General features: G+C 38.9%; 2 protein-coding genes across 4 annotated transcripts; both read left to right on the top strand.

The window, feature by feature from the left end:
• Positions 1 to 19,879: 19,879 nt before the first annotated feature.
• On the top strand, positions 19,880 to 42,714 carry wt1a (WT1 transcription factor a). 3 transcript variants are annotated; one of them, XM_034141776.1, is made up of 9 exons: positions 19,880 to 20,438; positions 24,344 to 24,466; positions 26,521 to 26,623; positions 26,975 to 26,977; positions 35,752 to 35,857; positions 39,180 to 39,324; positions 40,506 to 40,618; positions 41,335 to 41,425; positions 41,751 to 42,714. In XM_034141776.1, the coding sequence occupies exons 1-9, from the start codon at positions 19,967 to 19,969 to the stop codon at positions 41,870 to 41,872; spliced, it is 1,278 nt and encodes a 425-aa protein (XP_033997667.1). In that variant the 5' UTR covers positions 19,880 to 19,966; the 3' UTR covers positions 41,873 to 42,714. The 3 variants fall into 3 exon arrangements, 2 of the variants coding, with proteins under 2 accessions (XP_033997667.1, XP_033997666.1); XR_004556788.1 differs by lacking the exon at positions 26,975 to 26,977 and having other exon boundaries at positions 40,506 to 40,595; positions 41,332 to 41,425; positions 41,751 to 41,824; XM_034141775.1 differs by lacking the exon at positions 26,975 to 26,977.
• Positions 42,715 to 50,838: 8,124 nt separating this feature from the next.
• Positions 50,839 to 64,336, top strand: LOC117491625 (probable E3 ubiquitin-protein ligase HERC3; the record flags this gene model as incomplete). The annotated part of the gene is given in 23 exon segments (XM_034141697.1): positions 50,839 to 51,148; positions 54,176 to 54,287; positions 54,391 to 54,461; positions 55,055 to 55,276; positions 55,363 to 55,454; positions 57,054 to 57,184; positions 57,311 to 57,435; positions 57,524 to 57,594; positions 57,680 to 57,795; positions 57,924 to 57,983; positions 59,473 to 59,578; positions 59,766 to 59,964; positions 60,106 to 60,254; positions 60,356 to 60,472; positions 60,567 to 60,662; positions 60,886 to 61,050; positions 61,162 to 61,311; positions 61,428 to 61,594; positions 61,708 to 61,774; positions 61,874 to 61,944; positions 62,592 to 62,775; positions 62,895 to 63,003; positions 64,129 to 64,336. Coding segments are annotated over 23 exon segments (3,011 nt in total), but the record flags the coding sequence as incomplete, so codon positions are not given.
• Between the last annotated feature and the right edge of the window lie 7,753 nt (positions 64,337 to 72,089).

The raw sequence follows: 72,089 nt of genomic DNA, 5'->3' as shown, positions 1-72,089 counted from the left end.
CAATTAAAAGAAAAGAAAAAACAACAGACATCTAAACAAAATCCTATCAGTGCTTTACTGTTTTCTACACACAGCATTTTTCAGGTTTGTACCATTTGTCTTCTGCGGTCTCTATCTCTGCACATTTTTACTGCGGTGAAACCTCATGACACTGATAAATAACAGGCTTCACCTTTTCGTAGACTGCACTAGTCTCTCTGAGAGTGTGTCCTCAGCTGTGAATCACTTGTACCTAGGCTCACAGGCACACACACACACACACACACACACACACACACACACACACACACACACACACACACACACACACACACAGTCCGCTCGTCTTTCACCCGCAGAGCAGAGAAGATAATCTCCAAAACTTGACTTGCTGTCAAAGGTCAGCAGTGTTCAGAGGTTGCCCTCCACATCATTTATAGGCTCTTAAATAAGCCCAGGCCTCATTGTTCAGCCAAATCTCCCTTTTGAAGCATTTATCAAACTCTGCAAGTTATGAATTATCTTCATGTCTGCGTATTGAGAGATCAGAGAAGCAGTGAAAGAGAAAGAGAGCATTGTGGGAAGATAAAGAGATATAAGAGAGACAAAAAGAAAACAAATACAGCAAAAGAAGGGGGGAAGAAGCCAGTGGTCCTGTAAGTGGGCCGTGGGGTCCTCCAACGCTTCTCAATTGCTCTTGTCTCTCTATAGTAATATATGACATGCATACTACACAGTTTTACCTTCATGTAAATATAATAAACAATGCCATTTCTTTGATAACTACAAATACAAGGAAGTAGATGGGTAATGGAGGAGAATGGGTGTTCCCCCATTTTTACCTATACCGCTATAAACTGTTTCATGCTATAAAATAAGAGAAATGAAGAAATCAAAGCGAAAGGGATATGATAGACTATCGAAGACTTTTCCAATATAAAGAAATTCTACTAAATTACATTTTAAGTCAGCGAAAAATACTGCTCTACTACTCGAATTACTTTGTACTTAAAGGTAGGGTGGGTAAGAATGGAGAAACCAGCTCGAGTGCGCTAGAATTTGAAAGTACGCAGCCGTAAGACTTCCTTACAGAGCCCCTCCTCCAACACACACGAACGTGCACATGACCAATGAGGGCACGAGATAAGTTTGTGCACAGATGGAAGGCTGACAGGCAGGTAGGCCATCCAGTTATTTTAGCCGGGCCGGCTAAAATAACTGGTCGTGCTTTTTAAAGCGCCACGGCTTCCACGGATGAAATTTTTGTATGTATTTATTGTCAAAGCATTTAATATATTCATTGCTATCGGGATGTTAAGAGCATTCCATGGAATATAACAAAAAGTGTTTCTGAAGTGAATGACCTACCCCACCTTTAATAGGCGTTTGTGTAAAGCTATATAACCAATGTTTTTCTCAAAAGTAAAAATAAAAAGGATAACCACAACATTTTTAGGCATGACTGAAGCAGCATTTATAATTGGCTGTTGGACATCTCTTAAATGGGCTTTTTGCCTTGTGTTATTCACAAATGCAAATTGCTTGAATTGGACCACTTGGGCCGTATACTTACCCCAAAGAAACGCATGAATTGATTATTAACACAAAAGCTTTAAGCATTACTGAAAATAGAAAACCTGATAAGGTCTTCACAATAAAGAAGCTGATGTGTCCAGAGGGTTTTATGATGGCAAGAGATAGAACAAGTTTGAGCCAGATGCTAATTTGTGGCTTTGGCTAAGGGGCCCAAGTCATTAAATGTCTAGCAATAGGTGGGTCAGCAGTTAGATTGCCACCCCGTGCAGTCAACATATTGAACTTTCCTTTGGCGATGACCACTCACCCCCAAATTGCTCCCGAAGGCATGTCTACCAAAGTGTATGTAAGTCAGTTTAAATGAAAGCGTGAGCTAAATTACATGTAATGTAAATAGTTCTTAACATGCCTACCATTAAAGGCACCAAAGTAAGCAACGTTCACATTGAAGTTTAAAAAAAAAAGGCTTTTATTTTAGTACTAACAACCATTTACAACATTTTATCTCCTACCAATTATCTCACCATGATATCAACAACATTAATCCTAACCCTAACCCTTAATTGGTCTGTCTCTGATTCTGAATTCCTAGAAACCTAAGTGAAAAGATGCAATCTGGCTCTATTAGTCCTTGGAGAAAATATGACCTAAAAGGGCTCTGTGACCTAATGTGAGTAGAGTAGGGTCTGTGCCATAAATACAATCTTTGTGAGCCCTTGTGTCAGACACAGGCAGAGAAAGGATGGGCCACAGAGAGGTAAAGATACATTTAGACTGAAATGAGAGATAGAGGATAGAGTGTTGTGACTGAGTTATCCTCCACGGAGGACCACCGTGGCGGCAGACATACGTTTCTGATTTCCTGGGAAGGCTTTAACTTCTTATGGGTACATGGTCCTCCCACAGATCAACACTGTCACTGATGCCTATATATCTACAGGAGTGTGTGTGTGTGTGTGTGTGTGTGTGTGTGTGTGTGTGTGTGTGTGTGTGTGTGTGTGTGTGTGTGTGTGTGTGTGTGTGTGTGTGTGTGTGTGTGTGTGTGTGTGTGTGTGTGTGTGTGTGTGTGTGTGTGTGTGTGTGTGTGTGTGTGTGTGTGTGTGTGAGGTTGTCTCTGCACATGCACTCCGCTCCAGAAGATGAAGCCATTTCGTTATTGATGGAGTAGGGCCCTAGGTTGGGTCACACAGACCCTGACACACACATACAGACTCCAGGAGGTGTTGGTGTGTGAGCCCCTCCCTCAGCGGGTTGCTTGCGGTCAGTATGATGGAGAACTCTTTTTCACTCCAGGGGATCCTATAAAGCTGTCACAAGCATGATCTCTGCCTCTTTTTCTCTCTTGCTCTCCCTTTCTCTCTGTTTCTCAGTTTCTTTCCTAGTTTAAATAACCGTCAGTTTAGCATTTTTTTGTTAGTTTTTCAAATGCTCTAGCAATAGGAGCCTGACTGTCTCAGCCTCACACACACATTCAGACGCGCATCCTAAATCATAGACCAAGAACGACCTGCCGAGCTCCATTATGCTACAAATGTATTGAGTTACCGGCCTTGAAATGTTAGAGATTGAAGGTATTTTGGTCCGTGACAACACTGTTTTGTTCTTCTTGTTTTGATGTGGAACCATAGCCTGAACTCGTAGATAACAGCTTCTGTGTTTGACCTTGTTTTCTTGGATTTTGTTTCAAAAAGAAGGGAACTGTGAGGCTGAAACAATAAACCCAGTGTAGAATGTAACTAGCGATTTTTGTATAATCATGACTAAAATCCAGATGCCTATTCATTTAAAAACTGACATCCTAAGCAGGAGTCTCAGATAGATTTCATGTAGCTGGATTTAATTAAAACATAGCATCAAGTGACTTCTTCTGAGTTGTTGCCCTTTTTCTTAAAGAGTTTTATAATGTTTTCACGCACTGCTACCTTCACAGTTCACAACAAACTGACACCAAAAAACACGTCCCGACGGACCCGACTGTTGTGTCGCCTCACGTCCCCTGCGTCTTGGCCAACAGTCGCACTGGAACACACCGCAAAGACTTCAGCCGACGGCCAAGTAGCACATATGAACTGCGCATGCGTGAGTGGCAATAGCTCTCCTTACCAGCAGGCGGCGGTAGTGTGTATTCGTCATTCAAAAGAGGCAACAACCGGAAGACAGACTGCGTGATAACCGAGAGAAGAAGAACAGACTGAGTGATATATACAAACAACAAATAGCGTGTGCGTTCCATTTTCACTCTACAGCGAGAAGCTCATGGGGCTTTCCTGAACCTGTGTCGAGAGCTGGAGTTAAATGAAATCTCAGATTTGCCTTCTTAATAGTTTGTTTGTGTCCCTCACTTCCATTTCGCTTCTCATGCACTGATTCGCTAAGCTGAACAGCCAATCAGAGTGATTTCTTTTGCCGACCGCCTTTTGCAGACAGCCTACCGATTCAACATGTTGAATCGGCGGCGGAGGGTGTCGGCACGGCCGAAAAGACACGACGGTGCGGGACACACCAATATGAGTAGGGCGACAGGACGCTCATCGACGGCCAGACATCTATCGACATCTGTCGACGGCCAAAATCGGCCGGTGTGTCCGGGCCTTAATGCGTAACATTGGCCCATGGATAACTGCTATATTTAGCTTACCTAGATAGTTCGAACGGTTGAACAGTAAAATTAGGCCTAAAACAGCATTGTAAACAGAAAGACGTCTTACTGGTACTCCCCCACTCATAGTAGGAGAGCCTCTTGTAGCTAGTTTGAATACAACACAGGTACGGTACCCACATAGCAACTCTTTCAAAGGGGCATTAATGTGCTTATAGACAAAGCTCTTTTGGACTCCCTGCCTTCAATGGAGAAACAAAGAGTCTGACTGTAGCTGTTTAGCTCTGTACCACAACTGTAACCATGCACGTCATGCTACACAAAGCGGTGGTCAGTCCCCTCCACAGAAATCCAGATAATTGATCATGGAGAAAATGTCCCCCCCCTTTATGTTCTTATTTTTGGTCTTGATCTAGTCACTTGACCATTTCTGGTGGTGGTTTTGGTGCCATTAAACCTGACTTTTATGTGCTTTACTCTGATTACCATCTGACCAGTCATGTGGTGCTAATGCAAAGTACACATGGGGTTACTGATGCTGTACATTCGCAGAAAATCTAACCCGGGTTCCATTTCAGTGCTGCATGTACAATAAAGGAGGCAGGAGAGCAGAAAGTGAAAGCAGTCATGATTAAAAATGGAGAAGTAATCCCAGTGACTGGCCCATTAAACGCTCAGATACATCTCAGGTTCTGTTTGTTTTGATAGTAAAGCAGTGGGGACATATATTAATGTCCTTCTCTATTATGATTCCATTAGAAGAGCCAGTGCAATTTACCCACTCTCTTCAGACAATGGTCTCTGTGCTCTTCCATGGACCTAGTCTGTCTAGAGACACTTCGCCTTTTTACCCAGAAAAGGCCTTCCCAACTGGGGGACTTGTTCTGGATGACCCCTGGTATGCTTGAGGTGCAAAACCCAGGAGATAAAGAGCAAATAAAAGAACAAAACAAGAAACGCCAAGATGGACATTTTAAGATCTCACTGGAGGATAATCTTTTTTGTCCTTCCTTGCCAAAGTTTCAGTTTGAACAAGGTCAAAGATATAAATATAGAAATAACAGGAAAGTAGGTCCTGAGACGATGTTTATATAAAATCTGTCTCAGTCACAGTCTAATTGGAACCAAGTACTGGTCTGTTGATTGTGTGTTTTGAGTAGAATCCAATAAAGTTGGATTTAGTGAGGACACTGTTAGCTTATCCTCACATTGACACCATCTGTAAAATCATATTAGTAAGGGAAACTCAATTGTATCTGAATGGATATATTTGAAAAACTTGTTCATGTATTTCTAGTGCGACATAACATGGAAGGGCTGTCCAACATTAGTCAGGACGGATTAATCTAGACACATCTAGAAGGGGACACATTATATTACACTTAATTATTCATCTTCAAAAACACATTTTTTTTTATAATTGAACAAAAGCCAACTAGTATCATGTGGCTACACTTGGTGTTTCCGAACCCAACAGCTGGGACAAAGCTATGGTTTTTCTAATTGTGTCTATGATTCTAAAGTCAAGACCGTCAAGCCCCAAATCAAGACCAACATATCACATGTCAAGGCCCCAGGTCAAAGCTATTGTCAATACTAAGAAGCCCCAAGTCCCAATGTAAAGTCAGAGAAACCTTTAAAGGAATTAACAAGGTCCCGCCTTCAGCACTGTATCCTGTCTTGTCAATAACCACATGTCCGAATTCATGCTCCTATTAAAAAACAGCACGTTTCAAGGCCTTTCCGAGGGTTTTAAACGTTTTGGGGCACAATGCACCCTTAGTGAAATGCAAAGCCATTTTATTTGCTTTTGAGACAAAGGTTTTGCATATTGCCGTTTATGATAAACCAAGTCTTTATCCGCTTGTCGGTGTGCACTGCTGTGCATATTGTATTGCTTGACATATTAAAAACACCAGTGTCATATTTGACCTTCACTTAGATGTAAAGGTGCCTGTCTAAAAACTACTACTTTTCAAACAGTAAGAACAATTTCTTAATAGGTTATTAGAATGATGTGGATGCTAACTGAAGTTATTTTCCATTCAATTGTTGCCTTAAACCTGGTTGGTTGTTATGGTTACATATTACCCACCACAACAATGCATATTTAGCAAAAGGGTGCCACGACAGCAGTTAAACCAAATAATGCGAACTCTTCGACCCTCACCAACATTAACAGAGAATGGGAACACAATTCTAACATATTAAAGTTGGTGTCATTTATCAGAAATGTACATGTCCTCCTCCAGACATTTTCTAAATGGAATATGCAGCTGTGTGCATGGCCTGTACTGCTTTTGTTGTTGAAACTTTCTACAGGTTGTCTTTTAGTGTTTTAAAGCCAAGGTTAACGTTTCTATTTTGAGGCTTCACATTCACATACTCCTAACCAGTAATTTTTAGAAACGGCTCCAATGGCTGATTTACTGATACACAGAGGTCAGCACTTTGATTTACTCACTTCCTGTCTTGTCTTTCTTTTTGTTTGAGAGTTTTTCCTATCTTAATGTTTTTTTCAAAAACATTTTCCATTGTAGATAACTCTTTTCCTCTTTTAGCACACTGACAGCTATTAATCTATGTAACTTGAACTCTTTGTAAATAATTTGCGAATTTTAAGCAGACTTTCCTTCAGTAAAACAAACGTTTCAGAGGGGTAGATAAAGGTCGCAAGGTTGACTGCTGTCATGTAACTGCTGCTTTCTTCCTGATAATAGTCTTTTGATAAGTAATTGATAAAATGATGGATAAAGTGTTTTTGCTTTCAGATAACTATTTAGAGGGAGTTAATAATGAGAGTTGATGGTAATCTGTTAGTTGTTGATTGATGGCGTTCAGTCTAGCCCTTAATGACCTGTCAGATGGTGGGAAAAAATGAGGTTAAAGGTCATCGGATTCAGATCAGCGGAGCTCCTGCCCACTGCCACTGTGGTCATCTCTCCCTCTGTCTCTCTGATAAAGACCAACCATGTTTGTTTTTTCGTGTGGTTCTTCATGTCGGAAGTGAAGCTGGGCCGTCCTCCAAGAGCAACATGTGGAACTAGAAATAGGGGGTTGAGATTTGCATGGGAGTCCTGATGGAAAGAAAACAGACAGAAGATAGAGATATACTGTCAAGAAAGTAGAACAATCTCCTGCTGGGCTGCACAGTTTTGGTATTGTTCCTGTGCTTAACTAACAAAATTATTGTATCTGATTTTAAGTCAAAATGTATTGTGGCGTCACATCTTTAAAGCTTTGTCACAGCATGAAATACATGAGACTATATCATCAAACCACAATTGCTATTATTACCCCTTAATACTGAGCCCCTACTCCACCACCATCATTCCCTGTCAGCCCATTTGTTATTAAAGTGCTGGAATGTGTCTGGTACTTTATCATAGGGTTAAGCGCTGAGCGTTCCCTCTGACTGAGCTACGTCCTTACCCCACCTTTAACAGACACACATGCTATGATAGAAACTCATATATAGCGTGTCTCAAATCAGGTACTTACCTTTGCTGTTTTGGGAGCATAAGTGCGTTTCAATTTGATATATTGCAGAATGCAGAGGATACCCCGATGGTGCAAGTTAAGCGTAGAACACCGCCTTCCTGGCTTCTTAACACAAGTTAGGCAACCAGCTGTGATTGCAATTGCTTGGATAATCACAGCCCTATATTAAAGCTTTCATGTGGGCTCAACGTACCACTCGGCTGGTCTTGAAGTGTAGCCATGGTTCATTTAATAGGATTAATTGAGCAATCTGTAATTATTTGATACTGCAAACAATCTTTGCTAGCTAGTTAGCTAACTGTGATCACCACTTTCGGTTAGGGCACAGCAGCTGTTGCAGTGTTTGATTTTAGACAACACTACCCGGTCAAAATTCCATAATGTGTCCACAGTGCATCACATGTAGTTAACTAAGGGAAGTAGCTGAATTGAGACATAGCAAGTCTACATACATGTACTGTAAAGCAACAAACACACACACATAGGGTTGATGATGGTAGACCATGTAGCTAATGGATGGTCTGAGTGCAGGGGGGTGTTTGTCTGGCACTGCACCATGGGGGTCAAATCCAGTTCATTCCATTTGATTTCAGACACAAGTCTACCTGAAATGTGTTCGAGAAATGGTATACAGGCAATATTGGGGTACATATAGTGCTTTCTATATGATATCATTTTTGATGCTCAGCTTCTTATCTTGCACCTTCTTTAAGAGAACCTTGAAGAAACAAAACTATGGGCTGTATGTCCGTGTTGGCCAGGGGCACAGGATGCAGCGTTGCACCAGCCAGCTGGTGCAACGCTGGTGCTCTAGAGGGAGGAGAGGCAGTAGAGGGTGCAGCGATACCAATCCTTTGGGGCGCTCCAATCTATTTTTTGATCTATCTCTTTTCGACTAGCTTTCTTTATATGTACATAATACATATAAAGAAGCGTTTATAGCAGCAAACGTAACCTAGGTTGAAAACTACACCGGACCGTAAGTTAAAGGCTTAAAAAACGGCAGTTGTTTAAATTAATCAGAATAACTGAAACAGCATTTTTTTTTAAAGAAATACTAAGGCAGCAGAGGAAAGGACAAGGGTTCACTGCTTTAGGAGAATACTTAGAGATTCCCCTCTTTTATGTGAGGACAAGCCAAGAATGTAGCTTTTTTTTCTGAAACACTTTCAATTGACCAGCCGGTGAACCCAACACACGCACATATGCAGTCCTTCCTCTGTCTGATATCTGTTTCAGTGTTTTTCTCAGTTTTCCTGCCAGCAGGGTCCTCTGAGCGCTCTGACTCCCTGTTAGCTTCTTTATTGTGCCGGTTGGCTGACTGACTCTGGCTCATTATGAGCAGGTGACAAGGACAAGATGAAGATGGAGGCGATGTTAGATCAGTGGAGCCTGAGAGCCAAGTAGTTAGTCCGCTGTGGAAGGTCGGGAGGAAACAGACTTCTTTTGCTTCCTACATGAAGTGCCCTTTGAATTGCCTTGAATCATTATTATTTGTACTGCATACAGTATAAGTGTGTTAGTTTCTATATTGGCAGGACATATACATGATTTGTGCATTTGTAGGGCATATGAATCATGCTGTTTGTTGCATTATTGTAAACGGCAAACGGCAATCGTGGCTAGTCCGGAAACCTCCGTTATGTAGCCAAAATGACCATCCATCCTTGAGTGCGAGAAGTGTACAGCGTTCCAGACTAATTTTTTTAACGTTATGAGTGCAACACCCGGGTATTCATAGTGCTCTCATTTTGCCATGCTTTGCATTGAGATACGCACTCAACATTGCGCATGTAAGTACAGAAGTGCCAGACTGGTGATGTTTGACATCATGGTAACCAGTAAATGGAAGTTGTAGCTAATTAATCTCCAGTTTAATTGTCAGAGGTTATTATGGCAACCTCTACAGACTGCAACAGCCTCAACTTTCTCCACCACCACCCTGCCTTCAGCCCTGCTTTGGCTGTGTCTTACTTTACTTTTACTGTGCACACTTTGTTAGATTTTGTCTTTGTCTAGATTCTTTTATCTTTAAAATGTCTGATCCAGAGAACTTGAAATCACTTTGATCTGGTTAGATTGGATTTATTCCTTTTTTGTTTATGTTTAGGACACAGACATGAGTTATGAGTGCCTGGAAGGAAGGGTCAAGTGTTGGCTGAAGGCAGAATCTCGCTGTTTATTCCTCCTTTTTATAACCATTGTTTTATTAGTAGACTGTCCTTATCAGACAGGAGTCAATCCTGGTTTTGTGTGTTTATAGGAAAACAGTTTTGAAATGTTTTCCTCTAAATGTCTGCACTTCCTCTGAACATGACCTGTGCAAACAAACAACCGAGTTTTCCCACAGTTTGAATAAATGTACATTGATGGTACAAACACTAGTTAAATGAGGATAAGGTTTCTAAAGGCTAAATTCTTCTTTTAATTGATGGAAGGTATGAGGAAGACCAACATAAGACTGATTAATTGACTGATTAATTGCCAGATCTTCTCATGCTGTTAATACTGTGAGTTAAATCAAAGTCATCAGAGTCAAATGTTTGGATCTATTTTCAGATTGTGTCAGAGGATTTGGCTGGATATTAAGGAGAGCGCTGTGATTTGTTGCTCAAGCATTGGAGTAAAAATGAAATATACATTCTGATTTAGAAGTTCCTCCTTCAGCCGTCCACTCAGAGACTGAGATAGTATCTTTGAAGAATTGTGTGCAACAGCCAGAACATAACTTACTTTACACAGCCAGTTTAAGCTGATAGCAAGCCAACATCTGTGTGTCTCTGTATATTTCTACCTCTCCCTCTGTCCTCTCTTTCACATCTGCCTTGGCAAAAAAAAAAGATAATTTAAAATGTTGATTTCTAGTGGAATAAAGAAGTTAAAGACTTTTTTTTTTACTAATTACTCATTCTATGAAAGCTTGCAATCGGAAATAGTTGTTTTCTTTTTGGACAGTGAGACAAGAAAATGCATTTCTCTTTAGTTTTATGCAGCTTTTTTGTGTCTTTCAGCTTTTTGCTTTGGAGCTTTCCACATTGTTTTCAGCAGCAGCATTCTTGGCTAACTACTTGATTTGTCTCAGCAGGAAAAACTGGCTTACCGAAAGAATTGAATAGAAAGGTTACAATTTTAACGTTATCACCAATACCTGTGCTTTTCTTCGTATGACAGGTCAAAGTATCTGATCTGAAAAAAATATTATTTAGCAAAAAAGAGACAATTGTTTTAATCTTAATCAAGGAAATTGGGTTAAGACCAAACCAGAGCTAAATGGAAAGTTGATATTGGACTTGTAGTCTTCAAGTTCCAAGAAAAAGGACTCTAATATTTTAATGTTGCAAGTATAGATAGTGCACCGGTTGGATATACATTTATATCTATTTCCTCTGTGTGTGTGTGTGTGTGTGTGTGTGTGTGTGTGTGTGTGTGTGTGTGTGTGTGTGTGTGTGTGTGTGTGTGTGTGTGTGTGTGTGTGTGTGTGTGTGTGTGTGTGTGTGTGTGTGTGTGTGTGTGTGTGTGTGTGTGTGTGTGTGTGTGTGTTGAAGTAGATTCAAGGTTGTCTGAACACCAGTGTGTACAGTATGAATAACTGAGGCTGCAGCTGGTAGTACCACTCTCTGAATCTCTCTCTCTCCTGGATGTAGTCCAATATCCGCTGACTAAGAATGAGCCTTTAGTGCTCCCTTTATATTATTTGCAATGTGGCTGGTGTTTACTCAAACATATCTGCAGAGATAGAGAGTCCGGTGGAATCCAGATCACCACCTGTGTATGCAGGGAGTGTCTCTCTCCTCTGAGGGTTGTGAATTTGAGACCAACATTGACCAAAGAAAACATTGTTCAGAGGTTGAAGGTCAGAGCAGCTGCACTTAGTTCACTCACAACCATAATCTATCATTGTCGGTGAGAAGAAATGTCTGAAAGCGTCAAAAAAGGTTGATACCAACTTTGGATTCGGACTCAACAGTTTTCAGAAATGCTTTCTTGTCGTTGACCTGTGTTTTCTTTGTTTGACCAGTCCATAACCTCCCCTTATCCTCACTCTCTGCGCCTCTTATCCCTGAGTCATCAAACCCAGGGAGTGTTTCACATTTTGAGCCAACTTTAATATGCAAAATGTTCAACCGACTCCAAAAATCGTTGCTGATTGAGTTTCGTAACACCGGTAGCTCATCTTTCTTTCATACCCCCCCCCCCCCCCTGTTGACACCCCGCTTTTGGACAATTTCCAATTTCCCTCTCTCCTCTGAGAATGAAGACATAAAACAACGTGAGCGTTTTCTCGTCTGTGGGGCTGCTGTTTCTTCTGATATCCAAATGCTAACGGTACACTCGGGGTTTGTGGAAGTTACTTTTGGTTTCTTTGTGAGACTTGCAGTCTGTTAAAACATGTCTTTATGTTTCACTCTTACTTGTGCTTAAGATGAACGCTGGACCAAAAATAACTATTATCTATTCTTTTTTTGTGTAATCAGTTATTTTATTTAAATGTAATGTTTTTTTGTCACACAGGCTTCACACAGGCTTCACACAGGCTTCACACAACGATATTGCATATAAAGACACAAAAAGAAATTCTAATGATATGATACATATAATACCTGCATTGTAACTAGTAAATCTAATAGTTTTTGTGCAGTGAAAAGTAAAATATTTCCTCCATAACGTAAAAAAGTTGAAGTATAAATAGCTAAAATGTTTTACTCAAGAGTATTTAAGTATTTTGGTAAATATTTACTTTTCACTATTAAAAAAATAAGCATATTTTGCATATGGCATTTATAAAACCTAATGCTACTTGTACAATAGAACAATTATAAAACTGTTTTTAATATAGGATTATTTCTGTCTGCATGTGTGGAAGTAGACGGAGAGGTGGAAAGAGCAGACCAGTAGAGGCCTAGTGTCAGTCCATAGTTTAAAAACGTTCCACCCCTACATGACTCCGCTGCGTTTGGAAAAACAAAGTATTTCCCGGATCACTGGGATCTCTGTTTCTAGACAAAGCACTGGGGGGTAAGGTAGTGGAGTTTTCATTTGAAGATAATTTGTTGTTCATTCAGCAGGAATGTGTTCCATTGGCCGAGGGGGCCATCAATCTTCAAACCAGATTGGTCGACTAGTCAGATGCCTTAGTGCTCCTCTGGGACAAAGGCAGCCATGTTAATATGGAGAGTAGAAGTGTGTGAGATTGTGTTTCTTTACGTATGTGTGTCTCCGCACTGCTGGCTTATTTCTCAGCCTGAGTCCTATCAGAGATCACACGGCTTATCATGATGGATCAGAGTACATTTATCAGTAACACACAGGACAAAAGACACAAACTCGTCTTTGTGTTCAACTGTCAACCCCACTGGAGCGGCAGGGAGATTGTTAGCACGCTATCTGCTCCACCAACAGTGCATGCTGTGTTGAATATGGGAGAGCCTTTGCCCTTGGATTGTAAAGAGCAGTTATAAATACAGTAGCATCTCAGGTTTTGTATTTGGGTGAACTAACACACATTTTAGTTTTAAGTTACTGAAGAATTCTCATTGTATTCAGGCTAGTATATAACAGTAACATTAACCATGGCTTTTTTTTATTTAAGAGCCCAATCGGCATGCCATATTTTAGTTTTCCTGCTATTTCATCAGATCCTGTCATGAAAAAAGTCCACTATTGCTGAACCTAAAAAGAGTGGTGCTGTGATTAAGTAATTATTTAGGCCGACCCTGAAGTTATCATGGCAAGGGCTCCCTCGACAACGAACAATGGGATTTTTTCCATTGGATTTTGGAATATTGCAGAAAATAATTTGGCGAACAACCAACTTTTACACTTTTGTTAATGAGAACAATCTCCAAATAATAACACCAATTTTATAATCTTTTAAGCAGAAAATCTAGTAAAAAGCTAACATTTGGCTATAAACAAACTACATCACAGTCACATGTCTTCAAGTCACCACCACTAAGCGAAAGGCGGCTAATATTAGTTTGGTTAGTGTTGACGTGAAGTAAACTCATTTAGTCACGTTTTAGCAACCGCTGCTTTTATGAATCTTGGGTATTTACTGCTATATTTTATTTAGTAGAACAAAATGTGAACATCTATTCAGCCCATCTTAACCCTAGACTGTATTTCAGGCATCTTACCAAAGACATCTTCTAAAGAACGTTGATTTTTGGACAAGGGAACCAGAAGCGCTAAATTGCTAACTCGTTTCCAGTTTTCAGCACCATTCCTGCACCACTCTAAATCTATGGAAGTTCAAACATTTCACTTCCTGTGTAACTGCGGATTTAAAAGCTTTGGGTGGAGCAGATATTGGAAGTTATGATGTCAGTCAATTCGAAGTAAATATGGATAGAGAATAAAAAAGTAAATGATATATAAGTTTTAATGTAAAGAACATTTTGTATGGTGGCTTTTCTGAGTGTTTTGTGTTTGTAATGCAGAGTGATACTGTCAGTAGAAGTCAGCGGTCTAACAAAGTAAGATAAGTCATCGCCATTGTCATTCAGACTGGAGGAATTAATCAACTAAGGCATTTCTCCGAGTCACGGATCATCAGTTGTGGAAAACATACCTACATTTTTTAATTAAGTAAACAGGGTTACTAATTTGTACAAATACTTTGTTACAAGTAGACAGTAAGTCCTGCATTCAAAATCGTACTAAAAGTACAAACGTATTAGCATTCAAAACTACTTAAGTTCTACCATTTTGCAAATATTGTATAAAAAAGGTGGAGCTAATTTGAATACATTTCTATACTGTCAGGTATCTTAATCCATAATAATACATCATCATGTATTGGCTGATTTATATTGTTTGATTATTATATGATCCTGCATAGTAACTAGTAACTAAGGCTGTCAAAAAGATGTAGTGGAATAGAAGTATTAAGTGGCACAAATGAGAAATAATCAAGTAAAGTACAAGAACCTCAAAACTGTCTGGAACTTAAGTAAATGTACTTAGTTCATTTCAGATTGCACCATTGCAGATATATACTGTATTTACCAATACATGTGCACATTTTACATCAATTTGAATGTTTTATACTATATAGTGTACAGAGAGAAAAGTATGTCATTCATACAAGCTCACACTTCATTAAAACAACATCTATTTTATTCCATACATTCACCCACTCTGGCTCTGAGGGAAACATCATCAGTCACGTACGGGAGTAAATCTGTGTGTGTGTACGTGCACATCTGTGTAAGTGTTCATACATATGTGCACATTAACTCTTATTTCCAGAACACTTGTGAATGACTGAGCAAAGTAGACGCACTGATTGTTCTCTTCATGACAAGCACTTTTCACAGCGCTCCTCCTCATCCCTTCGCTCTGTGTTCCCTTGCGGAGTTGAAGAGTTGAATCATAGGTCAGCAGCTCTTTGCTCAGAGAGAGACAGACTAGATTTCCAGATGGTGAAGTCACCATCTATCTCTGCTTCACTCACACTCGCACACACAGTTTGCACACATAGTAAATACCCTCTGAATGGTTGCGCAAACTGTACACAACAACACACACACACACACACACTGTCTGCTGCCATCTAACTGTACCTGCCCTGCTTCCTCTGACGGTGCGTAAAACAAATTGAGACATGTCAGCCCTGTAATTGGTTCCAGGGGAAGAGCATGATGGGAAGAAAAGCGCTGAGTGGACACTTCCGTTAAGAGGGGGAAAACCCACTTTACAGTAACTGGGATACTTTGAAACTGCAGGGTGTGTGTGTGTGTGTGTGTGTGTGTGTGTGTGTGTGTGTGTGTGTGTGTGTGTGTGTGTGTGTGTGTGTGTGTGTGTGTGTGTGTGTGTGTGTGTGTGTGTGTGTGTGTGTGTGTGTGTGTGTGTGTGTGTGTGTGTGTGTGTGTGTGTGTGTGTGTGTGTGTGTGTGTGTGTGTGTGTGTGTGTGTGTGTGTGTGTGTGTGTGTGTGTGTACTGTGGCAGTTTGCCAGCATCTTTGGCCTGCTGAACGTCCATTTGTCTTAAATGGGAAGCACACAAGCTCAGAAAAATATGATCGTGCCCCAAACTCAAACAGAGTAGAAGACATTGAAACATTTGTCCCACTGGCGTTTCCATCTTATCAAGATTTATTTTGCATTGTTTTCCAATTTCATCTGTTTAAAAACATGACTAGAACATTATTCAGTTGTTGTACAGTAGTTGATGTTTACAGTACTTTCCCAGCCAATTCTCAAAAGTTATTGAGAATTGTCCAGGTACTATGGGTGTGTGATTCTGTCAAAACCAGGAGCATCCGTCACAGAGAGATAGGCTTAAATAGGCCTCTTAGATCAGAAGCTCAAGGACAAAACACACGCACACACACACACACTCACACACAAAGTATGAGAAAATGATATTGGCACAAGACCTGAGTGTGGGCAAAGGCCAGAAAACAGTGATGGAATTATTTTCAGTTTGGTAACAAACTTTCTCTAAAGCAACAATATGCTCAGTTCTCATGAGTCAAACACCTAAACTTAAAGGACCTAAAACACCAGGTTTGGTTTTGTTGGTGCAACTATGTTGCACATAAATATATTTTTTACAAGCAGTTGTTTTTGTCATGAATACTTTTACACAGAAAGCAAATATGCAATGGAAAGGCGATGTCCTTCCAGAACAAGGCCGAGCTTTGCCAGCGTTCGCACCGCAAATCAGAGTTCATGTACCAACAAAATCAGTCGCTTTAGCAGAACTTTTCTCTTGCCAGTTGCCATGCCAATGTAAAAAAGCAATTATTTAAAAAAACATTTACAATAAAAACAATCTTACATGCCCTGTTTTCTAGCATCAAAGAAAAGAAAAAAAAAGGTTGTCTAAGTAAAATGTGCAGTAAGCTGTAGTTCATCTACGGCCACTAGCCGAGGTAACTCAAACTCAGTCTCAGTCAAGTTTCCATTGAAATGTGGCATCACAACTGTATATCTAGCAAATTGGCAGAGGGGAATGCTAAATAAACTGTGTTTTAATCCACTTTTGTTATGCAAAAATTAGAAGGTGGATGCTAAAAGAAAAGATGGCAGTGATATTCCTGCCATTAAACCATTGCAGGAGAAGAGGACACAATTAGATAATCCAATAAGCACAGTTAAATCTTAATCAGATGTTAATAATGTGGAAACATGATGGAAGTATGACATTTTGTTTGTTTAGCTTATTTATTTGAGAAAGCTTATAGTCTCCCTAAATAGAAGGAAGGTTCAGTGGAAGTTTAGCTCACATACTTTATCATGATTTCAGTCTTTTTTTTAATATGCAATACATTTCCGCCCCAGCTATGGGTAAACTCTTTTGTGCAAGAATATTTATTCGTAAAATGTAAAGCAAATTTTTCCATATTTAATGGGTTTTTTATGCTTGACTTAAAATTGTGCATACATGCAGGTGTTTGGAAATGCACTTTTAAACTGTATTTCATTCAATGGGTTGGACATCCATTTCACTGCTGGTGTTTTTCTTGGTGATTTAAAAAAAGATTATTTAGGGAATTAAAAAGCTTTGTATTGAAGTATGTTTGGGAAGTTAATGGCCTTGATTGACAGGGTGCTAAGCCACTCGCTTAAACTCCAGCCACTCCTCCTTTGCCCACACTTGGATGTCCTGAATGTATGAAGTGACAAAGAAGAGTTCTGACATCACAAACATTACCTCATTGTTTTTCTGTCCAGCAGCTGACTCTTCTCAAGTTAAGTAGACACTGCTGTGTCACAGTAACCTTAACTTAAAAACAAATCTAAATCATGCCTGTCAATTACTCTCAAAACATTTTTAAATGTACACACACTGCAGCAGTCCATCAGACGGGACCTTATTAAGTTATAACTTTAAATGATAACAACATGATGTTGATTATTCAGGGTGATTTTCATCTGATGACTTCTTTCATAATTGTTGTTTGATTAGGAATGTGGTGTCTCTTTAAACTTACTTTTAGATTAATGGAAAACAAATGAAGGCATTCTGATTCATTTTGCTAAGAAAATCCGTTTGAAGAGTGAAGTGCAATATTGTGTCAGTGAGCTTCTCTGTTGCAGTGTGTGTGAGATGCTTCATCATAGGTGTCCTCCTCTCATATCCCCCCCCCCTCTTTGTCTTTAGGCCAACTTAAATTATGGCTGCAGGGTCACGCGCAGGGTTCAGAGCCTCAGACAAGACGGTAGAAAGAAAGAGTTACTGACTGAGAGAGAAAGGTTACAAATAAAACGATCATAAAATAAATGTTATAAATCAACAAATAATTAATTTAAAAAATGAATAACTAATTCAACATATTCAGCAATTTATACTGCTGCACAGTTTAATTTATGTATTAATCAATTTAGTATTAGTGTTGTTATTATCGGTTATTTTTAGGGTGAACTGCGGGGTAAAGTCTGTCTGTTTTGACCACTTCAACACTGGGGGTAAAATATGATATTTGCATCAAATGAGCCGTTATCCTCCTTTTAACCCGGCATCGCCCCGAACACACACACACACACACACACACACACACACACACACACACACACACACACACACACACACACACACACACACACACACACTCTCCCACTCCCACACGAAGAAGAAACGGACTTTTCAACGGGATTTTATGGACATTCATCATCGCAATTGATAATGAAAAATGAACAGAGAACAGAGAGAGAATTAAGGAGAAAACCGACCGACCGTGTCAGGAAGACTCGGAGCTTTATTATTAATACTTTGTTATCGTTTACTTTATATATACACGTTTGAATAAATCTAGATTATTTGTACTGCGGGGTAGTGAACAAATATTTATAGAATGTTCACCAAATAATGTCTGCTTTACCTTTTACGTCAAAATAGGTCCGAGCCGAGGACTGTAAAGTAGCCTACTTTTCAGGCCACAATAAATCATGTTTTAAACGAATGATGCACCAGTGTCACTGGGCTTTTGTAAAGGCACTTTTATCTGCTTTTGTCTAGATTTTAGTACAAAATATTAAACATGTAAATATAAACAACGAGTAGACCCGTAGGCCTTGAAGCCTAATCCCAGAAGATGTATCCTCGCGGGCTGTTCATCAGCGACCGACAATGAATCTACTCACAACTTAAATTGGACCGCTTCGGTTCTAACAATAAAAAATAATACAACCAATAATAATTATGCAAAGTAATTTTACTGGCAGGTTTCAGTATACCGTACAAACCGCAACCATTTTTTTTACATTACGTATTTCATGTCATTTTACCTTACTATTAACAATATTCCTGCGCGGGGCCAGGACTAATTTCTGTATTTCTTTCCAAATTCTGTCTGAAATGTAGGGTTTGAATAATACTATCGAATCGAAACCTTCGAATTTTTTCGATTAAAAATGTGTTAAAATTGCGTATGTGATCGTATTTTATTAAACATATGTAGCCTATCTATGACCCCTAAAATGGCTGGGGAAAATATCAGCCTCTCAGCAATAACCTAGATGTATAACTCTAATCATATCAAACAACATAGTTCATGGGATGTTTTTTTCTCAATTAGCTGAGATAAAACAAAATCATAATGACGAGTTTTTCGACATAACCCAAAACACCCTAAAACAATGACAAATATATTTTTTTTGTCAGAATTTGAATATATTTCCTGCAAAATGTTTGAGTGTGTGTGTGGGGTGTGTGTGTGTACTGTTCAACATACAGTAAGTGAATGAAGTCAGAGGGCTCCTGTCCTTCATCACCTCCTGACTCCACCTCCTACCCTCCTCACACACACACACACACACACACACACACACACACACACACACACACACACACACACACACACACACACACACACACACACACACACACACACACACTCACACACACACACACACACACACAAACCCCCACATGAGATTGTGGAGGGAAAAGAGGGCTACTCCTCCTCACTCGTCCACTCCTCTCTCTCCATTCACTGAGAAAGCGCTGAGCAGAAGCCTCTCTCCTCCTTCAATGGACTCCATCTCTCTTAGCCCAACATTCTTTTTCTGCCGAGGGAAACAGTGAAGACCACCACTGATCATCGAGTTTTATTCCTCCTCATCTCTCCTCCTCCTCCTCCTTGAAAAAAGTTCCTTTGAGTTTGCTGCATCGCCATGAACTTCTGTCGGACTTAAGGAGCTTCCAGAGTGGCGTCGTAAACAACTGATGGGCGAAAACCGAACCAGACTTCAAATAGAATCCTGCGGTGTGAAGAAGGTTTCCGAGACTCTCGTGGATTTAGAGGGTGAGGCAGATTTGGGGGAGACAGACAGGTAGAAATAGGGAGGCAGATCAAATTTAAAAATAGCCTACCTTAGTCCTAGTTTTGCCCCCTGGACCACGATGGGTTCAGACGTGCGTGACCTCACCTCCATGCTGCCCCCCCTCTCGGGGGGCCCCAGCCCCGGCTGCCCGGCCCTGCCTGTCAGCACGGCCCCTCAGTGGGCTCCCGTCCTGGACTTCCACCCAGCAGCCTCCCCGTACTCCTCCCTGGCCGCCCCCCACTCCTCCCTGGGGCCGCACTCCTTCATCAAGCAGGAGCCAAGCTGGGGGGCCACCACCGACCCCCACCTGCACGAGACGGACCCTCACTGCGGCCTCAGCGCCTTCACCGTGCACTTCTCCGGGCAGTTCTCGGGCACCGGGGCCTGCAGGTACGGGGCGTTCGGGGCCCCTCCAACTGCACCAGTCCCCCCCAGCCAACCTCCATCTGTGACGGCCCCCCACCACCACCAGCCCCCCAGCAGGATGTTCAGCAACTCCCCCTACCTGACCAACTGCATGGACACACAGCAGGCGGCCCGCAGCCAGACAGGTAGGCAGCAGGTGTGTGTGTGTGTGTGTGTGTGTGTGTGTGTGTGTGTGTGTGTGTGTGTGTGTGTGTGTGTGTGTGTGTGTGTGTGTGTGTGTGTGTGTGTGTGTGTGTGTGTGTGTGTGTGTGTGTGTGTGTGTGCGTGCGTGCGTGCGTGCGTGCGTGTGTGTGTGTGTGTGTGTGTGTGTGTGTGTGTGTTTTCTGTCTGGGTGTCAGAATCATCATCCATTTTTTCCGAGACGCTTTGAAGGACGCTAATGAAATATGTCAAAAGTTTCCAAGTATCACCTGGACTACATGTTTTTGCATCCTTTAGTTTGCCTCCTTTTATTGAAGCTTTACTTTTTTTGATAACAAAGTTAATTCTTCCTAGAAATCAAATGTAAATTCATGTCACTGTTTACCTTACTCTCATCAACCATTAGCTGATATTAATCTAAAGCATGACATTTCAAAACACCTCAGTCACATATAACCTAAATGTGTCCGTATTACACCTGCACAAGATATATGAAACATTATTTCACATGGTTTAAACTGGCAGATGTGATGCCTTCACTTCCTGGAGGCTCACGTTTACCCTAAGTTCCCAGTACTGTCACTATCAGAATCAGAATCAGGTTTATTGCCAAGTAGGTACATACAAGTAATTTGCCCTTCTGTATTTGGTGCATACATTAACACAGTCAGACACAGTGTAAGAATCGGCCCATAAAATAAAACAAGGATAAAAAAACTATTTGAAGTAAACTATAATAACATATAAATGTTATTAAAGAAAAGATCCTTATTAAACCCTTGAAGAGATCATTGACAATCTCATTGAAGAACTGGAGAGTATTGCATGCTTGTGTACAGACAGCTTCATTTTTGTTTCTTAGAATGTGGTGTACATTTAAGCATCAATAAAAAACAATTATTGTTAGTTTAGTATTCAGAATTAATCCAAAGACATCTGTGCAGCTCAAAGCCGTTTGAGTAAATGGGTCATTTAAAACAACAGTTAAGAAAAAAAACAATGGCAATAAGTCATATTCAAAAATGTATTTTGACCTTAAACAAACTTAAATGTAGACTCACCATGATGTTTCATGAGATAATAACAATTATCTTGGTATTTTCTAATGAATGAATACTTAGTACTTGACATATTCATGATTTATTTTACATTTTTTTCATTTGGAGAGGTTATCTGCTTTTTAAATTCATATTTTGGAAATACATTTAAAAAAAAGTAGATAACAAATATTTGATGTTCACTATCCACCGCCACAAAAACTCTATCTATTATAGGCTCTGGACTTTATATCATTTAGTCTGCAGCAAGCACGTTGTGCCTCTGTTGAAGCTGCTGTACATACTAACTAACACTCAGGTAATAAAATACTTAATGGAATTACAAATGTTGGATAAATATCTCTTTTCATTTGAACTGTTCGTTTTTAATATAAACCTCAAACATCTTAATAAAAACGTGTGCCCAGGTGATGTTTGACAAACGACATTTCTTTTCTCAAATGTTTCTGTCCAGTGTTAAAGTAATACAACATGATTGTTGAGGCATCGCTGAGTTAATATCATTTGTCATTTCATCTATTTGAGTCATGTTTTCCTTACATTTAACAGTTTTGCACATTTGTATACACTAATAATTGAAGTTTAAATAAATTTTTTGAAAAATACCAATTCCTTTAAATGTTGGTTTTATATGTTATTCACTACTGAACAGATACAATTGTTTTAGACATTAAGACATACATTATTTTTGTAGAATAAATCATAAAAAAATGCTTTTATGTATTTAAATTGTTTTCAATAGAACGGGAAAGAGGCTATAAAGTGTAATTCATAAATGTTCCCATAATGTAAGTCATTATAAGCGCCTGGATCACTTTCGTCATAGGCTTTCCCTTTTCTGTTTGAAAAGTATTTGTATTTTTAGCTACAGAGTAAAAGCCACCTTAATGGGGGATTCATATGATCAACGATACATACTTTATAATAAAATCTTAACTGCTGAGTATCCTGCCGATCTCAGCTAAGCCCGGCTCTTCTCCATGTCCGATAATGAATCTGTTAGTGGTTCCCCACCAGATTAATTAGTAATAACATGCTTATCAAGCAGATCATTTAGGAATAACATTATAATCAAAGAGCTGAGCCGACCTCTCACCTGTTTTATCTGTACCCCCACCCACCCCCAACCCCCGCTGTGGCTGGACGAGCACAGACAAACACTAACAGCAGGACGGGGGTCTGATAGCAGGGCAGGGTCACAGAGACTATCACTGTGACCCCCCCTCCCCCCTCCCCCCCACAGGAGGGATTTCATTTTTTTTATATGGGATCAGGGCATCTATCATGCAGATATTTAGAAAACGTTAACATTTCTTGTTAAGTGAGGCCTGCCGATACGAATAAAAAAAACATTTATGGATCAAAAGAAAATCACGAAACACATTTCTGATATACTTTTATTTTTTTAACATGTTTCATTTGTTTTACAACTAAACTAGCTTTTATAGGTCTGCACTTTTTATCAGTTAATAGTAATAGTAGCAAAGATAACCTGCTAACATGAGTGCTGCTAGTTTTTAAAGATAATATATAAATGATGTAGTCTTCGAATTATTAACGACAGGTAAAGTGTTCAAAACAAGCATTGTCAGTGAAAAAATAGGACGGAATGCATATTTTATAGTTGTGGTTTCCCAACATTTTTAATTTACAAATATTTGAACTAAATGTATATTCAGATTTTAAAAAATCCCCAAGGATTCTTGGGTTTTCCATTTTAATACAAATTGACCTCATCAATTAAGTCTATGTGTACAGTATATTCAGTGCTGGACTTCAAGGCAACACAAGTATCCTACTACATTACATGTCACTTGTTAGACGCTTTTATCCAAAGCGACTTACATACTCAATACTGTGGGCAATCCCCACAGGAGCAATTTGGGGTGAAGTGTCTCAGGGACACAACGACATGCTGACTGCAGTGGGGTTTGAACCTGTGCTCCCCTGATCCCAACACCAACGCTCTATCCACTGCGCCACACGCCTCCTGCACACACATAAAAACACATACACGGCCACACACAGATACACGGCCACACGGCCACACACACACACACACACACACACACACACACACACACACACACACACACACACACACACACACACACACACACACACACACACACACACACACACACACACACACACACACACACACACACACTGAGAAAGGAGTCAGACAGGGGTGAGTGGAAGATAAATGGACATGTTTAATGAGGTTTTTCCCTCTCCTCTCAACCAATGAAGCACTGAGGAAAGTGAGAGAAACTGTATCTTTTTCATTAACGAAGCATGTATGAGAGAGTGAGAGATAGTGTTTGAGTGTGTGTGTTTCTGTGTGAGTGTGTGTGTGTGTGTGTGTGTGTGTGTGTGTGTGTGTGTGTGTGTGTGTGTGCATGTGGGTGATTTATGGGAGTGTGTTGTGCCCTTTAGGTCAGTCTAAGTCATGAGTCAGGCTGGTCGGGGATGTCAGCCACAGCTCTAGTCTCCTTTTGTGTGTGTGTGTGTGTTGTGTGTGTGTTGTTTAATAAAAACATTAAATAACACACATTTTGTCAACTAAACTAATCTATTCAGATTATTAATGAGTTGGTGTTTACACTTTTAAAGCAAATTTTACAGCCGGCGGCAAAAACAATCATACAATAAAAAATGTCATTGCAAAATTAGATATACACCAACAGCATCTTGTCCTTGTGGCTGATAATCTAATAAGAAAAGTACAAATGTTTGTATCTGCTCCAAGCAATGTGTGATCTCTGATGGAATGTATTCAACAGTCACATTCATTTGCAGTGACTCTGCTTTTTGTTTCTGTGTCGCAGGTTACAGCGCGGTTGCATTCGATGGAGCCGGTAATTACGGCCACACTCCTACACACCACGGCTCGCAGTTCTCCAACCACTCCTTCAAACATGAAGATGCTCTAACACAGCAAAGCACTATGGGTAAGTGTCAATGGAAGTTGAAGTTGTTGTGGGATTCATTTAGGAGAATTTTTTTGAGACACAAAAAGAGTTTAAAATATGATGCTGTCCAACACACTTGGAAAGTTGAAACCGTATAGAAACCGAAACATTTTTTAGCTTTGGCTCTATGGTGGTTTTCAGTTAATAGGAATTCAATGTAACATTATGTTGCGAGGAGCCTGTTAATACTGTATAAAACATCAATATAATGAATTCATTGTAGTTGAATACATTTTAATGTGTGGTTTAGATGTAGTTTAACCACCGGGGGTTCGCGTGAATCCCACTTCAATTGTGTAATTGTATAATGGTTAATGCTACACTGCTAAGCTATTTGCCTTTTTACTGGCAACTGTCTCATTTAGTAATATAGAAAAACAAACTGCATTACCAAGATGTCAGTTAACTTTATTTTTACAATTACAAATCATTGCTAAGGAAAATTAAAAAAGAGTAATAGTTTGAGGTTAGGATTTTTCTCACCAGCTAGCCTTCACTTGATGTAGCTTTCTTTCTTCAGCAGCCTCTGCAGTTAAGTATAATAGCATGATAGCGTGTGTATTTTTTTGTTGCAATTTTAACAAAAATGGATGATTCTATAGCATCATCCTTTTTGAAAACAAATGTAAAAAATCATGTCCAGGTACATTTCAAACACAATGTAGCTACATTTTGTAGGGCCCTTATACATACTATGTCCAATTATAAATTGCATTACCTCCTCAACCCAACTGACATTAACGTAGGCTAAAACAAATTACATTACATTTAGCAACTGTCTTACAAATGTATGCTGACTGTACCCTGTTCTAACTTGTTCTAAATTGTGTAAGAAGTGCCTGTGAGGGATTAATAAAGTATGTCTTCTTCTTCTTCTATATCTTTTTCTTAAGTAAAGCTAAAAATACTACAGTACCATCTAAAATTACTTCATTACGAGTCAAACTCCAGCATTCAAAATGTTACCTTAATTGAAGTACACAAGTATTATCAGCTAAATGTATAAATGTACTTTCGCAGTATTATTTTAGTATTAACTATTATATTATCATTTGTAAAATGCTAGGTAGATTAGTAGTTCAATTATGCATCATATTATATCATGTGTTTTGTATATGTAAAAACGAACTAGTAAGTATGAGTGTCAACTAAATGTAATGGAGTAAAAAGTATGTTATTTACCTCCGAAATAGAGGGGAGTAGAAGTATAAAGTATCATAACATGGTAAATATGTATTTAAGTACAATACCTGAGTAAATGTACCTAGTTACATTTCACTACTGATTATCCCTCTCATTCTGGATCACATTTTAGAATAACCTAACCCAGTAGTCAATTTCCTAAATATAAATACAATGCATCAGAGTCTCTTTCAATAAGAGCAATAGTAGACTATGTGTGTAAGTCTATGTGTATATTAAAGCACAGCTGCGTTTGTATGGCAGCTCCATGGCCCTCACCTAGGGAGTGTCTTGTCCCTTATCCTGACGTCTCGGCAGTGACCTCGTCTGTCGGAGGTATAAATCAGCCACATCCTGACTCACAAACTCCCTCTTCTCCTCTTCTCATCCCCTCTTTCATCCACCCATATTTCCCTTTAATCCATTCTTCAAAACGTTATTTAGTAAATATTGAAATGTGTTGGTTTAACGAAGCCGTCGCGGTAAATTCTGATGTTTATTTTGGGCAAAGATAAGTGGGAGAATCTAAGCTGAAAGGGATTTTAGAATGTAGAGAATTGTCGAGGGAGCCATTTACTCTAATGCAGGGGAATCTCAGAGAGAGAAACGTAAAGTGCAGTGGCTTTAATTGTAAAAAAAAACAACTCCTGAAAAGTGGAGAAAAACAGGAGAGGGCAAGAAGGGGCAGAGTTTAAAAGGAAGTTTCTCCTCTGAGTGAATCACTGAGGAGTTTTTTTTTCATCTTTGTTTTGTATGGGTGCATACTGGAGTACAAATTCATTTCCACATAATACAGTGTGTGTGTGTGTGTGTGTGTGTGTGTGTGTGTGTGTGTGTGTGTGTGTCCACAGCTGAGCAGCAGTATCCTGTTCCTCCTCCTTTGTATGGATGCCACACACCTTCAGACAGCTGTACAGGCAGCCAGGCTCTACTGTTGAGGAACCCATACAACAGGTAAAACACACGTATGTTCTTGTTTTTAGGGTGTTGTGGGGGTACCTGACTAGAACATCAATTTTGGGGACCACCATTTCTAAAGGTTGTACAACACTGACACAAATTGGCTAGTATCCTTGAGTGAACTTATACAGAAACTCCACCTTTAATTATCATTCAGACACAGTGGAGCTCACCGATTGGATTAGGAACAAACTCCTTGTACCTGCACAGCCAATATCTATTTTTGTAATAGACAAAGAGTAACAAATAAGGGGGACATGTTTCAGAAACCATTGTTGTTTGTCCCAAGCAGTAAGTAAGTGAAAGGTAGCAGGATGCAGTGTTGAACAGGGAGTCCACCTTCAGCAGGTTTCTCTGCCATATATCCACTTCCTTTCTTTTTCTGCCAACTCCGCCATTAGAAGAGGAGATCGAAAAATCCTAACTTGAGTTGTTGTTTATGTACAGACAAGTCGTTTTATATTACGCAGATACCTACAAAAGTCACGGTGCCACTGAAGGAAGTAAACTATCAATATCAGGAAGCTCTGTAGAAAAGTGGGTTGATTTATTAGGACATTTTCAAAGAGATATTGTAAATCAAGATATTCTGCTCGCCATTGACTGAACTATACAGTCCAATCCTGTATAGCTCATAAGCTATGCAAGAATTTTCTAATCAGGTCTCTACTTTTCAAACCGAAAGAAAAAAGGCTTAGGGTTAATACAATTCTTCAGTTGAGTCCCCTTAAGCAGTTGTCCAAAAACAGTCTGTGATTCACTGCAGAAAATGAAAAAATGAAGCGCTACCTTTCAGAAATATATCCTCTCAACAAACTGCTTTCTTCTGACAGAAACATATATTTTTTTATTTAATGTATCAGAGAATCATCCTGTCAAAAATGCCCTGAGGTTTTTCGAATGGAATGTCTTTTTCTGAGTCACTCTGGATTTCTACTCATTTTGCGCAGTTTCACATCAACAGACTGTAGCAACTAATTTGCCTCACATACTAAATATTAATCCACAAATACAATATTTATTCACATATAACCCCAAAATATGTCCTCCTACTCCTGCCCCATCAAAACTCTTGCTTTCAGCCAACTCACCTCCACACCCTGCCTAAGCCTTCAATCCCTGCTTCTCCCACACACCAGAACCAAAAGCACATTTAAAAACAAAAATACATGAAATGGTCACCATGCAAACGGTTTTGACTACAACTTTACCGGGAGAATATGAAAATACATCTCCATAACTGCGACATCATGCCCTTCAGAATATTTATAAATCATAAACAGGTTTTAATATGTTTCCACCAAACTAAACATTTGAAGGAGGTATGTTTCCACACCGTTTGCTTTTTATTATGCTTTACAAATGAAACATTCTTCACAAGCTACTAACATTCTGTTCTCCAACGAAGGCAGAACAGAAGGAATCCCATGGAAAATGTGTGTGTATGTGAGAGAGAGATAGATAGAAAGAGAGAAAGAAAAAGTGATAGAGATGAGGTGGACATACTTCAGACGGTCCAGAAAGTCTGAGGGTATTCTTTGTCATAAACATAACTGATTTCTTGTCAGCACACACACACTCTCACACACACACACACACACACACACACACACACACACACACACACACACACACACACACACACACACACACACACACACACACACACACACACACACACACACACACACACACACACACACACACACACACACACACACACACACACGGCTGGGAAGACTCACATGAGTAGAGGCAGTTGTCTAATCTTGCCGCCTGGTACCACCAGGACTGTATTTACTCTGCAGGACGTCAGCTTGGCCACTGTAACAACATGAAATGAAAACATGCTGAGGCCTTATTAATACACACACACACACACACACACACACACACACACACACACACACACACACACACACACACACACACACACACACACACACACACACACACACACACACACACACACACACACACACACACACACATTTTCATAAATATTATTATTACCATATTATCCTAAACTGAAAAAGTTTCCAACTAGTTAGTACGATAGAAACAGTTTCATATAAGAAATAATGAGAGGATTATCCAGAATAGTGGGGACTTTGTTTGGGATAGAGATATGTAGCTTTTGAGGTTTTAAATGATATTTGTACCTATGCTTTAGGCATGGCTGTCAGGATGCCAAGATCTCCCTGTTGTATGGTCATTTTGTTCCAGAGTGAAATATTTGAACAGTTACTAGAACAGTTGCTGTGAGACCTTCTGTATATATTCATGGTTCCCTGAGAAGCAATCCTAATGACTTTGAGGGTTTTTATTTATTGCCATTAAGAAATTGACAAATGTTGGTTTTAGTCAAATGACTTGACAACTGTTAGATTAATCACAATGAAAAATGGTTGAGACATTCATGTAGCCCACAGAATTCTCAAAATGTCCATTTGTCCAATAAAACGTTATGAAAAGCTTTGCAAAGGCTCCCTTTACTAAAAGCAATGGGGATTTTGGAAAATTGCAGAAAATAAGATCTCTGGCAAACGCTTTTATGATACTTACACATTTTGTTCAGCAGGATAATCTCCACATATTAACACCCCTTTTATGATTTTTAAGTGTGAATGCAACTGCCAGAAGTAAAAGCTATCAATAAACTACGTCATAATCATCACGTACCTGCTGCTCGCGTTTCTAGATGAAGTTAAGGGGAAAATCGTAAACATCTTATCTGCTTAACATCCACATGTTAACATTATCTTTATGATAATTTGAGCAAATTCTATTACATTGACCACCATTGTATTGGTGTAAGGCATCGATTTAAAATGTTTAGATCTATTTTTTATTTTTTTATTGGTGGTGTCTCTTTACTGCATTTCTAACATGCTGATATGTTTTTCCTTGGATTTTCAGTGGTTATGTTTCCATAGTTGCTTCTCTTTTGGTTCATCCTTTGCACCTATCACTACTTATGGTAAATGGTCAGGCTTTTTTTAACCAAATGTATGATTCCTGCTGCAAGCTTCCTGTGAATCAGGGGGATTCCCAGGGGAACCTCCTGTAAAACACATTGGGTGTTGAGGACAGAGAGCATTCATTGAATATATGTATGCTCAATCAGTAATGGGTTCCATCACATCAGCAACAGACAAGAAAATCTGACACATATTTATTTGAAAATGTCATGAATCATTACTTTTAACTCTGGTGCTCAGCCTCCATTCCAACAATACTTCAGCAGGAATCTCCTCTGTGCTCTGCTGGCTGCTTGCCCCTGCTGTACTGTGGAATAATAGCAGTGTAATGAGCAGGGTACCAGGCACCACATCTACCCAGCCAGACTGCTGCGGGTCGGCAGGTGCTGTGATGAAGGGGCTGTGGCGTTAGGGGGGCTATACATCTGGTGTGTGTGTGTGTGTGTGTGTGTGTGTGTGTGTGTGTGTGTGTGTGTGTGTGTGTGTGTGTGTGTGTGTGTGTGTGTGTGTGTGTGTGTGTGTGTGTGTGTGTGTGGTGTGTGTGTGTGTGTGTGTGTGTGTGTGTGTGTGTGTGTGTGTGTGTGTGTGTGTGTGTGTTTGTGGCAGTGTATTTAATCATGGCAGGTCTGAAAAATGATTGTGGAGTCTGCTGTGTTTAATGAAAGGTGGCAGTTATGGGAGAATGTAGCTTTCTTTGTGTCTATCTTAGGCACAGTTTGTTTGTGTGTGTGTGGGGGGGGGGGCTGTGTGTGTGCTTGTTTGGCATTTTTCATTAGAATTCTTCCTTTGAAGAAAACAAAAAAGCAACAGCCACAAATGGATACACATTCTTTATGAGCTTTTAAATATTCAGCAAAGTTTATATTAAATAAGACGGTGGGAAACATAAAGACTGGGTTAGAATTAAAGTAAATCTATTGGCTGATTGTTTTTGACAGAGCATCAATGGCAGTATTTAGTCAGTACTTGAGGTAATTTTGCATATATGAAAACATAGTTTTCGGTGCATGTAGATAACCTGGTTGGTGGACAATATCATTCTAAACACTCCTGGCTTGTTCAGCAGAATTTTTTTTGTGTCAATTCAATCGACATCCATCAGACTATGGACTATTAAAAAGTAAATGTCCCATTCCCTTGGGACAGAAAGTACATAATTTCTTTAAAAAAAAAATGGAATCCCTACTCAGGTAAGACAAAAGTTTGCCATTATAGAGATACCTTAGCGTGGACCAAAGTATTGGATGTATTGACAGACAGACCTGCAGCCCGGCAACACCATTTGGCCTAAATTGAATTGTTATTGTTACACAACTACATTGTGTAAGTATAACATAATTTAGGACCAGTTATCACTGCAGTATCAGCCTCTCCTGTTCACACAGGGTTAATAACATTCCGTATAGTGCACTGTACTTCATGTCATAGTGACCTGTAGAGCTGTGTCGGCTCACAAATACCTTCTACTCCGAGCCAACATGCATTCATCATCACTTAACAAGTGTGTGTGTGTGTGTGTGTGTGTGTGTGTGTGTGTGTGTGTGTGTGTGTGTGTGTGTGTGTGTGTGTGTGTGTGTGTGTGTGTGTGTGTGTGTGTGTGTGTGTGTGTGTGTGTGTGTGTGTGTGTGTGTGTGTGTTGTGGTTAGTGAGGCTCATTAAATGGAGCATCAGAGCGTTACCAAATGGCGGGTCAGGGGTTCAATCCCCAGCCCCTGCAGTTGACATGTCAAAGTGTCCTTTGGGTAGATACTTATCACCAGAAATTGCTCCCAAAGGTATCTCTAAATGACATGTAAGGTAATTTTGAGTGACAGGAGAGAAGAATTTGAGTTTTCAAGTTTTCTGACTAACAACTGATAAGAAATGTTTCAGTGGCCTTGGTCATCTTAGACTATGATGCTGTTTGGTTCTCTGTGGCTCTTTGTACTCACTCTGGGGAGCAGGAGGAGGGAGGGGAGGTGTGAGGGAGTAAGGATGGGGAGGAAGAGAAAGAGGAGGGAGTCAGTAACACAGGGAGATAAAGAGAGGTGAGGTGCAGGAGAGGAGGAAAAGGAAGTGTAGGGGAGTACAGATTGAAGAGGAAGAGCAGATAGGCCCGTTCCCAATGTTCACGCTCTGCACAGAACCACACAGCACCTGCCGAATAGATGTAATACTAGATTCCCTGTTTACATTCTTGGAAGCATTGTTATAATGGTGTTGTCATTGGTGCTGGGGCACATTCACATTCATTTACGAAACATTTATTTAATCAATAAGGCCTTTAGCGAATACTTCACCCATAAAATTATCGTTTGTTTATCTTTTAATCAGCCTGTTTTATTTTCGATGCAAGATAAAACCGTGATATTCTCGCATGCCTCCACTATAAACAGGGAATCCACAAATTAGAAAAGTCTTGAGGAATTGAAATAAATGGTTAATCGTTTAAGAAAAACCACATAAAAACTATCTATTCACTTCCACATAAACTGTATCATGAGTTGCAAAGGCTACTTCTTGTTTAAATGTTTTAAATAGTAAGGTTTTAGTGAAAACTAAAGGTAGTAAGAATATTTGATAAATGGGACTTAAATATAATCTTTTGATATAGTTTTGCTATTGATGACGACCCCATTTACTTCAATAGCCGCTTTCACACGAAGTACTTCGCCGTACTTAGTGCCCCGGCACTTAGTACCCCAGGGCACTAAGTACAGATCGCGTTCACACCGGAATAAGTTCCCTGAGGGAAGATTAGGCAAATGAAGCCGCTGACGTCACTTCGTCTTCTTCTGCTTTGGGTTTACTGGCAGGCCGCAAACTACTTCACGGCGTATACTGCCGCCCGAAGTCCCCGGCCGGAAGTCCCCGGAGTTGGGGACTGGCTTCAGTAGAAGCTGCTGGGACTCCCAGCAGCTTCTACTGAAGCCTTCAGAGTAAATCGCCAGAACGCCGACACCTCCTCATCTCCACCGCTCCCATGTTTTTCTTTGTGTTGCCATAAGTTATTCTCTCTCCGTTGGTGCGCGGGGCTAATGCTAATGCTAATAATGCTAATGCCACAAATACGATGGCGGCTTCACAAAACTTTTCAGAGTTTTACAGGGCGTGGTTTGCAATTCGCCCAGCCAATAGAAATTGGTACTTTTTTGGTACTTTTTTGGTACCACCTCTCTAGCAGGCACTAAAAATGGGGGTAAAAGTTCCCGGCACTAAGTACTCTTTTGGGGCTTTCACACCAATGCGGTTCCAGGGCCGGTTCGGAGCTAGAGCCTGAAAAGCACCGGTTTTTCCTGTTCACACCGCAGCGGAGCCGCCTCTAAGCTCCGGAATCCGGTTCGTTTCAAGCACCAAAAAATTGTCGGTCTAGAAGCAAGAACCGCATACGTCACGCTTACGTCGGAGAGGGCGAGATTAACCTGAGCTAACAGTTAAAGGCGAGTACGGCAAATAAAAGTTGTAACAAGCAGTAGTGCTGAGCAAAGTGACTAGAACGCAAACACACACTTATAAAAAAAAAACACACACTTTGTAAAGTCAGGGAACACTAACCAGGCTTCGTGTGATTCTGTTTATTTGTACCTTACTTTGACCATCCGTTCGCTGTTATTGATCATTGTAGAGAGCAGGCAGACGTTTTGTTTTGCAGTGTTTCCCCTACCATTCTCTTGTCCCCGCCAACGGAGCCCCGCGCCCCCCCTGAAATTAAAAAAAATATATATATAATATATATATATATATTTTTTTTTATATATATAGCACCAAATTGCAACTAATCTATATCTACTGTCACTTTTCACATTGAACATGTGCTCTTTTCTTAAATAAACTAAACACTTTCATTTTAAGTTATGAGTTTAGTGTTTTTGACCCTAAGAAACACTGATGCATTAATCAATAACAATAAGCCACAGCTCCTCTCTCTGCTCCAGAGTATTAAAAAAAATATATCCCAATGCCACCACATAAGGGGTACTAACGGAACTAAGCGGGAAAAGTACGGGGAAAAGTACTCCGGTGTGAACGCGCCTAATGGATCAATAATTTACTCACATTGTGGTTTCTTCATTCACCGACGCATGCGATAGAAACAACTTTTTCTTCATGAATTCAAGGTAAACCTGGGCGAGTTTTTTTATATAAATGGTCAGTTTTAGGCCAAAGTATTCCTTTAATCATTGTGATGGAGCTAAAGATGTATTGGTAGAAGAACCATGATCCCTGACTAAGGTGTCCCAGCTAAAATACCAAGATATGTATGAATAACATAAAAGGAGCGTTCAGTTTGATTAACACCGTGTATATCACTGACGTAGTCGTCCTGTCTCTCCTCCTGTATGTGGAAACAAAGAGCACCTTATGACGCCCGGCCGTGTACCGCACATTCCCTCTGCAGCAGCACAGGATGCAAACTCCCATCCTCCTCGTTTGGTTAGACAGACTGAAATATAACACATTTCATATTTAGACAAGAGCTTTCTGTTTCTCTGTGTGTTATCATAAGAAGATACGAGAGGCAACACTGGCAGCTGCGTCACACAGAGCAGGCTTTGTTCTGCCCGATACAGTATGTCAAAGTTTGTTTTTCTCACTAGCCTCCACAGTGAAAAATAAACCAAAGAAGGAAAGTAAATGAGGCCAGCACTTAACACTAAATATGTAAGGATTTATCGATATGATCAATCATCTAATCATGAAGAAACCCATCTATTTTTTAAGTTAGATTGCTAATTGTTTTAGATTTTCAGTTTTATATCATTGTAACTTAAATGTCTTTGGACTATTGGTAAGAAAATTAAGTAATTCTAAGACTTTATATTGTTTTGATGATTCATTGATTATGAAAAAATATTATCAACAGTTATGAAAAATACTTAAAATGTAGGAAATGTAGGCCTATTAGATTACAGTACATTTATGTATGGTAAAGGTAACATTACACATGGCTGATGTTGATCAATAGGAAGAAGTTCACTTCTAGGGTAACCTCCTCTGCTAGCTTGCGCCGCTAAATACAGCTGTTATCTGATTGGTTGCACGTCGAAAGGTCAGCAGTTACTAGTTCAAATTTGAAATAATAGGAACTTTGGGCAATTTGGAGTCGGGCAGCACCGCTCTCTTGATAGAAACGCAACGACAGCGCAGAGCCGCCTTACTGCGTATCATGTAAATGCAGCTTCAGGCTATGCTAGCATGCTAACAACCTTGAAGTACAGTATATTAACTTGTTTAGCCGCTATCGGGTTTACTATGTTCACCAACTTAGTTAAGGGTGTTAGCATGTTAACATTTGCATAATATTACTACAAAAGTACAGTTTAGTTTAATAGGAATGTTTTGTTGCGTGTTATTTGTAATGGAATGGACAGTTGAACAAATTAAAAATAAAACATGATAAACGGTTAAAGCATTTTAATTCATGCCAAGGGGAAAATTATCTTGTGGAATCATTTTCATGCCAAATATTGAAGACAGTATTTCTCAACTCTTGGAAAAAAAAAAAAACACAACTTAGAAAATACTGCACAGCACTAAGATGACCAGGCATCTGCATTCATCCAGATAGTTACAGTGTTTTATGAAGTAAATGTACACATTTCTTCGATATCAGTTTAAATGTAAACACATCCTCCTGTGCCCACTGATTTGCCAACTTATGTCTTTCCCTCTTGTGTCAGAGTTTAACCTCTTGCACCAATTGTTTAACACACGCATGCATGAACAGTGACACACACACACACACACACACACACACACACACACACACACACACACACACACACACACACACACACACACACACACACACACACACACACACACACACACAAAACCACAGGCTTCAGCTGGTTCTCCCTAACTACTAATGATTGCTCTGTGTTTTGCATTATTGGCTGTGTGACAAGGTGAACATGTTTGAATAATGATACCTTCACGATGCAGTAAAACAGCAATTCATTCTTTATATGTCTGTCAGTGTGTTGAATTGTATGGATTAATGGCATTGAATCATGTTGTTGCATTTTGTTATACATATGTTATGTCTCATAACCTGCTAGTTTGGCTGCAAAACAATGTAAGAGTTGTGTCAATGTTCTAATGTTTAAGTAAAGGAACTGTTGTTTAACTTTATTTATTTCTAATGTCCCTTTCTTGCAGCCATGCAGCAGGCTATGACAGTGAACCCAACACCCCCATGTTGTACAGCTGCAGCACACAGTACCGCATACACACACACACACATGGAGTGTACAGGGGCTTACAGGTAGGACTCATACATCACTTCTACATGTTGCTTTTTTTCTTCTTTACCAGAGTTGGGATGTAACCAAGTACATTTACTCAAGTACTTTACTTGAGTACAATTCGGAGCTACTTGTACTTTACTTGAGTATTTCAATTCAATGCTACTTTATACTTCTATTCCACTACATTTAAAAGGGAAAACATGTAATTGTACTCCACACCATTTGTTAAATAGCTTTAACCCACAACATTAAGCTAGTGGACTAACTCTTTAAGTCACAAGATTAAATATAAATATAATGATATACACACATAAAGTATATTTTTCTGCACTTTGATTACTTTTACTTTGTATACTTTAAGTACATTTACTGTAGCTGATAATACTTTTTTACTTTGACTTAAGTAATATTTGAAATAGAGGACTTTACTTGTAATTAAGTATTTTGACAATAATGTATTGGTACTTTTATTCAAGTAAAGCATCTAGATACTTCTTCCACCTCTGCTCTATAATATCGAATGGTCATTATACTGTAAGGCCACAAGGACTTTTTTTTACTTTTTATTTTCAGATTGTTCTCTTAATAATTCCACAAAGGTTCCCTTGTAGAGATACCTAACAAAGACTTGGCAGAAAAAAGAACATATTTTTGGAAGACGTAGATGAGTGGTGGAGAGCCTGATGCAATGACCAGGCCATGTGAAGAGGAAATACTCTATGTAGCAGAGATTTACAAATACCTGCACACACACAAACACGTTGCATACACACATGCAGGTTTTTTTTTGTAAGTCAGCTCCAGAGGCCAAGAGCAATCTTTTTCCACAAATCCATTAGCAGTGGAGAAACAGACACACATGGAGGTACACAGGGTAAAGATTCCGTTTCCATTCGAGGATCAGCATGTTAATAAATCATTAGATCTTAATTATTGTCTGTCAGCAGCTGCAGGGAGCAGAGATTCTCCAGACCTGCTCTCTGTCCACAGCAGGGCTTTCTGAGATCTTTCTTTTCTTTCCTTTAGGTCCCTGTTTCATCATTCACCCTGCCCCTTTTCTTTCTTTCCTCCTTTTTTTCTTATGGTAATACAAAATCACACAAAATATGGGATCTGGCTCAGGGCAAAAGAATAAACAATTCTGATTGTTATGCCTTTAAAGTAGTTTAAGAGTTGGTAATAAGTGAGATAACATATTAAGTTAGAAAGTGATGCTTTTCTACTAATTAAAACCTAAAGGGATTCAAATATTTCTCAATAACTGTCAAAGGGAAAACAGATAACAGCAATGGAATTGAATTTTTCATTAACATTGATTTATGACTGAATAAGAGCTAATTCTACCATTTTGATGTTGGGAGTTACTTAATATAAAACTCCAAAGTGTTGAATAATAAACAAATAAATACATAAAATCTGATCGATACATGTTGTAAAATGTATATATATATATGTATATATAATAGTTTGTTAAATCTTAGAATATATTTCAAATTATTTTAGTCATAACAATGAGAGTTTCAATTCCTTTTAGATTTTTGATAGTTGCATACTAACCCCTTCAAAGCTTTTTTATTTGATAATAGCAATTTTAAAGTGGACCTACAGTATCATGCTATATTTGAATAATATAGTGTAGGACCATACCTATATAAGGCATATTTATACTTTTTTTTTTTTTAAATACCAAACAGATCATGCATTTTAGCCATGCCTCATTTTGCTCAATTTGAACATTTTTAGCTCTGTTTTTGCAAGGGCTGATTCTGTGAGAACAGCACCATCTACTGGCCTGGCATATGTACTAAAGCGTCTCCAGTGCTTTCGAACGGCAATGGCCGTGGCTGTCTCCTCCTGATTGGTGGAGTTGGCCCAATAGCCGTAGCGCCACTGTCCTGACGTCAGGACAGTGTTCAAATCTGGATCAGTTTTTATCAGATCCGTTGCAGCCCCTTTTTTAGAGATTTGGGTATGGAGGAAAATAGAGAGGGTTGTGTTTTCTGACACTTGGTGAGTTCCCTGGAACACCGGGGACACATACAGTATTCATGTATAAAAGACATACAAAAGTGCATTTTGCATGATAGGTCCCCTTTAAGCAAGCTCAACTGCTAGGAATTCTAGCCTGTTAGCACCTGTTAGCTTGAGCGACTAGAGGCTGCTGTTGTAAATAAACACACAGACACAGAAAACCTCTGCTTTTATTGTGATTTACCTGACTTCACATGCTAACTTCTTCACCACTTTACCAGCGGCGCAGGGCTGTGAATGTTAATTATTCCTCTGAATCAAAGCGAAAAGCCAGTACTAACAGTGTTAGCTTGTTCTGTGTTTCAGGGTTCGCTTGGCTGTGTGTTAATAGAGAGAGTCATTTTCTGTGGTGCTTTAGCAAACAAATAGAAAAAGATGAATGTTCGCGTGTAGGATTGATAATAAGTGAAAGGATTTGTTTGAAAAAAATGTATTTTATACGTATATTTATGGTGCAGATAAACCCTTACCTATATTACATCCAAAGCTTTAAAAACAAAAACAGGTCTATATTTCATACATATTTATTCTATTTCTGACAGCTATTTTTGTTGTTGTTTTTTAAATGTTTCTGTTGCCTGTTGTTTGTTTTTTGATAATGATATTATATTATATCATTATATGATAATAATGATTTTTATTTTACTACTAATTTTGTGGACAATAAAAAAATTAAAAGAAAATATAAACACATTTTCAGTTAATTAATAATATATTATTTTACCACAATGACAACTCATTTGGAGAATAGTGTAATAAAGTAAGAAGAAAGCAGATTTTATCCTCCAAAGAAGGACAAAAGAAGAACATTTGTTATTTCTGTTATTGTTCTGCAGCAGCCTGTGATGGGTCGCTCGGTTTAAAAGGCGTGACTAACAGCTCCCTCTGGGCTGCAGTCAGACTGGGGTCATTTTACTGCTAATTCCCATCTAATGAATACATGATCATTTTATTATAATGATCCCCATGAGCCAGACACATCACATGCTCTTATTTACACACAGGACAGATTTAATTGCTTGTTTTCTGACATTCTACTGGGTCAATTATTGAGGTTCAAGGAGAGCTTTTGTTAATTTCACTTTGAGTGTTATGGCTTTAAATTACAAGTGTGTGTGTGTGTGTGTGTGTGTGTGTGTATGTGTATGTGTATGTGTATGTGTATGTGTATGTGTATGTGTGTGTGTGTGTGTGTGTGTATGTATGTGTATGTGTATGTGTATGTGTGTGTGTGTGTGTGTGTGTGTGTGTGTGTGTGTGTGTGTGTGTGTGGTGTGTGTGTGTGTGTGTGTGTGTGTGTGTGTGCAGGATGTGCGGCGGGTGCCCAGCATTGCTCCAGCCATCGTGCGGTCAGAGAGCAGCGATAAGCGTCCCTTCATATGCGCCTACCCAGGATGCAACAAACGATACTTCAAGCTGTCTCACCTGCAGATGCACAGTCGCAAACACACAGGTGAAAGCAACAGAAATGTAACACATTTACTATATAACTACTTTCAGGTTTTTCTGTTGTGTAAAACTGTTTAAGTGATGTCTCCAATGGCCCCAATTTCCTGATCTGCTTTCGCCAGAAAAGACTTGCTAGGATGTGGGATTGGTTTAGTTAACTGTCAAAATGAAGAGCCAGTGTAGCTTTAGCGTTACTTTGATATTCTAAAGGTGTAAAAACACAACTCTGTAACTAACACCTGGTCAGAAAGAGTCCCATCTCAAAGATATTCAATCTACATCAAATACAAAGAGAACCAGGGTAACACTTTATAAAACCATCAATAATCAACTGTGGATTTATATTTAAGTTTATTATTATATATTGTATATATAAGTTAATCGTTTATTAGTTATGACTAATGCTATAATTTATGTTGTTTTTAAAAGTGTTTTGTTGTTATACTATATACTATAATAATGATATGTTAATAAATACCTAATGATAAACATCTATATACATTATAAAGATAGTGGGACCAGATATTTATTGCACATTTTGTAACTGGTTTTTAAACTTCTTAACCTTTTTGTGATGACTATTTTAAAGTTTCACATGGTGATTAAAATACTTTGTTAAAGAATTGCATAAAAAAGCATTGTGTGAGAATAATTTGGTTATAATAACAAATACTTAAAATAGTATTAAATGCATGAAACAATACACTGTTATTACATAGTTTATTTATGTTATATGTTACCATAATGTAATTGTTTCTGTCCCTTATCATTTATGATACAAAATATACTCTATAAACAAATTATTTCATATTACACAAGTATGCAGTGGTGCAGGAATGAGTCCTAAACCCTGGACATTTGTTAGCATTTTACCACTTCCACTGGTGAATGTTCAAAGCTTCCTTGTGTCAAAAAATCTGTGATTGCTAAGAACTCACTCAATGAGACTAATGGTAAATGGACTGTACTTATATAGTGCTTTATCAGGTCTTGGACCCCTTAAAGCGCTTTTGTCATTCAGCCATTCACACCTCATTCATGCAGAGCAGGACTTGCTCTGGGAAGCTAACACTCACACACATTCAGACATTGTGGCCATGCTATCGGGAGCAACTCAGGTTTAAGTATCTTGCCCTTTTCAAATTACAATGTATATAATTGTCTGTGTCTCTGGTCTTTGTCCAGGGGAGAAGCCCTACCCATGTGACTTCACAGACTGTGGACGGAGGTTTTCTCGCTCCGATCAGCTGAAGAGACACCAGAGGAGACACACAGGTTCGATCAGTTCCACACAATCTGTCATTGTTTCCCTTTCACTTCTTACTATTTATTCTCTCCACTTGCTCTCCTCTCTGTTTGCATGACGGCCATTTTGTGGACAATGCAGTTCCTTGAAATGCACATTTCCTTGTGTGTACACTACAGTGTTGCACTACACACTGAACTCCTTCAGATAAAGTTGCTAAAGGCTGGACAAACTGTGGAATGGCTTCTTGCAGACCTCTGCTCTACTGTATTCTTCTATCTCCCTGTCTGTGTGTGTGTGTGTGTGTGTGTGTGTGTGTGTGTGTGTGTGTGTGTGTGTGTGTGTGTGTGTGTGTGTGTGTGTGTGTGTGTGTGTGTGTTGTGTGACGTTGAATGTGTGTGTGAGTGTGTGTGTGTGGTGTGTGTGTGTGTGTGTGTGTGTGTGTGTGTGTCTGTGTGTGTGTGTGTGTCTGTCTGTCTGTCTGTGTGTCTGTCTGTCTGTCTGTGTGTGTGTGTGTGTGTGTCTTGTGGGTGTGTGTCTGTCTGTCTGTGTGTGTGTGTGTGTGTGTGTGTGTGTGTGTGTGTGTGTGTGTGTGTGTGTGTGTGTGTGTTTGTGTGTGTGTGTGTGTGTGTCCTGTATGTGTGTGTGTCTGTTTGTGTGACGATGAACATGTTTCTTGTGTGTGTGTGTGTGTTGTGTGTGTGTGTGTCTGTGTGTGTGTGTGTCTGTGTGTGTTGTGTGCATGCATACTGTACATGTGTTTAGGAGTTTAAACCGTTCCAATGCGAGACGTGTCAGAGAAAGTTCTCTCGGTCTGACCACCTTAAGACACACACCCGGACTCATACAGGTAAAACAAGTGCGTAAACTTTTATTTTTCCCATTTCTTACTCAATATTTGATGTGTATACATTGCAAAACATTACAAGTAAATTCATTTTAAAACATACTATTAGATGAGTGATACAGTGATATAGTAGATAGAGTGTTAAACATATTTAGTCCATTTTATCTTTCCTTTAGGTTATAATCACCATATTATTCTAATATTTCTCTGCTTTTTCCCTTTTTCCCTTTATTTCATGGTTTTTCCATCCTTTCTCCAAATGCTACTTCCTCCTTTTCTCTTTTTGTACCCTCCTCTCCACTTCATCCTCTGTCTCCTCCATACTGTCCATCATCAGGCGAGAAGCCGTTTAACTGTCGGTGGCCCAACTGTCAGAAGAAGTTCGCCCGGAGTGATGAGTTGGTGCGACACCACAACATGCACCAGAGGAACCTCACCAAGCTGCAGCTGGCCATCTGAAGCCTCCGTCAGCCCGTATCGCATTTGAAATGTAAACATGTGGGTTACATCTGCTTATATTTTCTGTCTATGGTTAATCCAAACCTGGTGACCCCATTTGGCCCTGAGAAACTAGCCCACTGAGAGCTGGAACCAGAGGAGTCCTAATGGGTCTCTTGAAAAAGTGAATAGTTTTACACCATTATGACTTGTGGAACTAGATACCACAGTATACACTCTGAGTGGAAAGTCTTAACATGTACAAAATATCTGGATATGAAATCTAAATACATGCAGCGCTTAGAATTAAAAAGATAAAGCTGAAAATATTCCATATTTTTATTATAGCCGACAAATCCCATTAAAAGACCAAAACCAGTAATACTTTAGATCGTGTTTAGACGACATTAATACATTAAATGGCACCACTTTGTTGATAGAGTGGGTTGCCAAAGACGAGGTAAAATTAGTTGTAAGATTATTTATTATAGTATTCAAGTCGCATTGTATGGGTGTCTGATATACCTTCAAACTTAACAAGCTCAGCTGCTTTTTGTTTTTTTAACAGCGCTGTTTTTGCTGAATTTGTTCCTACTGAAGATGTAAATCTTACAAAAGGGGTAAAAAATACCTATATGTAATATATTTTTATATTTAATAAGGCTAATCTTGAATCTTACTCAAACAGATGTAAATATTGCATTGGAACTACTTTCAGCTGCAGATAAACTGCATAACGTACATTTGGCTTAAAATAAATGACATGTCTATGGCCATGTTCATTGTGGAATATTTGTTGTTGTTCTTTTCAGAACAACAGTTCAAGTCTTTGACATCATTTGTATTAAAGATCCCTGTTATGATTGTTGTGTTGTTCCCTTTACTGTAGTGTGTTATATAGGTTTCTGTGCATGGGCATGGTCAGAAGGTTCTCTCCCACTCACTCCGCCCGAGGACTGGGACATTTCCGACACCTCTCTAATCGACTGACCAATCACAATAGATCCCACCAGCTAACCAATCAGAGCAGACTGGGCTCTGGTTTCAGACAGAGGGTGAAAAGAGGTGCTGCAGCACAGGCAGTATGAGAAACATAAAGAGCTTTTTGAACATTAAAGCATGTCACAGTACAATACAAATATGAACCTGGAAATTAGCATTATATGTCCTATTTAATAGGATTCATCCATTTTTGGTTTTGGTCTTTTCATGGGATTTAATAATAAATAACATCCAGAATATCACCTCACTTATCCTATAAAGAGATATGTCCTCATTCTGAATTATAGCATCATAAAGTGAGTCAGTAAATATGAAAAGAGGGTAGTTTTTCAGTTTTCTGTTCACCAGTTTCCACAGGCAAAACATGCAGCTTTTTTTACGGAGGATTCCATATCCAAGTGTTGGTATCTTTGCACTTCAAGACTATCTAATCTCAAGCAGAAATGTTTCAATCTAAACTTTAATTGTATTTCATTCATCCGTTGTTATTTCATGGCAACTTCTACCACCATGTGTACAGTGAGGTCAAAGGTCAGCTACATATATGCCCCTGTAGCTTAGCATCTTTTAGCTGTAAATATTTCTTATGTTAATCTGGGAAGGCTTATTTATTATCTTCATGTGGACAAAATAGCTTTCACTCGAATAAAGTAGTGAGATGGTTTTTTTTCAAGTAGTGAGGTGTGTTTTTATGACTTTAATTATAGTTTTTATGTCTTAAAAGATAATGCTGGGTTTGATTTAAAGAAATACAAATAAGTGAATGATTTACACCCTGAGAAATGTTTGCAATGTAAGCTCCTGGTGTCTGGGTAGGGTTAGGGTTAGGGTTAGGTGTTAGGGTTAGGGTTAGGGTTAGGTTAGGGTTAGGGTTAGGGTTAGGTTAGAGTTAGGGTTAGAGTTAGGGTTAGGGTTAGGGTTAGGGTTAGAGTTAGGGTTAGGGTAAGGGTAGGGTTAGGGTTAGGGTTAGAGTTAGGGTTAGGGTTAGGGTTAGGGTTAGGGTTAGAGTTAGGATAGGGTTAGGGTTAGAGTTAGGTTAGAGTTAGGGTTAGGGTTAGGGTAAGGGTTAGGGTTAGAGTAGGGTTAGGGTTAGGGTTAGGGTAAGGGTAGGGTTAGGGTTAGGGTTAGGGTAAGGGTAGGGTTAGGGTTAGGGTTAGGGTTAGGGTAAGGGTAGGGTTAGGGTTAGGGTTAGGGTAGGGTTAGGGTTAGGGTTAGGGTTAGGTTTAGGGTTAGGGTTAGGGTTAGGGTTAGGATAGGGTTAGGGTTAGGGTTAGGATAGGGTTAGGGTTAGGGTTAGGGTTAGGGTTAGGGTTAGGGTTAGGATAGGGTTAGGGTTAGGGTTAGGATAGGGTTAGGATAGGGTTAGGGTTAGGGTTAGGATAGGGTTAGGGTTAGGATAGGGTTAGGGTTAGGGTTAGGGTTAGGATAGGGTTAGGGTTAGGATAGGGTTAGGGTTAGGGTTAGGATAGTCTGGTTAGGGTTAGGGTTAGGGTTAGGGTTAGGGTAGGATACGCATTGCAAACACAAATATGCCATGAGGCTGTATTTAAAAAGCTTTTTTATTTTTGTTGAGTAATGTAAGGATTAGATTTTTCTTTCTTCTCAAGCTCTTGCAATCGTCTCTGTGGTGTGTAAATATTGCTGGACTTCTATATAAATATGTCTGTTTTGTCACACTGGCTCTGTGGCGGGACATTACGGTCAAGATGTAAATAATACTTCTACACCATGGGAACTGAACTCTTTCCATGGGGGAATAAATATGTAACTTAACTGATATATTTTACACTTTTCTTTGGATGGATCCAGGAAGTGTTTATACTTCATTTCTCCTTCTTTCATGTGTATTTGAGTCATAAAAAAGCAAATGTCAGTGAAGCATTTTGTACTCAAAAGTGTGAAAACAACTGTTTTTTCTCTGTTTAAATGTAATGTGACTGTTTTAATATAGTTTCCCTCTGTGGTCTTTATTTATACATTTGAAAGTTTCTTTATGGTTTAATAGTAATCAGAATGTATTTACTAGTTTGTTTTATAGTATAATCGTCAAGTCTGCAGTATAAAAATGTCAACTCCCCCTCACACACAACGTTTTTTAAATCCATCCTTATGAGGGATTTGTTATCTTCCACTACCTTGAAGTTACAATATGTGGTAAAAAAAATATGTGGCAACGACTAATCCAAACCTATACATCAGCTGACCTTGACCAAGGTCTCGTACCCTAACAAACACGAGAATCTTTTCTTTTTTTTCTGCAGGATATCCTGTCTTGTTTGTGACTAAAACGACACTTTTCTATTAAAAAACAGAATTAAAAAAATAAATATAAAAAAGTAGGTTTATGAGCGACAAGACAAAAGCACAAAGAAAACTCACACATTCATTGACATAAACAGTTGTACAATCAGCACACACACAACACACACACACACACACACACACACACACACACACACACACACACACACACACACACACACACACACACACACACACACAGTACCATCCACTTTCCTCTCTTTATCTCTCACCAGATTCCTCATTGCATTCCTTGGCTCTCAAAAAGAAGAAGCCGTAAAGCCAGATAAAAAAATGAAAGTCTTTTCCTCTCATGCTGTTACTTCTAATTCCTTTTCCACCATTTGCTCCTGCTTTCAAATGTTTTACCCTTTCGACCTTCGGCTTCACAATAGCTTATGAGAATACATTTTAGGGAGGAAATGTCGTCAGTAAGATGACAGTTAACAACACTCACATGCATGAAAACAATAACTCAAAATGTTCTCAACCAAAAGTTAGTTTTTATGGAGGGATAAAGCAACAGAGCCGAAAACAGACACAGACCGATGGAGGTACAGATGGATAAAGAAAGATACAGCAATGTTTCTTTTGTGAACTTTTATCGTAAGTTTAGCCAAAGTGTTAGTGTAAATCAGACAACGTGTCCGATTCCCTCTGTGGAAATCCCCTGAAACTCCCCAGGGCTCTGGTGCTATATCTCAGCTGTCGGACAAAGCCTATATCTCTCATCTCTCGCTGTGTGTGTGTGTGTGTTAGTGTGTGAGTTTTGGTGTTTCATCTCAGTCCCAGCCTCATGCCGCTGAAGGTCTTTGAAGAGAGAGAGCTGGTCAGTGTAACTGGTTTTGTCCACTTTTAGAAGTCGCATAACATGCTGTATCTAAATGTTCTACTTAGAGCAGATAATGAAAACATGGATTAGGGCCCCTTGAAAAATACTGAGGATAGAAGAACCCATCTTGAGGTTGCCAAGTACAGTAAAAAAGAACTTTTGTAGTGTTCAGCGAATAAGAATTACACCTTACTTATTTCAACCTGCTAGCAACTAGCTCAACTTGATGTTTTAGAAACAGCAGTAAAACTAGCGTGCTAATTATGTAGCCTGTTTGCTAAAAACAACCCAAATTAGAAATGTGAGAGCAGCTATAATAGATATTTTGGTGAAAGGGGTTGCTTAAAGTGAATCTTAAGAAAGTTGTCACCCAAACCATTGGTTAGCTAATTTGCTATATTGTTCTGGTTTGAATATTTTTCAGGCGTATTTGCAGCAAAAAAGCTTTAAAGTCACAATCTTGAAGATCTTCATTCTGTGTTTTTTCAAGGCACCAAAGGCAATACCAAGTTATTTCTGGTGTGTTCTTGGATCAAGCTTTCCCTGAAATGTCGCCGCAGACGCCCAATTCGTAATACAATAAATGCAAGGGCTTTCACAAGTGGGCAAAGGCTCATGAACCATTGTGTTGAGTAGTGAATAATGCCTTAACAGACAATCATATACATTAAAATCTGTAAGATTGTTTCTTAAAAACTAAACCTCTCTGTAGTTACTGTATTTTACCCAGCTAGCAATTCAGCGAATAAGAATTACACCTTACTTATTTCAACCTGCTAGCAACTAGCTCAACCTGTTGTCTTAGTCACATAAAGCTAGCGTGCTAATTATGTTTGCTAAAAACAACACCCAAAATAAATGTATTAGCAGTTTTTTTAAAGGGGTTTCTTTAAGTAACCCTGAATAAAGTTGTTACCCACACCAGTGTAAGCTAAACTGTTATGGTTTACTTATAGTGACATTTTAGGTGTATTTTGCAGCTAAAAAGCTTTTAAGTTACAATCTTGAAGACCTTCTTTCCGAGGTCTTTGACGCCACCAATGTCGATAGTGGGTATTTTCTGCTGTGTTCTTGGATCTTCCGTTTCCTTCCTTCGTAACTCCACTTTAGATGTGAGTATAATTCAAAAGATGTCATCATTTTCCGAGATACACATTTTAAAAGGGAAGGAATAAATTAAAGTAAACTGATAAACATTGCGTAAGTAAAGCAGCATCAGAGTAGGAGGGATGAAAGAAACTGGGGGAAGGAGTAAAAGACAGAAAAAAAAGAGACATCCTCTGCGGTCATGTTGTTCTGTGGAGATGATACTGTGGATGTTTAGATCCTGGTACGGCTCAGTACAACCCATTCCCACACACACACACACACACACACACACACACACACACACACACACACACACACACACACACACACACACCACACACACTGGAAGTGCTCAGTGCAGTTTGTTTCTCAAGAGGCTGCATTCCTTCTCTTACTGTCAAATACTCGAGTTACTCCAAGAGGATACATTCTGACACGAGCACAGCAAAGCCACAGCAGGAGACATTTATATTAAAAAGTGATGAGTAAACAGAAAATATGATAATCTTTGGGTATTTAGCCTATGATTTCCATCATTCTTAAGATCTTACTTAACATCAGTAACATAATAATGACCTTAAAAAGAGGCGATTGGCATGCAGCCTTCACCTGCAGCTTCTCTGTGTTTTTCATCGTGTGCCCTGGGTAGAATTTGGAGGAAAATATGTTTTATTGCTTGATGGCACAAAACACAAGGCAATGTTTCTCCAGCCCTAACATGTTGACAGTTTCTGGCAGTGGCACATAAAAGGAGCTAAAGGCTGATGGACAAATCACTTCCGACGTGGTTATCCTCTTCTGTAAAGCCAAGAGAACAACAAGCCAACTCTTAGCAATGGATGTGAGACCTTTTTCAGCCTGTCTCCTAAATATTAAAGAAGGGATTATATGTGCGTCTATGAAGGCCACAAGGCTGAAAGTAAGCATGTTTGTTTGACACGGCCAGAATAAATTGGGGAAATTGAGCTACGTAATGGGAACATTATTTTGTAGGAGACAGGATTGCCTTCGGTCAGGTAAACATCAAGCAAAACATCTTTAAAAAGGATAAAGAAGTGTCCCAGTGTCAGCTTGAAATGCTTTAACCAGACTGATCAGCAACAATACACATGCACAAATCACACACTCTTGCATTTCTTCAATATACCTGGTTTGGATTTATACGTCTTTTTTAAAGTAACATACAGTATAATGATTATTATCATCTCAGAGAGGTACATTCATAATACTGACATGCCCATAAATATGAAAGATATGGAGGCAAACATATCATTATAAGTTATGGTAGTAAATAATTAGGTTGCATAAATTACAACCATCCAGTCTTTAAGTTTGAACAAGTATATTAAATGATAGGCCCTAAGAGGCAAAATAAGGTGTTCAAATATTCTGCCTTATTAAAATAAAGAAAATGTGTTATGTGCAATCTAATCTTTGTAGAACTATATGTCATACTTGCTCATCAGTGCACAACAATTTAAACATTTTGGATGCTTTTGTGGTATTCTAAAGATAATCCCTCATTTAAAAAAATCCCCTTTGTGGATTAACATTGTGAGCACTCATTGTGATGTAAAAGTCAAATGAAACAGTTACATAAATAATTGAAATAAATGGTATCCAACCCAAATGGTTAACACAGTACACAGAGGCTCCCTTGTATTTAAACCGGCGGTCAGCTCATATTTTAAATCTGCTCTGACAGAAGAAAGCAAACAGAGGCAAAGGAGGCACTGCAGGGGTCAAAGAGATCAGGGCACACATTCAAGACATCTTCAAATCATATGATCGATATGTCTACACGCCAGCTGCTATTTTGCCGTATCCTCTCGCATGTGATGGCTTCTTGGCGGTGTGAGGGAGAAGAAGGTGGACCACAGACAAAAACAGAAGAGAATGATGAGATGTTATCAGACAGTATTTGATGTGCTTTTCCCTCCTGTCTCTGTGCAAGATCTTCGGGAGAACGTTAACCTTAAAACAGAATATTTCATGCTCAATTGATTCTAATAAATTGTGAAATAACATGCATGACGACTGAAAGTCTCTGTGTACCCAAAGGTACCCAATCATTCCAAGGAAACTACATTTCCCATGACTCTTGTTGTCTGCTGTAGCACACAGAGAAAGTTTTTTTTCTGGAGATAACTTGTGGAAATGTAACTCCTGTTGGGCTGAACGGCAGCAAACTCATCTTGAGTATCATGACAAAGCATCGCCTAGTAGTCAGCAGTGCAGGTGTGTTTCCTCAGGCTTTAATTGGATGATGAAATGATTTAGTTAAGAAATGTCCCCACGTTTCAGCAAGTTAAAGGGCAGTTCATTTTTGTGTTGTTGCTATTTTCCTTAAATCGACTGAGGCCTGCACACACTGCATGGAGGCACATTAGTCTCTACCTCCACCTGGTGGTCTGTGACATTATCTTTAAATGTGAACAAGCAATATGTCAAGCTCAAGTTTAACCATTAGAGAACATTTGAGAGATCAGGATTCCACATTATTATTTATTATCTTACAGTATTTTTTAGATATTGATTTAAGATATATATATATATATATATATATACAGTACCAGTCAAAAGTTTGGACACACCTTCAAATTCGAAGTGTTTTATTTATTTAAATGTTTTCTACATTGTAGATTTATACTGAAGACATCAAAACTATAAAAGAACACATATGGAATTATCTAGTAAACAAAAAAGTGTTAAAAAATCCAGAATATGATTTATATGTTGCTGGCTCCTGCAGAATGCTGTGGTAGCCATGCTGGGTAAGTGTGCTTTGAATTCTGAATTATTCTATTTTATTATATAAATCATATTCTGGATTTTTTAACACTTTTTTGTTAACTAGATAATTCCACATGTGTTCTTTCATAGTTTTGATGTCTTCAGTATTAATCTACAAAGTAGAACAAAATTAAAATAAACAAAAACCATTGAATGAGAATGTGTGTCCAAACTTTTGACTGGTACTGTATGTAATTCCATGTAATCCATTCATATTCATTTAATGAAACATTTTGACTTAGGCCTATTTAATGTTTTGTTTTTCAATGTGAAGAAAGCTGCTTTTTTTCCAAATGTAATGCTTATCCCCAACGATTTGAGGTCTGTTCCTATTTTTTCTAATTGTTTATTAAGTCAGGACATTTATTTAAATCATGACACGTGTCTTTCTGTCTTCACAACAAGTCAAGTAACCTCGTCTGGTTTCCCATCTTTTCACAGCTGTTGAACCAGGCCATAACATCTGTTTGTGTCATGTTGTGTCTCTTTACATGCTTATTGTTGATTTAATTGAAGTCTCTTTTTTTAGCTCATTTTGTCTGACCCTGTGGTCACTCTGTGTCTCTTTGGAGTTGTTTGTGTCTATGAAGTTGTTTTGTGTCAATCTCCAATTCTTTTTGTCTTTGTCTTTTGTCATTTTATATCTTTTGTAGTCGTTTTGTGGACAATAAAGGTTGCTTTGGGGCCCCTGATACTGTGGGTCCCTGTACTCCATAGGACTGTAATCCACCCATATCCATCACTTTCCAATCCACTGAAACACAAACCCGATCTGCACCTTTACCGTAATGACTGTAAAACTCTCAGTAACAACTCTTTTACAATCTAACCACAGTTTAAATGTTGCAATAGTTCATAACATAATAGCCTATGGATTTAAACAACCACTCTTAGTTTCACTTTCATTTATCTTGAAAGCTAACACACGCAACAGTGTGACTCTCTCTAGCTTTAGCTTTCGTTTTCCGAGGCTCACAGCTGATCTGAAGTCTGCTTTGTGAGGGATCAGTCAGCTGGGACTCGGGCAGGTGTGTGACAACCATAGACTCGTGACAACATGTTTTCCTGGGGGGAGGACAGTCAGAGGGGCTTCAGGCTAAAAGATGGCTCAGACACGGCCCCCCCTACAGCAGAGGGGCTCCATCATCTCCAGCTCGGGTATCACATCACGGCTCTGTCTGCGGGGCACACTGTGCTCGCTTTCCTCAAAAGTAATGGCAACGCGTTCATCATCCCCACCAGAGAGAGCCCAGCTGGGAGCAGAGTGAGAGGGAAACAGGGTGAGTGTTAGTCCAGATTCTCTTCTGACTCTATGATTCATGTACACCATGTTTTACTTTTACCAGCTCAGCTCGTGTAAAAGCTGTATTGGCGGAGAAGTACTCAGATCTTGTAATCAAGTAAAAGTAGAAGTACCAGAGTGTAGGAATACTCTGTTTCAAGTAAAAGTCCTGCATTCAAAATGTTACTCAAGTAAAAGCACAAAAGTATATAATAAAAATACTCATTATGCAGATTGGTCCATTTCAGAATAATATATATGATATGTTTTATAATGACTGATCATTAAAGTGTTCTCAAAGCTGGTAAAGGTGCAGCTAGTTTGAATGGCTTTGTATACTGCAGGGTAGCTTGTGAAATTACTCCAGGTGGAACTAAAGTCTGATTTAACACTTGATTAGATTTCACATAATTCATCCAAACCTGTAAAGTATAACTAAAGGTATTAAATAAATGTAGTGGAGTAGAAGTACACGATTTACCTCTGAATCACAGTGGAGTAGAAGTAAAAAGTAGAATAAATGGTAAGTATCTCAATATTGTACTTAAGTACAGTACTTGAGTATGTACTTAGTTACTTCCCCCCTCTGATGAAGGTGGAATCTCTGTATTTGAAAAAAAATAGTCATAGCATAGAATGCTGAAAATATGATGAAGAAAGTATGTAAACACATGTAAGCTATGAAAAAAGTAGGTGAGGTCAGCAGTCTGATGTCCTGTGGGATAAACTGACCCTGAGTCTGCTGGTCTCGGTCCTGATGCTGTGATACTGTCTCCCAGACTGATGTGGATTCATTCATTAATGCCTCATTGCTCATACGCAGATAAGACAATTAAGAAAAGGGTAAAGTACAGGTCTCCATGGGTGGAATATGACCAAATTGGCCCCTGGGTACAGACATGCAAAAGGCCCCACCCCCTGTGATAGGAGAATACAAATAGACTTTATAGTTTATCTTCTTTTTGTTGCTGCCTCGTGTCTCTTTGTGGGCATTGTGTGTGTTTTTGTAGAGGTATATGTCAATGTGGAAATAATTAGATCATTCTTTATCTTAGTTTTATCCTCTTTTGATAGCCATGTAATGTGTCTCTTTGAAGTGGTTTGTGGCTTCTTGTAGTCCTTGTTTGTCTAGTCATTATGTGTATATTTTTTGTAGTATGTCTCCTTGTCGTCATCTTTTTTTATTTTTTGTGTCTCTTTGAATTTGTTTTGTTTCAGTTAATAATCCTTATTTCTATTTTTATTTTCATCTGCAGCCATCTATAGTCATTTTGTTTCTCTCTGTTTTCATATTGTGTCTCTTGGGGTCATTTTATATATTTTTTGGTAATGTTATGTTTATTTTGGGTTGTTTTGTGGGCCCCTGACACTTTGGCCCTGTATTTTCTAGGACTGTTCAGTAATCCAACTTTATCCGTCACTTTCCCTTCCACTGAAACACAAACCCGATCTGCTCCTTTACCGTAATGACTGTACAACTCCCAGTAACAACTCAGGACAGTCATAAAAACGCTCTCTTAGAATTATAAACACAGTTTAAATATCGCAATAATCACAATAAAGTAGCCTACGGATTTCAACAACCAGTCTTGGTTTCACTTTCCTTTCTCTTGAAAGCTCACACACCAAAGCCTCAGTGTGACTCATGTGTTTTCTTGGCTTGGTCCAACTCAGCTCACAGCTGATCTGAAGTCTGCTTTGTGAGGGATCAGTCAGCTGGGACTCGGCAGGTGTGTGACAACATGTTTTCCTGGGGGGAGGACAGTCAGAGGGGCTTCAGGCTAAACATACTTAAAAGCACCAAGAGTAAAAATACTTGTTATGCAAAATGTTTTCTAATTACTGATCATTAAAGTGTTCTCAAAGCTGGTAAGGTGCAGCTAGTTTGAATGACTTTGTATACTGCAGGGTAGCTTGTGAATTTACTCCAGGTGGAACTAAAGTCTGATTTAACACTTGATTATATTTCACATCATTCATCCACATCTGTAAAGTAACTAAAGGTATTAAATACATGTAATGGAGTAAAAGTACACCATTTACCTCTGAACTGTAGAGGAGAAGAAGAACAAAGTAGCATAACATTGAAATACTCAGTACTTGAGTAAATGTAGTTACTTTACAGCACTGTCATTTTCTCTAGTTTTACTATTTATATTTTTGTATTTGAGTAAAATAACCCTTTTAATACGTGGTGGAAGAAGTATTCAAATCCTTTACTTCCGTAAAAGTACTACTGTAATACCACACTGTAAAAATACTCTGACAAGTAAAAGTCCGGCTAAGAAAATGTTACTTAAGTTAACGTATGTTGGTACAACCAGCAAAATGTAGTACAAATCTAAAATGAATTTTTTTTTAAATGCACAAAAGAAATCTAATTATTTAATATGAATTACAAATGACTTAAATGTTCAGAGACACCGATAAATCCTCTCATAATTGGATATATGATTAATCAACTAAGCTGTTCTTGGACAAACTGTTGGCTAGTTTAATTTGTAACACAATATCATATTTTATAAACTCTTGTGTTTTTTATACCATAATATTAATTTGTAGTGTAACTAGTAAATTCACTGTAAATTCTAGTCAAATTTTAAAGTCAAAATACGTAGATGGACTTATTTACATTTCATCACAGCATGTCATCTATAAATTAATGACAACATTCCTACAGAATTCTATATAAAAACATTATCATTTAGATGTATTTGCTATTTGGTTAAAATAGCAAATAATATGCTGGTTTTCAGACATTCAGATATTCCCAAGAAAATAAATTCATATTCATTTTCAAACAACACAGTACTTATGTTTAAACCTATCAAGGGCTCCCAAAAATGATATAGAGGAATAACCCTGATTTACAATCACAGCTTTCATTCACGTTTGTAACCATCCATATTTGTCTTGAGTCTGTCTGAGGTGTTCAATGAACAAATGGATGATTTAGCATCTTTTTCTAGAGTTGTAAACAACCAGCTGCATCCCTTACACCTGCTGTGTTTCTGTGTTCTCTCAGAGTTTGTGAAGTTTAAAGACAAGATAAAAGCTGTGAGTTGTGGAGATGATACGGTAACACTGCTGTCCAAGAGAGGACAAGTTCTCTGTCTGGACAGAAAGCTCGTTCCAAGGTGAGGAGCAACTGAGGTTATGCTGTCAATCAGTGTCCTGAATTTGCAAGTAAATGTATTAAATTGTGAAAATGTGTCTTCACTTGGATTCTTGTTCTCTCAGGCCTATGAAGATTTTGTGTGCAGTTTCTCAGGTCGCCTGTGGGAGCCATCATTCAGTCGCCCTGACCAAAGGTACTGTAAAGGCCATGGTGCAGGCGGGGAGCCATTTTCCACACATTTGGTGGTCACATTGTACGTGATAGGCTGAGGGCCGGAACATCTCTTAGTGGTTGACCAATAACAACAGAACCAGCTAGCTAACCAATCAGAGCAGACTGGGCTCTGGTTTCAGACAGAGGGTGAAAAGAGGTGCTGCAGCACAGGCAGTATGAGAAAAATAAAGTGCTTTTTGAACATTAAAGCATGGAGACATGTCAAAGTAGAGACACTAAATACTATTATGAACCTGAAAATAAGAATAATATGAAACCTTTAAATGTTATTTTATACTTTTAATGCAAATTCATACTTTTTTTAGGTTGATATAAATAATTTGTATTTTGTTTATTTTTCACTTTATGTTATTTAAAAATGGAACAACTTAGGATTTAGGATTTATGATCCTAAGGTATGGACATCGGCTCCAAAAAACCTAGTATTGGACGGTAATAATAATAACTATAATAACAAAACCTGTCTCTCAAAAAATCATTGATTACAAAGTAGTTTGCCAACAAAAGGTGCATTAGGGAAGTTCTACACGACTCACAGTGTTTTCTCCACAGATGGTCAGGTGTATACATGGGGCCAAGGCTCCAGGGGCCAGCTGGGTCTGGGGGAGAGGCAGCCCAGTGCCAAATCCCCCCAAAACCTGAACTCTCTTTCAGCGGTCCCCCTGGTGCAGGTCGCTGCAGGGGGGGGGCAGAGCTTCGCCCTCTCTGTCTCTGGAGTGGTGTTCAGCTGGGGCAGCAACCACTGTGGGCAGCTCGGCCTGGGAGACACTACAGGTCAAGTACTATTGACAAAGCACTAGCATTTAAAACCTATTTATACTATTTACGTTGCATTAGAACTTGTTATTGTTTTTTTACAGACAGACATACACCCACTCCTGTTCATTGTCTGAACTTGAAGAAAACTACCCACATTTCCTGTGGAAAGGACCACACGGCCACTTTGACAAAGGTTAGATTCCTGATTTTGGCCCGACCTGCTCTTAGGTAACTTACTTACTTACTAAGTGTTATTAGCAGTGGCGGCTGGTGCATTTTTCTCCAGGGGGGGTTCTACCAAAATGTAAGCAAACTTATACACAAACTCAAAACATATGTCATATTACAGCGCAGGGCTAGCTCAAAGGCACACAGCACTTGATACAGTCTATTATTTTAGTGCCTGTTTTTGTCAACCTCCTTATTATGCTTACAGATCCCTATCCTGTAGCCCTCATTGGACAGCTTTGGCTAGACATTTTCAAGACTTCAACGTCACGCCAACTTAAGATCGATTCAAAATTGTACAAGTTGAAGCGTTTGTTTTAACAGTTTCAAGCAGAACAGGGCAAACAAACTTAGCGGGAGTGTTTACGTGTTCGGCGTAATGACGTACAACGTCCTCGCTTCTGTAGTCCTATTCAGCCACTTGTTAACAACCATCGTTTTTCAGACACGTAAACTTTTCAAAAATCACCAGTGGGGTCACTGCTGATGTATTTAATGTCGTAGAACAAAACGTGATCCGTCTCTTACATTTTTGTCAACCACAGACCTTATTTCCAGCTATTTTCCAAAATCCTATGGAGAAATTCCATTGGCTCTGAGACAAGGGAACCGGTAGTGGTAAAATGCTGACTCACTTCCGGGTTTTAGGACTCGTCACTGCACCACTCTATGGGCAAAGATGTCTGCGCCCCAAGCAGGAAACACGTGACTTATCAGTAACTTTAGACATCGTAAAACAATTTGTATCTATATTTTATCGTAGATTATACATTTAACTGACACCAACTATATAATATGTACCTTGTTCATTAAAAAAAAAAAATTAAAGAAGAAATATTTTTGAATGACAATCTAGAATGTGGGAAGAGGTGGGGCGGCGCCCCTAGCGCCCCTATGGTCCGACCACCACTGGTTACTAGATGTTGTAAGGACTAACTTCACACATTTCTTTATTTAAAAGAGAGTCCTTTCTTTCTTCTGGACAGCAGACATAGTGTACATGACAATATTCAAATGTAATCATCAAATCACACCCTTGTACAAATGCAATAGGTTTTCAATGGCTCGGAGAACCAGAGGATCCATTTTTTAAAGTAAAATTATATGGTTAAAAGCACGCAATAAACACAACAAACAAACACAATAAATAGTCCAATATTATTTTAAAGTAATTTTTCTCTACTCGTAGAAATCTGCTAATTTTAAACCTCCAAAAGTTAAACATGCTTTAACAAATAATTTTTTGGCTGTTCGGGGTAAATATGGCGAGATTTAGCTAACAGTTGCTTATTTTTATATCTATATATATATCTTAATATACATTTCTTTTTTAAACGGAAAACATACTACCTGCTTCGGCTGAAACAGTGCTGGTCAGAGCAGCGAGTCTGAACCAAAACTGTATGTAAAGCTATAAAAATGTGCTTAGAAGAGGCAATAGTGTGACTTAAGGACCTTTTATGCAATATAGGAACTTCTAAGACCCCGTCCCAAGAAAGTCTAACACAACCCCTGTCATAGATTTGTACATGTGAGACTGATGGTTGTCTGGTGGCCTCCTCAGGACGGTGCAGTGTTTACGTTTGGCTCTGGTGAACATGGACAGCTCGGACACAACTCATTCAGAAATGAACTACGACCTCGGCTTGTTGCAGAACTCTGGGGGGCAAAGGTCACCAAGATCGCCTGTGGAAGGTACAAGTATATCTCACTTTTTATAAAGTAATCATGACAAAATAATTTTCATTCAACTATTGCAAGAGGCCGGTGAAAGTGTGTTTATGTCTCCGATATTATTAAAATGATTTGCCATTTATTCAGACATCACACATTGGTTTTGACGGACTCCAAGAGGGTCTACTCCTTTGGGTGTGGAGAGCAGGGGCAGCTGGGACACGGAGAGGAGAGTCATCCATCTGTGCCGCTACCTGTTCAACTGCCACAGGGTATCTACACAGTGAAAAATAGATTAAATATTGCAAACGCAATGAATGACTTCACAGTGATTTCACCTTTATTCTGTTTTTATTCCAGACACCAATGATGTCATTAAAAACATCTTCGCAGGGGGAAACTGTTCATTTGCAGTTTACACGTCTAATGAGGTACCAGCACAAAAACATACAGTACAGACCATAATGGTCATGGGTTTAATCATGTTAACATTCATTCAACTGTTTTATTTTGCAGGATGTTCAGGAGGAGGCAAACACTGTCAGAGTCAACACTGTAACACACTGTCTTGATCACATGATCGACAAATGGACCGCTGAGTGTGATTCAAAGTCTTGGAAAGAGATGAAACAGTAAGTATATTAATTATATTATTACTTTGTTGAGTAGCCAGAAGTTCTATGGACTACATAGCAGAAATGATTGATTTGGATCTGTAGCAGTTAATAGTGCAATGAACTAAGATTTCAAATCTTCACAGGGAAATTCACAGGATGTTTTCCTCTGCTTCCTGTCTGAATGCATGCTTCCTTGAGAAAAGGTAAACACAGCATATAAACATTATAATCCTTTATCTTTTTATCAGAACATTTACTTTTAAGCTGTACTTGTTGAATTGCGATCTGTCAGTTAATCCACTACTTTATACAAATTCATATTTTGATCCCCTGACAACTTAGTAGAACCAGTTAGCCTGAAAAGATTCCGCTTTTATAGGTCCCCCATCATGCAAAATACACTTTTTGATGTCTTTTATACATAAATATGTGTCCCCGGTGTGTAAGGAGACTCACAAAGTGTCAGAAAATAAAACCCTCTCTCTTTTCCTCCGTACCCAAATCTCTAAAAACGGGGCTACAACGGAGCTGATCCAGATTTGCTGCCGATATGACGTAATATCGGAAATGTGGGCTGGCTTTACGCCCACGGCCCTATCAGAAACGTCGCTATCAGAAACAATGAACGATGTGTTTTGGAGGTAATATGGTCTTTATTTACATTAGCAAGCATCGCTAACACTCAGAGCTAACCTGTACTGGAGAGAGTGGCCGTTTCTCAATCGCGAGGATATTGGCTTCCAAGCCAATATTTCAAGGATGCTACGTCATCAAGTGACCGTTCCAATGTCCAGCATACTTGGAATTCCACCGAGGCCGCGTCCTTGGTTTGGGGGAAATTTCGAGGCTGCACATGGGTAGACTTCGCGTCCTTAAAATCCCCACAATGCTTTGCGCACGGACCAATTTCTGGTATCTGGTAGAATTCTTTGTTTGGTATTTTAAGCAAAACACTTCATAGAGATGTTTTTTATATATCTGCGACCTATAATATATGCCTACAAATAGTTAGGAGACCTTTAAAGTTCTTTGTCCATGTGCCAGCGCGGCTTTGAGCCAGACACTGATTTGTCCTCAAATCATCATTATCTTATACTTCTGTACAGGGGTTACATTTGGCTGGGGCGGTCCGGTCCGGAGCGTCCACATCTTCAACAATTTCTGTTTACAAAATATGCATTTCAAATGGATGCTGCGCTCATAGAAAACGTAGCTACAGATTGAATCAATCAAATCAAACGCTCCCTAAACTTACATCCAAAAGACAGCCAGTTTTAGAGCTGTTTTGACTTTACGTTTGGCAAGCCGTCATTGGACCAGCTACACTCTGAGTTTTATACCACCCATTGTTTTTTTTTTCATATTGCAAGTTATATTGTGCAGCCCTAAATTGTACATTAGCAGGATTGCAGCACAACATGGTTGCACATAGAGGTAGGCTAACGGAAACTCCAGGAACCAGCCAGGAGGTTACTTTAATGCGGAAATAACTATATACTGATACCGGTTAGTAAAAACCATGAATAACTTTGTTTATTTGTGCCCAAATAAGCACAGTAGGCTATGTTAGCATTGTCTTTGTGAGCATGTTAGCATGCTGATGTTAGCATGTATCTGAAAGCACCAAAGTGCCTAAGTAAAGTCTCACAGAGTAATGGAATGGTCATGGTCTTTTTTTCTTTGTGTTTTTAGCAGAGATGAACATTTCCAGACTTCACCAAAGTACTGTGGCCTGAACCTGCCACTTGCACAACTTGCTTTCCAGAAACTGGTAAAGAAGGATAATGTGTTTGGCGGGGTAAGTGCATGAACGGTTTTATCTTTCAAAGTTATCTACCTTCAGTATGTTCACTATTTGTAACTAGTAAAAATGTAAAGTAAAAAAGATTAACTCTATAATTACTCTTAAACTTGTCTAAAGTGTTAAGAATTACCAAAGAGTCCTGATACGTACTTATCCCTTGCTGTGCTTCTCAAACTAACAGGTTGAGGGTGCTCTCTTGAACTTGCTCCCCTCCCTTGATAAGCAGCCCGTGGGAGTGGAGGGTTTGAGGATCTTCCTGATTCTCAATGAGCTCCTGCATGTGATCCAGAACCACAAACCTCCACTAAAGAGCATAAAGCTTGCTAAGGCGATCGCTGCTGCTGTACTGAACTTGTCTGCTGGCAGCCTCCAGGTCATAGGTAACCTCACCTTTACACATCAGCATCAGTATTTGATAACACATTAAACATCGTTGAATGTTTTAAGGTCCTTGACATCTGCTCAGGTGTTTCGTGCTCACTGATGTTAATGACTGCATATCTCCATGTTGTCTTCCTCAGGGGACTGGTGGTCCTCACTGCCATCCTCCACCATGAGTAAACATGTTGAGGTATGGAAGCAGGCCCTCTCAGTGATCCTGTCGGACGACCCTCTTCATCGAAACTCAGAAGACAGAAACCTGCTACTTGTCCTCCAGTATATGTACAACGTGAGTATCCGTTATTGGCTGACTTTTTACGAATGCCATTGAGCATGAACCAGTAATCCTACTCATTTTTTACTTTTCACCTAAAACATTTTGTTTTTCAGGCAAACCGCAGGACTGCAGAACCTCAACAGATGCCAGAAAGCAAATTCTGTTTGTTGATGAACAAAGAATTTCTTCTTCAGGATCTGCAGCTTTGGCGTTCACGGTCACAAAGCAAGGTAAAAATAAAATAAAAGTGCACTCACTCTAATACACACTCACTCAAGTACACACACTTCTAAACACAATATCCTAATGTTTTTTCCCTTTCAGAAGAATACTGAGCCACTTATCCTTTGTAGCTTTCCGTCTGTGATGGACCTGGAGTCGAAGAAATATGTTTTTGACCAGAATGCTGAAAACACCAAGGTAACTCAAGCCTTGTTCTGTACCTCATGAGAATACGCCTTCACACACAATAAAGTCAGGTCAAGAAATGTCCACGTAAACCTTTTTCATTGTGTATCAGCTCTGCCTGATGAGTATATGTTTTCCATGTGACAAACACAGTGAAGTAAGCTGTCAGTTACACAACAGAAACATTTTAAAATAAGCAATAAGAAATTAAATCTGTAATTGTCCTGTATACCAGAATGAAGCACAGCAACCCGTCTTCTGGGAATTATTTTGGGAATTCGGATTCCCTATGCCTCGAGACGTGGTTTTTGAAGTCGACGTGAAGCGAGGATCAGTTTTGAAAGACACCTTTGAAAATTTGGCTTCTATAAATCAGAGTGACTACAAGATTCCACTTATGGTAATAAACATGTAGTTTTATTCTGCGTAAAGTCACACAAAAAATCTTGCATCATTGTTTATTGACTCTTGTATGAGCTGCTGTATCATTTTTTTGCCTTTCATCTTGTAGGTTTATTATGATGGAAACTTGCCCGGCTGGGACGATTTTTATGGCTACGTGAAAGACTTTTTTTACGAAGTGTTTCACGAGATGGTTTCAGCTGAAACCGGGATGTTCATGTACAATGACTCCAAGACACTGGCATGGTTCCCATCCAAAGTAAGACGATACGTATGCAATGATAAAAAGGATCCAATGATCATACCACAACAATAATTGTCATCCTGGTATTTCTCCACTTTTCTGTTAAAAATTGTCTCTCCTAACAACACCAGGCAGCGCCAGAGGACCAGAGGTACCTACACTTTGGGGTTCTGTGTGGATTGGCCTTGTACAACCAGTGTATCATTCACTTACCATTCCCGCTGGCTCTATTCAAGAAGCTGCTGGGTGTGAAGCCTTCCCTGGGGGATATGATGGAATTCAGCCCCTTTGTTGGAAAGTAAGGACATTCATTTAAATCACACACATGTTGGGTTTGACGTGCAGATTTTTGGTCATAATACAGTACATTGTAAAGCATCTTAAATATAATTCCTTTTATCGGGTTTCAAGGGGTCTGAAGAACATTCTGGAAGACTACACAGATGATGAAAAAGGAATCCTCGACTTGGATTTCTCAGTATGTGTTTCACAGTCTTCATCCTCTTTCTGATATCCATCTGACAACAGATATTTATTTCCCAAAGCAGTGATTTCACTTTTTTCTGTTGATCACCAGATCTACTGGGATGGAACAAACGTTGACCTTGATCCTCAAAATCCTGAGAAGCCTTTGACAGGTCTAAATAGGTAAGAGCAATGAAAGCATTTCTTTGACTTCCTTGTGTGTTTTGTTATTTGTCATCAGATTACAATCTTAAATAGTATGTAAATTAACATCTTGGGTTGGGACTAAAAACGTTTAAAATGTATGTTTTCGAATCGATCAGGCTATAGGCTAAGCTACCGCTATAGCCACGTCATTCGCTTGATTTGCGCCACCCAGGGCGAATTCACATTTATCTGCGTCTTCACATTGACCTTACATGTAGCCCTGCAAAGGTTGCTTCGCATCCAGTGTGAACGCCTTATGGTGCATAAGGCTTATATTGTAGAGAACTATAAAAGAAGAGAAATGACTAAAACAATAAGCTTAAAGATACAATATAACTTTGTAGACAGAATTTCTCATAATTCATTGCTTTTACCTGCTAGGAAATACCTTTCAAATCTAATCATTTCTTTCTGCCGCTAACCTGTAAAAAGATATTGAATACATTGATTGATTCATTTACATCAGTCTTGGTATGTGTAACACTATAATCAGCCCCGGCTCAGTCTTATCTTAATCAGGCTGAAGAAAATGATGCAGAGATTGCAATATCCTCCTGTCAGAGCATAGTTTGACAGGATCTGAACCTGATCTTGTTGACTTGTAACTTTAATCTGCTGAACAGGAAGGAGTATGTGGAAGCCTACGTGAGCCATGTCTTCAACACATCAGTGGAAGGTGTGTTTCAGGAGTTCAAGCGGGGCTTCTTCCAGGTGTGTGACCAGGATTTGGTGAAGCTGTTCCGACCACAGGAGCTGCAGGAGGTGCTGGTGGGCAAAGACTTCAATGACTGGGCCAGGCTGAAACAGGTACAGTCCAAAACAAGAGCTACTCATGTTCTAGTTTTCTCTTAAACCTGCCCCATCCTTCTATGCTTGATTTAAATGCTAAATATATAAGAAGTATTTGTCTGTTTCACTGTATTTAGGTCACAGTTTATGAGAGGAAGTACAACACGACCCCTCTACACCCCACCATACAGATGTTTTGGGAGGTTTTTGATGATCTTACGGAGGATCAGAAGAAAGCTTTCCTTTGTAAGTATAGCACCTGATTTTAACACATCAAAACATGACAAATTATAATTTTCATGAAGCATTAATGTAGATGGTTCATGAAAGTTTTACATTTACTATGTACACTTAATATCTGGTAAGTTATGTAACTGGTGGTTTCTTGGAGTCAATAAAATGTCTTATAGTTGCTTTAAAATCTTCTAATGAGCCACTAAAGTGGTGCAGGAATGTGTCCTAAAACCCGGAAAGACTTCTTCCACATCTTACAGGCATATTATCAATTCTGGTTCCCTTGTCTTGTCAAAGTCAAAAATACGTCAGCTTCTGTGTCATATTTTGTGCAGCATGTGACCATCATGTACGTTGTATAGCCTAATTAGCTTTTTACTTCTGGCAACTGTTCTAAGCTTCTATGTGTCATATAAATGGCGGTTGCTAACAAGGGAATAAATACATTTTAAGTGTCATTACGCCAACACAAATCCGCTTTTAGCTTAGCAGTGTTGATGCACAGCCATGTCAATTTGATGTTGTTTAGCAATATGTTTATTATATATCATTATTTCTGCTGTTACATTTACGCTTCATAAATCTTCAAGTGGTGTTAATATGTGGAGATTATCCTGCCTAACAGAACATGTTAAGTATCATAAACGTGGGTTTGCAACAAAGCACATTTTCTGTAATTTATCGTAATCCAATGGGAAAATCCCATTGTTTTTTGTCAAGCCTCCGAAAACACGTCAACACTGCACCACTCTATTGAGCGGGAATACATACAGTCCAAAACAATAAGCAACTGTTGGTCTAAAGGGCAACAAAGGTATTTTATTGAGAAAAGTTTTCAACTAGAAAAAAACTCTCAAACTGAATTGATAGTTTGAGGGGTATACTTTGATGATTTGCTTTCAAAAAAACATTCTGCTCTCCCATTTTTACCAGGTGTTTTATTGGCCGGTGTGTCCATAATCTCCTCACTTAAATAAACGTTCTACATGTAGTTGGAAGTTCACAGCAAGTCACAATTAAACTAAAATCATTCAGGTCTGATTTATAGGAAGAGCAGTGCTGGTCTTAACAACAAGGATTTCACAGAAACAAATAGAAAGTAAAAAACTCACTGATTACCACTTCTCCCTCCTCCAGGGTTTGTGACCGGATTTGAAAGGGTGCCTGTTCTTGACCTGGAGAAGTTCAAGATGAAAATCAGAGATCAACAAGTCCAAGGCCCCCCTGACCAGTTCTACCCCAAAGCAGATACGTGTTTCTCGGACCTGGAGCTGCCCTTGTACTCAACCAAAGAGATCATGCAGACCAGGCTGACCGAGGCTCTGAGCAGCAACAAAATCATCTTTGCTGGGACTGAACTCGGAAGGTGTCTGGTCTGAACAGAAGACTTAACATTGTCATAGAGCACTTTGTAAACCAAGAAGCAGCCTTTGTAGTATTGCTACTATACCTGTTTATTAACAAACTGTATGGCTGGGAAATTCTTCATAAATAGGATGTATTGTGTGGTGGGTTAATATCAGAAATCCTTCCCTAATAGCAAAAACGCTGTTATACTCCAAAAAAATGTTGAATGTATATATGCATATTTCAGAAAAACGCCCTATGTACATATTTAAGTATTACATGATCTTCTATAACGGACCGTCTCCACAGCAGCGTTAAAAAAATCTTGGAGGTGGGCGTATCTGAGGCTTGGGGATTTTTTTGCGATCAACCAATCACATGAATCTCCCGCCCGCGACATACGAAGCCAAAAAGTCCGAAGTAAACTGGATATAAACTCCCCAAACAGGCGAAAACATACCACTGTCTCTGCACCTCCCTCCATGCCTGGCTCCTCTGGTTTATATCCCGGTAGGTCTGGTCATAAAGCACCGGGTGATTGATTCGCTACCGCTAATTTCTCCTCCATTTTTTGGAATATAGAGGAAAATGACCTGCGGTATGTCTCTCCCAGCATACACGCCGTTTGATTGGCTAGAGCTTGAACTGCCAGATTTGCGTACACGGGATTTGATTGGCTGCCGCTTCCACCTCAGCTTCAAAAGTGAACATTGTTCAACTTTGAATCTTGAAAATCCTGAGAATCTCCGCTCGCCTGCCCACAATGCATTTCGGCGAAAAGTGAGGGAAAGTGACGTCACCCCATTCAAAGTGAATGGGCAAGAAGCTTTCAAGATTTTTTACGCTGCTGTGGAGACGGCCCGTGTTAGGGTAGTGTGACTTTTTTAAAATTATTTGGTAAGTTAACAATGTAACAAATGTTACATACAATATGTTTAAACATAATACTCCTTTGTGTTCCGGAGACTTTTATTGTTGAGTTAAGTTTTTCAAAACCTTAACTATAGGAATAATTTGTTAATTAACATTATACTGTATGTTGATGCAATAAAAATGACTTCCTTCTGTGCTCCTCGGCTGTTGAATAACTGCTAAAACATACACACATCTTAAGATATAACACTGCACTGTGGAACTGGTTTATTTACTGCAGAATCTCCTCTTATATAATTTACTGTGAAATAATCACCTCATACATAATATGTTAGGTCATATTTTTATGCATATATTTAATAATATGAATGTAAAAAATGACCTTTAATCTTTGATGATTGGGCTTGTGAAAACTCTACCTACCCTCATCCTGTATAGTGTAGCGGTAAAGCAGTTAGGCCTATTCGACAATTGTTAATTGCTAATTACCAAGCCCCAATGTATTTTTGAACAAGTATTGGGAATTAGTTTCTTCCATATACAACGTATAAACTAAAAAATAATTGTCAAACACAATGTAATAACTAAATATCTGTTTTTTTCTCATTATCCCACTGTCTAGTTATAGGACCCCCCTCCTCCTCTCAAGGTGTTTGGTTCTTTCCAGGTGGAACAATTACTTTATGGGACTGTATCTCGAAGGTATAAAGATATTTGTAAATGTTGGTGCATTGCTCCGAGTTATCTTTTCACCAACTTATTTTAAGGAAACAAGTTTATTTATGTGTTGCTCTTTTCCTTACTTAATTGCAGCGGTGAGAAGTAACTAAGTACATTTACTCAAGGACTGTACTTAAGTACAATACTTGTCCTTTACTTGAGTATTTCAATGTTATGCTACCTTGTACTTCTACTCCACTACATGTATTTAATACCTAATTTAGTTACTTTGCAGATGTGGATGAATGATGTGAAATATAATCAAGTGTTAAATCAGACTTTAGTTCCACCTGGAGTAAATTCACAAGTTACCCTGCAGTATCCAAAGTCATTCAAACTAGCTGCACCTTTACCAGCTTTGAGAACACTTTAATGATCAATCATTATAAAACATATCATATATATTATTCTGAAATGGACCAATCTGCATAAAGAGTATTTTTACTTTTGGTACTTTAAGTATATTTTGATGCCAAGACTTGTGTACTTTTACTTGAGTAAGATTTTGAATGCAGGACTTGTACTTAACACAGTACTCCTACACTCTGGTACTTCTACTTTTACCTAAGTACACGATCTGAGTACTTCTCCCACCTCTGAATATTTTTATATCTCTGTAAAGACAACATTGCATAAATGATTTTGATATCTTGTTTTGATTAAATGATCTCAATGCCTCGTAGAAGAAAAAGGTAATGGGCATAAGGAGCTGTTTTTAAGAGAATGAGTTGTATCTGCTGTGCTTTTCATCCTACTAACAGAGTTGTACGTTTTTTAATCTATTTTCTCCCTTTAGTCATTGAACCTCCCTTATCTACCTGTTGTAGGCTACACAGTAACAGACTTCATGAACTCCAGTTTCACTTTGATTGATTGATTGATTGAAAAGTTTATTAACAGCTTGTATATTGGGTACTATTAGAAGTATTCAATGTTCTCGCGTCCAGGAGAGGAGCTTAGAATGAAGAGACTAATGGAGTCTCCGAAAAGGTTCAAATTGGTGAGTTTAATTAAATGGCACGATGATACAACAAGCAGAGGGTAAGGGAAAAGACAAAGCCGGTGTTGTCTCTGGTGGCTGCAGCGAAGAAGGAGTCCTGAATTGTCCTCTGTCCTCTGTTTTTATGCACGTCTCGTTGTCCCCCGCTGTGCAGATAGTGGGACCTCCCTTCTCATCTGTGGGTTCGATATCGCAAGAGACCAGATGATTTCGACATTTGGTTTTCTCTGCCTACTTCCTTAAGCATTTTCTCCTCCATATCTCTGTCATGACTTTCTATTTAATACCTTATAAACAGCTGTAATCGTTAGTTTAGAAGTCCTAAAAACACCTCTTATGGCACGTCATAGCTCCTCACGTAATGTGTAAACACTCCATGATCAACTGTTCCTTCATTTAATATTCAGCAGTAATAATACCTTAACGTCTATCGATGTAGTGTTAAAGTCCGTACGATTTGGTGTGTAACACTCCAAGTCATTTTCACTTTACATTCAGAAAACGTAACATTAGTCACATGCTAACCGGATAAAGGATTTTCAGAATAAAAGCTTGGCATTGATTTCCTGAGAACTTCCGGGTTTTTCCACAATAAAACAGCTTTAAACTGACGATATATTTTAGACTGAATTATGCTGTTTAACATTGATTTTAATTTCTAACAGTACAGTACAGTACAGCTCAAAACATACAATTGTTAAGGGGATGCAGACCAGAGAAAGACTTTCGTCTTGTTTACATCAGGGTCCCCCATTTCCAGTGGCGACTGGTCATTAGGGGCAGGTGGGGCACAGCCCCACCTAGTGTCAGCAGAAAGTATTACAAATAATGATTACAAAAATGCAAAAAAATAAATAAAAAATATATAAAATATATTTTAAGATCATGTTTAATCATCTGATTCGTCTGTACATTGCTGTTTTAGTCTGTGTTCTTCTAATTAGTGTGTCTACAGTCACAGTGTGTGCCTATTGAGCTGTTTAGAGCCATGTGGGACAAAACCTGATTATGCCCCTTCCTCTCGCTGTGAAGTGAACGGTGACTGTAAAAACTACACTGCGCATGCTCAGAGTATTTTGTAATGTAATGTGTGTGGCAAAAAAATAATGACCAGAGGGGCACGGAGCTACCATCCCCACCATACGTCATCTCAAATCATTCAGAGCTGATTGGCTGTAAGTACGTGTGCCGCGAAAAGTGTGGTGCTTGAAGAGGAGAGAGAGCTGCAGTGGCGCGTCCTAAAACCAGGAAGTAAGCACAAAAAAGCAATGAGATTTCTCCAGAGGATTTTAGAAAATAGCTCGAAATAAGATCTGTGGGAAACGTACCTGTTAGATAAATGCACGTTTTGATTAGCCGGATAACATCCACATGTCTACCCTACTTTTATAATTTTTTCTATCATAAATCTAATCCATAGATTTATGATAAACTTTTGAAACTACAAGAAGATAAGGAGGACTTTTACAAAAAATAATAACGTACTCATTACGTTTATATCTTTTTTCTTTCTCTTTTACAATACAAAAAAGTAAGAGAAATGTTTGTCCAGAAGGATAGGAAAATGGACTTCATCTTCAAGTCAAGTAAGACCGCCATTTTATTGAAAATGGGATCTTACTAAGAGAGAACAATTCAATATTTAAATGATAAAATTACATTTTTTGGGTATCCTTTGTTGAACTGTCTGTTTAAAATTTAATCGAAGCATCAGACAAAAAAGCTTTTGAAAATAATATTATATTTTGGTTTAGGTCAAAATATAATATTTGTAAACCTGAAGAGTCAGTGCCAGTGCCTCACCAGCCATGAACCTCACTGCACGTCACTGCAGAAGCTTATATAGCCATCTAAGTTTTTTGTGCCCCCCCACTTTTGTACATATAAAAACGCCACTGCCCATTTCCAATCATCATAATTTTTTTCGGGTTTCGTTTACCTCAGAAGTGGTGAAGCTCCTCCTCCCTCTGACTCAGTGGGCGTTTTGTTTTCCTTTCTTCGCAGTGTGTTGATATTATAAGTTTTGTTTTCCAGTGTTTCCATACGTCACTTATTAAGTTTCGTTTTTGATTTGCAGAGTCATAAATAGCAGCTGTGGTTGATCCTGAGACGCATAAGCAACATGTTTTCATGGGGAGAGCACGGCTGCCAGCTGGGAGATGGTTCTAACATCTCAACAGCTGACGGAGTCCCCTTCCTGAACAGAGTCCACATCACGGATCTGTCAGCGGGTCGCACTGTACTCGCCTTCATCCAGGGGGGTGGAGAGGCTTCCGTTATCCACACCGAGGAGAGCGAAGATGGGAGAAGAGTCAAAGGAGAACAGAGTGAGTTATATTCCCTTTTTAAAAAGTTCTGACAAAAATAAGTTTATTATTTACAGGAATATTGACATGGATATAAAACCACCTGCTGTGCCTCCAGGTGGGAAGTTTCTAAGTACATTTACTCAAGTACTGTACTTAAGTAACATTTTAAGATACTTGTACTTTACCTGAGTATTTCAATTGTATGCTACTTTGTACTTCTACCTCACTACAATTCCGAGGTAAATTGTGTACTTTAACTCCACTACATTTATTTAATATCTTAGTGTCTTCTCTTTGCGGATTTCGATGAATGATGAAATATAATCAAGTCTTAAATCAGACTTTAGTTAACTTACACCTGGAGTAAATTCACAAGCTACCCTGCAGTATACAAAGTCATTAAAACTAGCTGCACCTTTACCAGCTTTGATAACACTTTAATGATCAATCATTATAAAACATATCATATATATTATTCTGAAATGGGCCAATCTGCACAATGACTACTTTAATTTGTTGGTACTTTAAGTATATTTTGATGCTATACTTTTGTACTTTTACTTGAGTGACTTTTTAAATGCAGGACTTTTACTTATAACAGAGTATTTCCAATTCCTGGCTCCTCCTCTCATTGGCTGCTTCGACGATGGGGGGGTCTCCCTCCACTCGTTCTTCTGTGTCTGATATCGCGTAATAAGAGGATTTAGACGTTGTGTTTTATTGTATAACGCCACACGACTTTTCTTCTCGTATTCTCATTCATTACTTTTATTTAATGCATTTTAACTAGGGCTGTCAGTCGATTAAAATATGTAATCGTGATCAATCGCATGATTGTCCATAGTTAATCGCGATTAATCGCAATTAATCGCAAATTAATCGCACATTTTTTATCTGTTCTAAATGTACCTTAGAGGGATATTTTTCAAGTTTGTAATACTCTTATCAACATATGAGTGGACAAATATGCTTTATATGTTTGTTTATTATCATTTGAACAATGACAAATATTCTCATGAATATTAAACACAACAACCTCTGAACATTACAAATATTCGATTCAACCTGGAACCTCTCTCATACATGAATACAATACTGTGTGTGTGTGGTGTGTGTGTGTGTGTGTGTGTGTGTGTGTGTGTGTGTGTGTGTGTGTGTGTGTGTGTGTGTGGGTGTGTGTGTGTGTGTGTGTGTGTGTGTGTGTGTGGTGTGGTGTGTGTGTGTGTGTGTGTGGTGTGTGTGTGGTGGGTGTGTGTGTGTGTGTGTGTGTGTGGAATGTGGACACTGATGGATCGTTGGAGAGCTATGTGCAGCTCAAGGCATATATGCTCGAACGAGAGCTGCCTGGACGCTGCAATCATGTTGCGCGCACTATCCGTGCTGAGTGTGCTGACTTTTCGTACAATGTCCCACTGTCTGGCTACCTGCATAAAGTCAAGTGCTCGGCGCAGTTGTCGGCGACCGAGGACAAAAAACACATGCGTTAATCGCGTTAAAATAATTAGTGGCGTTAATTTTTTTGCGTTAATGCGTTATTAACGCGTTAACTTGACAGCCCTCATTTTAACGGCTGTAATCATTGTTAAAGTGAAGCCAGAAGTGACGTCATGTAAATGACGGGGTTATCCTTAAATAGAGCTTTTCAAAATAAAACTGTACATTCATTTAACATTCAGCAATAACGTTAGCCACAAGCGAATGCTAACCGGAAATGAAGTATTTTCAGAATAAAAAGTTTTAAATTTACAGTATATTTAATCTAAATTACGACATATAAACATTGATTTTAATTTCTTACAGTAACCAACTAAACATGACTAACATAAGGTGCACACATAAACACAGTTAAAGAATATAATTGTAGGAAAGGAACCAAAAAATAAACATAACATTCAAATATAGAGAAATATTGAGATGAAATATTGTATACTACGTACAGTGTAATATGACAAAATACTCTGAAAAATAAACAGGTTTATTGCCAAGTAGGTTTACACATATGAGGAATTTGCTTTGTGTATATGGTGCATTCATACACACAGTCAAAGCAGAAACATTGTAAGAAAGGGACCAATAGTAGTACTATAGAGAAATATTTACATGAAATATAGATATACAAAAAAAAGTACAGTATAATATTACAAAATACTCGCAAAATAAAATATGTGCAGTATTGGTATGTAAAGTGGAAAGCTGTGCAGATATTAAAGGTCCCTATTATACTATTTTTCAACAATATATTATAGGTCTCAGATATATACAAAACATGTCTCTGAAGTGTTTGGCTGAAATACCAAACAGATCATTGCAGCATCCCATAATCCCCTCTGTTTCAGCCCTGTTTCAAAAGTGCTGATTCTGTGACTGTAGCTTTAAATGCAAATGAGCTGCTGCTGGCCACGCCCCTCTGCAAAGTGATTGGTTAAAAAACACAATGATGCTCTAGGAGGAGATTCAGGTGATAAGGTGGGGGGTGTTACCTTGGTTGGTTATTGGGTAATGGTTGCATAACCCAAAAAAACATTGTGACATCACAAAGTGGCCAGAATCTGATCAGCTCATTTTCAGACAGGTTTTTTATATAACTTTTAGAATCTCTTAACACACTGGCGACACATATTTAATGCATAAAGAGGACCTTTAAAGGCGGTAGCTTTCTGAACAAATGTACAGAATATTCAGACGGTTGTGCAGACTGAACAAGACATTGTTCGCATTGATGTCGTGCATCATGTTTTAAACAGACAGATTACAAACATATCTGTGTTTTTGTACATAAAACAGCAAAATACATACAGAAGCTGTATCTGAATATGACTATGAAGCTCTGGCAAAAGAAAGTTTAATAT

The sequence above is a fragment of the Trematomus bernacchii genome, unplaced genomic scaffold (genome assembly GCF_902827165.1).
Source record: "Trematomus bernacchii unplaced genomic scaffold, fTreBer1.1, whole genome shotgun sequence".
In the NCBI taxonomy this organism is placed as follows: domain Eukaryota; kingdom Metazoa; phylum Chordata; class Actinopteri; order Perciformes; family Nototheniidae; genus Trematomus; species Trematomus bernacchii.
The sequence above is the reverse complement of the archived record's forward strand: the minus strand, read 5'-3'. Positions and strand labels throughout refer to the sequence as shown.

Bases quoted from the DNA above. Each gene is read 5' to 3' on its own strand.
- wt1a (XM_034141776.1), top strand. From the start codon at position 19,967: ATGGGTTCAGACGTGCGTGACCTCACCTCCATGCTGCCCCCCCTCTCG. The intron at 20,439-24,343 runs GTAGGCAGCAGG...TCTGTGTCGCAG, and splicing joins GGCGGCCCGCAGCCAGACAG to GTTACAGCGCGGTTGCATTC. The intron at 40,619-41,334 runs GTCATTGTTTCC...TGTGTTTAGGAG, and splicing joins CGATCAGTTCCACACAATCT to TTTAAACCGTTCCAATGCGA.